The sequence below is a fragment of the Myotis daubentonii genome, chromosome 6, assembly GCF_963259705.1.
Source record: "Myotis daubentonii chromosome 6, mMyoDau2.1, whole genome shotgun sequence".
Lineage (NCBI taxonomy): Eukaryota > Metazoa > Chordata > Mammalia > Chiroptera > Vespertilionidae > Myotis > Myotis daubentonii.
In genome coordinates this window covers 91781491-91832810 of record NC_081845.1, presented here as the reverse complement: position 1 = coordinate 91832810, position 51320 = coordinate 91781491, and the positions used below count along the sequence as shown (strand labels likewise).

Genomic DNA, 51320 nt, shown 5'->3' with positions numbered 1-51320 from the left:
GTGCTAATCTTTAGGGCAGGAAATCCCAACATCACCCGCCTAGATCAGGAAGTTATGAGGGTGCAGCAGCCCTCCTCTGTACCCTGCCACCTCCCCCCGCCCCCAATCCTCCACAGGGATTGCTGTCAGTGCCCAGCACGAGTGGGGCTGCCCCGCCTCACCCCAGCGTTCTCTAAGGCTGAGTGCACGTGCACTTGCTCATTTCTGCCTGGGAGATGCTCAGCAGTGGTACCTGGGGGACCTTCAGCTGATTTAAGCAAAGACCCCCGTCCTGGGGGGTGGGGGCGGGGTGCAGAATCCACAGGCAGAGCCAGAACTCACAGCAAAAACCGGCCAGTTTGCCGAGGCTCCTGGGCAGACGAGGCTGAGACATAGCGAGGGGAGCTGCTGGGCTCCGCCCACGGTGGTGCACGAAGACTGTTTTGACTCCCAGCAGCCAGGAGGCCCGTACTCAGAGACGGCAGGCCCCTGTTTCCTTGTCATTTGGACAAGTCCCACTTCCCAGGTGGCTTCTCCTGTTTCTTTCCTTGGAGTTTGCTTGTTGCAATGAAATGAATTCCTTTGGATAGACCCCTTGTTAAAAAGCAAGAGCCCCTGGGAACAGCCCACAGGAAGCATTGACGAGGGTATATCCAAAGGGGTGGTTTTCACAGGGAGCGAGGCCTGGTGAGACGGTGGCTGGCAGGGGAGAGTCGTCTGCTCAGGACAAGCCCACCACCCCACCCTACCCTGGCCCCCTGCTCAGAGTTTTGTCCTTAAGCTGCATGTCATCAGGGGCTTGGATCTTACTGGCTGCAGGGCTGCTCCTCTCCCCACCTGCAGAGGCTGGTCAGAGAGGCACCAGCCAGGGGCCGCTCCGTCCACGCTAAACTGCTGGTTTTGCCCTCCTTCAGGTGGTCTGGGCCATGACAGACAGGATTGGCTGTGGCTCCCACTTCTGTGAGAAGCTCCAGGGCGTTGAGGAGACCAATGTCCATTTACTGGTTTGCAACTATGAGCCCCCGTGAGTCCCAGGGAGCCGTTCGGGTGGGCAGGGCCAAGCGGAAGGCTGGGTTGGACGCAGTCTAAGGAGGTGGGTGGGGGTATCTGGAGCCCAGGCCCCATCTGCCCCTGGGGGAGCTGTGAGGGCACCTGTAAGTCTGCTCTCATTGATCCAGCCAATGGGTTGGGGCACTTCCGGTCTAGGTGTGTGTTTAAGGGCTAGGGTCAGGGGTTGCGAGGGACCCCCAACCCCCAGCATCCTCCTCCCTCCTGCAGGGGGAACGTGAGGGGGAGGAGACCCTACGAGGAGGGGACTCCGTGTTCCCAATGTTTCCCGGGGTACCGCTGCGAGAATTCCCTCTGTGGTGAGTCCGGGACAGGGTGGGGAGGGAGAGGAGGGAGAGGGAAGGTGGAGCCCCTGAGCAGTGCCTGGACTGGGGAGGGGCCCAGCAGGATGCGACCTTCAGGGGCCCTCGCAGGCCCACCCCATCCAGGTTCCCAAGCCCGTTTTGCCCTCCTTGCACAGCCATTTTGACGCCCTCTCATTCCAAGTGAACGGGATTTCAACCCTTGCAGCAGAGGGTAACGCCCCATAAGGAAGGGGAGGGGGGCAGATGGGAAAAGCTAGGTGGGTGGGCTGATCAGTGGGCGTGTTAGGAGCTGGGATCCAGCTGAAAACTGGAAAGGCGAGTGCAGAGAGAGGAAGACTTGGACAAGGAGGTGGTGGAAGAGCAACTGTGAAGTAGAATTTATTATCAAAGGGATACGGGTCCTGCTTGGAGCACTAATGCCAGGCCTTGTCTCTCTTAGCAGAACCCATGAGCTTCCCAGAGGAGGATCAGGAGGTGCCTCACCTGGAAGATGTAGAGGCCCCACCTTCCCTGGCAACTGAAACCTCAGGCTCGAGGAAAGGGGGGATCTCCTCTTCCCTAGCAACAGAAACTCCATCCTTCTTGGTAACAGAGGTCTCAGGCTCCCTGGCAACCACGGCTCTACCTACTGTAGAGACCAAGGCCCCATCTTCCTTAGCAACAGAAGGCCCATCCTCCATGACAACTGAGGCTCCACCATCCTTCCCAACTGAGTTCCCTTCGTTTTTGGAAACTCACAGCCCGCTCTCCTTGGGTGAGGGAACAGCTACCTCCCCCAAAGCGACCCATGATCCCACCTCAAAAGGGGTAGACCAAGAGGCCAGCAAGACAAGCACGCCCTCCAAGAGCCCAGAGAATTCTCTGCACCTCCAGGTGTCCCCGACAGGGACACAAGGGCTGCCACCCCACTCCCAGGAGGAGGGCAAGGCTGAGGCCAAGTTGCCTTCGTCCAGCGAGGTCTTGGCCTCAGCTTTTCCAGCCCAGGAGGAGCCAGATGAGCGGCAGGCCACGCGGGAACACAGCGGGCACATCTTCTCCAAGTCCCTGCCCAACTTTCCCAATACATCTGCCACCGCTAATGCCCTGGGCGGGCGAACCCTGGCCCTGCGGTCGTCCTTGCCAGGTAAGGCCTGTAGTGTCCATCCTACCTTCCTTCCGGAGTCCAGATTTTCACCAGGAGGGACATGTCCCCTCCGAATAGGAGCTGCCTCCTGGCTGCTGGGCCCCACCTGCATGCGTGGTGGGTGGGTAGGAGGTCAGGCAGAGCGGCCTCCAGGCCAAGGCAAACCTTTTCCCTTCCTCTAGGTGCAGAGGACCCTGAAGGGCCTGAAGTCCATTCAGGGCTGAGCTCGGGCCCTGGTCACACCTGGGGCCCTCTGCTGGCTCTGTTGCTACTGCCTCCCCTGGTGTTGGCTGGAATCTTCTGAGAAGTCACTACTCCAAGGCGAGGCCTGGTGAGGGGACCTGGCCTCATGCCTACTCTGGATCCTCCTTCTCCAAGTAAGAGGCCACATCTTCCCAGGCAGGTCCTGCTCTGTGGCCCAGCAGCCACCTCCAACCCAGCTTCTGGCACTGTCCCAGGAGTGCCCCTGCCCCGGGGTGGCCCGCCCCTCAGCTATGCAGACTGAGCAGTGTTCCCGTGGCCGGGGCCATGAACTTCTAGGGACAGAAGATCTCGGGGCTCTCCAGGAACCCCTTGGCCCCTCCCAGACCCCTGGCCTCTTCCTGGAGACATCTGAGTCCCAGGCTATTCCCAGGTGTGCCTCCTGCCTTCCCAGGCTGAGGAGGCCAGCTGCCCTTCTGCCATCTCCCCCACCCTGTCCCCAACCCCCCAGATAGAATGCTTCTTGGCTGATGGCCCTCTGGAAGGGAAGGCTGCAGGGCATGCGCCTCACCCAGACATCTTGCCTGGCTGTCAGCGAGCTCAGGTTGCCGCCCGATGACTGCATATCTGACCTGGACCCCTCTGATGTCAGTCCAGGGGTGAGGGGGGATTCTGGGGAGATCCCCGCCTGCCTGGTCTGGGTTGACTGCCTCTTCCAGGAAGGCGTTCTCCCAGAGAGCCTTCCTCTCCCTACTTGCTGTGTAGCTGGCGGGGGTGGGGTGGGTGTGAGGGGCAGGTGGACGAGCCCCACCTGGTGGGGTGTTATGGGTGGGGCAGGCAGAGACCAGGAGAGGGAAGCAGCCCCTGACTCCTAATAAAAGCCTGTGTAAGAGTATCGTCTCCATGCTTGCGAGGGCAGGTGTCCCTGAGGAGGCTCAACACCTCCCCTACCAACCTGTGGCACCTATTCTTTCACACCCCTCTACCCCCAAATATTCCGTTTTGTCCTTTGGGGCACCCTGCCTTTCTTTCATATCGGCACCCCCTCAAATCCTCATGTTGCTGGCAGGAGGGTAAGGGGCCAAGGGCACTGGGCTGACTCTCCAGCTCCAGGACTCACCAGTGGGGCCAAGTGGGGCTCTGTGCCCGGGGTCAAGGAGTGCCATGCAACCTCTTCTCGGGGGGCTGCTACCAGCCCCTCTGGGACACAAGGTCAGAAAGGGAGCTCATGCCAAGCCCTGGTGGTTGGAGGAGTCCTGGGAAAGGCCAAGCCCAGACACTGCCCGGGGAGCACAACAAGATTGTGCAGAAGTGCAGTGAGGCAGGAAAGCAGTGCTAGGCGGGCAAGTGTGTGTGCAGGGCCAGCAACAGTGGGCGGCTGAGGGCGACTGGATGCCAAGCTGGTGTCGGTGAGGGGCAGAGCGACTGTCTCCGGGCCAAAGCCAGTGTCCGCAGTTAAACAGGAAGCATGCAAGTCAGGCCACAAATGCCTGCCTTTCACATATGTATAAAAATATGCTAGAGTGTATCTCTATTAAGATATAACTCACATAACATAAAATTCACTCATTTCAATTGTACCACTCAATGGTTTTAAGTGCATTCACAGGGTTGTGCAGCCATCACCAAGGTCAACTTTAGAATATATTTATCACCCTACAAGAAACCCCACACCCGTTGGCAATCACGTCCACTTTCCCGCCAAGCCCCCTTCCCCCAGCCCTAATGCACCACTAATCTATTGTCTCTATGGACTTGCCTATTCTGGACATTTTGTATAAATAGAATCATATACTACGTGGCCTTTTGATCTGGCCTTTTCACGTAACATAATGTTTTCAGGATTCCTCCATGTGTAGAATAGAGCAGTACAGTACGTCATCCTTTTTTATTACCATCTTATTTACCCACCCATCAGGTAGTGGACGCTTCAGTTGTTTCCAATGGGGGGCTATTATAATCATACTGCTATAAACATTCCTGTACATTTTTCATTTCTCTTGGATATATACCTAAAAGTGGTATCATATGTTAACTCTGGATCATATGGTAACTCTTATGTTTAACTCCCCCCCCCTCGCCCCCGCCAAGTTTTATTGAGAAACTAGAGGCCCAGTGCACGAATTCGTGCATGGGTGGTGGGGTCCCTCTTGGTGGCCTGTAGGGATCAGGCTAAACCCTGCAGTCCAACGCTGCCTGCAGCTCCTACCTGCCGCTCCCACTCATCCTGGCCCCACTGTGCCTGCCGCGGGCTCGTGCCCAAGCAGTCCCGATCTGGAGAGGCTCCTGCTGCCATAGCAGCGCTCACCAGCCATGAGCCCTGCATCTGGCGCCCTCCCAAGGGGAGTGGCCTGCGGGATGAGGCTGAAACAGGCCCTACAACATCCCAGGAGGGGTCCTGGATTGTGAGAGGGCACAGGCCAGGCTGAAGGGCCACTGGTGCACGATCAGGCCAGGGAGATCAGGCCAGGGAGGGCTCCAGGGTGTGTCCAGCCCATCTCACTCAGTCCTGATTGACAGGACCCCAGCAGCAAGCTAGCCTACTGGTTGGAGCATCTGCCCCCTGGTGGTCAGCAGCCTTACCATATCATTGGCATATTATGCTTTGATTGATTGTTCTGTTATTCTGCAGTTTGGTCTATTTGCATATTACCCTTCTATTATATAGGATAACTGACATACATCTTTGTATAAATTTACACCTTGGTGGTCCAATTTTATTTTTGGAATTCAAACAGTCTGGACCAAATTAATTGACCGGATTGAATGTTGAACCGGTTTGCGGTGTCGACCTCAGCCTCGACGTTGGACCAAAAAGGGTTAAAGCATACTGCACGATGGTTTGATTTACATATATTGTGAAGTAATCACCACAATAGGTTTAGCTAACATCCCTCTTATAATAGGAAGAAAAAAATTTTCTTCTTGTGAGAATTCTTACAGTTCACTCTCTTAATAATTTTCCTATATGCCTATCTACAGCGGTGTTAGCTACAGTCATCATCGTGTACATTACATCTCTGGCACTTACCTCAAAACTGGGAGTTTGCACCTTTTGACCACCTTCCTCCAATTTCCCCTCCCCCAACCCTCTGCCTGGTCACTACAAGCCTCATCTTTTCCTGTTTGGGTTTTCTAAAGATTCCACATATAAGTAAGATCATACAGTATTTGTCTTTCCCGGACTTATTTCACTTAGCCTTTAAGGTCCATCTATGTTGCCAATGGTAGGATTTCCTCATGTTTATGGCTGAATAATATTCCATTGTATAAATATACCACATCTCCCTTATCCTTCATCCATGGGTGTACACTCAGGTTGTTTCCATGTGTTGGCTATCTCTATATATAAAAGCCTAGGTGACCGTTTGACCATTCGCTATGACATGCACTGATCACCAGGGGGCAGATGCTCAACACAAAGGCATGGAAACATGGAACAGACTGATGGACTCTCAGAGGGAAGTGGGGAGGGCAGGAAGTGATTAACCAAATATCTTATATGCATACTAGAGACCCCATGCATGGATTTGTGCATCGGTGGGGTCCCTTGGCCTGGCCTGCAGGGACTGGGCCTCTAGTTGTGAAACAATGCTGCTATGTACATGGGGGTGCAAATATCTTTTCAAGTTAGTGTTTTCATTTCCTTTGGATATATTCCCAGAAGTGGAATTGCTGGATCACATGGCAGTTCTATGTTTAGTATTTTGAGGATATGTTGTTGTTTTTTGTTTTTAATATGGTTTATTGATTTGTACAGAGAGGAAGGGAGAGGGATAGAGAGTTAGAAACATCAATGAGAGAGAAACATCGATCAGCTGCCTCCTACACAACCCCTACTGGGGATGTGCCCGCAATGAAGGCACATGCCCTTGACCGGAATCGAACCTGGGACCCTTCAGTGTGCAGGCCGATGCTCTATCCACTGAGCCAAACTGGTTAAGGCAAAGATATGTTTTTTATTATTATTAATTTTTAGTCCTAACTCGAGGATATTTTTTCCATTGATTTTTAGGAAGAGTGGAAGGGAAAAGGGGGAACATTGACATGAGAGACACATTGATTGGTTGCCTCCTACACAACCCCGACCAGGGGTGGGGAGCAAACTGCAATCTAGGATGTGCCCATGACCAGGAAGCGAACCGGAGACCCTTCGGTTCTAGGGCCAACATTCTAACCACTGAACCAAACCAGCCAGGGTGAGGATATGTTTAACTTTTTGAGGAACTGCCAGACTATTTTCCAAAGGAGCTGCACAATTTTACATTTGTACCAGCAATGTATTAGAGTTTTAATTTCTCCACATCTTATCCAACACTTGTTAATATCTGTCTCTTTTATCACAGCATCCTAATGAGTGTGCAGCAGTACCACACTGTGGTTTTGGGTTTCATTTCCTCGATGACTAATGATGCTGAGCGTCTTTCCATGTGCTTATTGGAAAGTCTATTCAATCGTTTGTCAATTTTTAAAAATTGGGATAGGTATTCTTTCCATTATTGAGTTGTAGGAATTCCCTCCAGGTTCTAGACACATGGCCTATCTGATCCCCAGCCCTCCCCCCTCCCTGGCAATGTCCCAGTCCTGCTTCTTCCGGATAATGGATGTTTTCTTCCGGTCTCCGCGGACCCTGCTCTGGCTGAATCTATTCCTGCTCATCCCTGCCCACCGCCCACCTGTGCGCATGAGCATGAACATGCTGCTAACCACGAGCTTACTCCCTGGTGATTAAAAGGAACATGATGCTGCAAGCGGAGCCATCAAGTTACAAGGTGGAGACTGCTGCTTTTTGCCGGCGACCAGCAGGGATGGTCTTCTCTTTTCCCAGCACAGCCAGGGGCTCACAGTCAGGGGCACACAGTCAGGGGCACACGGCCAGGGACACACAGCCAGGTGCACACAGTCAGGTGCACACAGTCAGGTACACACGGCCAGGGGCACACAGTCAGGGGCACACAGTCAGGGGCACACAGCCAGGGGCACACAGTCAGGTACACACAGCCAGGAGCACACAGCCAGGTGCACACAGTCAAGTGCACACAGTCAGGTGCACACAGCCAGGGACACACAGTCAGGTACACACAGTCAGGTGCACACAGTCTGGTACACATAGGTGCACACAGCCAGGTGCACACAGTGAGGTACACATAGGTGCACACAGTCAGGTGCACACAGTCAGGTACACATAGGTGCACATAGGTACACATAGGGGCACACAGCCAGGTGCACACAGTCAGGTACACATAGTCAGGTGCACATAGTCAGGTGCACATAGTCAGGTACACATAGTCAGGGGCACACAGCCAGGTGCACACAGTCAGGTGCACACAGTCAGGTGCACACAGTCAGGTACACATAGTCAGGTGCACATAGTCAGGTACACATAGTCAGGGGCACACAGCCAGGTGCACACAGTCAGGTACACATAGTCAGGTGCACATAGGTACACACAGTCAGGTGCACACAGTCAGGTACACATAGGGTGCACACAGTCAGGTGCACAGTCAGGTGCACACAGTCAGTACACATAGGTGCACACAGTCAGGTGCACAGTCAGGTACACATAGGTGTACACAGGGGCACACAGTTAGGTACACATAGAGGCACACAGGTACACATAGGTGCACACAGCCTGGTGCACACAGCCAGGGGCACACAGTCAGGTACACATAGTCAGGGGCACACAGTCATGTGCACAGTCAGGCGCACACAGTCAGGTACACATAGGTGCACACAGCCAGGTGCACACAGGTACACATAGGTGCACATAGGTGCACACAGTCAGGTGCACATAGTCAGGTGCACACAGTCAGGTACACATAGTCAGGTGCACACAGTCAGGTACACATAGGGGCACACAGTCAGGTACACATAGGGTGCACACAGGTGCACACAGTCAGTACACATAGGTGCACACAGTCAGGTGCACACAGTCAGTACACACAGGTGCACACGGTCAGGTGCACACAGCCAGGTGCACACAGCCAGGTGCACACAGTCAGGTGCACACAGTCAGGTACACATCGGTGCACACAGCCAGGGGCACACAGGTGCACACAGGTACACATAGGGGCACACAGTCAGGTGCACACAGGTACACATAGTCAGGGTCACACAGGTGTACACAGCCAGGGGCACACAGTCAGGTGCACACAGTCAGGTACACATAGTCAGGTGCACACAGCCAGGGGCACACAGTCAGTGCACACAGGTACACATAGTCAGGGTCACACAGCCAGGTGCACACAGCCAGGTGCACACAGCCAGGGGCACACAGTCAGGTACACATAGTCAGGTGCACACAGCCAGGTGCACACAGTCAGGGGCACACAGCCAGGTGAACATAGCCAGGTACACACAGTCAGGTACACAGGTGCACACAGTCAGGTGCATACAGTCAGGTACACATAGGTGCACACAGCCAAGTGCACACAGTCAGGTACACATAGGTGCACATAGCCAGGGTACAAAGCGGCACAGGCCTTGGGGAACTAGTGGGAGGACTCCCCTGGGACGCAGCCTGGCCACTCTGGCTCTCCCACCCCCTCAGCAGACAGCTGTCTGGGGAGGACAGTGCCTTTGCAGGGAGGAAGTGAACCCCCGCCCCCCACCCCCGCCACAGGCAGGCTCATTAGGGGACATCATAACCCAGAACCACAGCCCTGCTCCCTGGAAGATCAAAGAGGCTGCAGGACAGCATCCCGGCCTGGAGACTGGAGCAGCGAGGTCCATGGGGCCAGTGCTGGGCCAGCAGCCAGCCCCCATCCTGACCACAGGTGCCTCCTGCAGGCCTGCTGCACCCACCCAGTCCCAGCCGAGGACCTGCCCTTCCATCGCAGTGAAAGCAGTAGCCTCTGGTACTGATGTTTCCAAGTCACGGCTCCACTGTTAGATTCATTCACTCCTTCCTGTCCTCCTGCACCACGCCCCCGCCCCCACCCCTCCTCCCGTTTGTCAATCTGGGAGCAGAGCCTTTGTGACAGTGCCAGGCCTGGAGACACACAGTGAGAGGGGACAGGACTCCACCCCTGGAGCCTTATTCTAATAGAAGAGACAGCTGGTAAGCCAGTGATTATGGAAATATTAGTAAATATCATTGTGGTTATGGGGATGTTGCAAGAGAAAAGTACACATGCCTTCCCTAATCTGGGGTTATGGCTCCAAGTTACGATGTATCAGGAGTTGTCATTCATCCACTCTTTCATCACCCACTACTTACTGAGCACCCACAAGTTCGCACACCCTGTCGCAGGGAGGGAAGAAACCTCACGGGAGACAGACAGTGACCCCTTCAGACAGTGGAGGGTTTCAGTGGCACCGGACTCCAGGCAATTGCTGCATCTCAGACACTTTATAGACTTTATTCCTTATAACAATTCTGGGAGTCATTGCTATTCTGCACCCCCGGGTGAGGAAACGTCTCCAAGGGGCTCAGAATGAGTGTTTGAATGTTGGTGCTGTCCAGCCTGCATGGGATACAGAAAATACACATCCCAGCAGGTCAGGAGGGAAACTGTGAGCATGCTGGTCGTCGCCCCTCCCGGTGACCGTGTCAGCCGCGGCAGAGCTGGCGACTCCTTGGCGACGGGATGCAGAAGGCCCGGCTGGTCTGCAAGGGCCGCCCTGGCACATTTCCAGGCTCAGCAGGCCGCGTCTTCCTGGATAGCGACAATTTCTGGGGCCTTCAGGGGAAATCACTTTAAATGTAATGATTTATTTTTACAGATGTCTATTGACTTTTCTCCGAGTTCCATTGGCATTTCCAATACGAAGCCAACAGAATAGGCCAGTTACACCAATTCCAAGCAACGAGGACGTACTGACCGCTTTCTGCTCCCAGAGCATGGCGCTCCAGTCTGTCCGGGCTCACCCCTGGGGACACCCCTGGCTTGGCAGGTGGACATGCGTCCCTCTCTTCTCCTGCCTGCAAGCCTTGCCTTTCAGAGTCTCCTCTCAGCGGGAGGAGAAGCCACAGATGCAGGACTCCACTCACAGGTGTCTGCGGCGCTGCTCACGGCCAAGGGGGGCGGGGGGGGGGCTGGCAGGGAGGGGGAAGCAGGACAGAGGAAGCCCCTGAGTCAGGTGAGGTCTTTGTCTCTCCTTTGAGCATAAATCACCCAGGACACTGACAATGTCCGTTCTCTGTTAGGACGTGGGAGGTACGTGGAGTGAGGCTGCAGGGCCTCATCTGTAAACCGGGGGCAGGGCGGGGACATTGCCCTGTGCACCAGGGACTTGGGTCTGTCATGGCTCACCCCCCAGGGCCCACCTGTTTGGATCTGTGAGCCGGTGGCGAGGATTCCCGCCCTCTCCTGCCGTCTGGAAGGCTGGGCGGCCACACTGAGCAGCCAGCGCGCCACCCTCACCCGCTGGTCACACAGTGGCTTCCCAGTGTCTGTCGTTAGCTATTGTGGCTGAGGGCTCGGCTGGGCCTTCGGAGCCTTTTCTCATGTTCGTGGCGGTTGAAGAGCCGGGGAATAAACCGCTCAGGAGCAACTCAGCCCACGGCCGACACGAGTGGGTGTGGAGATGCCCTGGCGCCCTCCTGCCAGGCGCGCAGAAGTCCAAGGTGCACGCTCTGTACTGGCCCCTCAGGCTCCTGGGAGGATCACGCTCTGGCTCGCGGTCTGTTCACTGCACACTGCACTGCCCCCCCTTCCCTACCCACTTCCCTGTCTCTATCTGAGGCTCCTGGGTCAGCTCCGAAATACCCTACTGTCCTCAACCCCACAAGGCCAGGGGCTGCCAGCTTCACACGCCTTGTGTGCGCTATTGATACTTCGTGGATGGGCAGAGTGTTTAGTGCTATTTACTGAATCAAATTCTTGTCCTGATGACCCAGGTGTTCCTGACCGTGGCTCCTCCTCCCCTCCTGAGCTCACCCTCTGTGTGAGTCAGTCTGGCTCTTGTTCCCAGCCTGGCCTGGCACCTGCCCCCACAATGCCCTGCTGCATTTGCTGACATCAGCTGTTGTGGTGAGGCAGGGGAGCCTGAGACCCTTCCCAGGTGACCCCACCCTCTGCGCACAGGCCAGGAGGTCAGACCTGGGCTGACGTCTTCATAGTAAATGAGTCCTATTCTTTGGCTTCCCTCCCCTTCGCCCTGGGAGGGGCGCCAACAAGAGGCCCAGGGCAGCCTCTCTTAGGACTGCAATCTCTAATGAGCCTCTGCTCTTTGGAAAGAGGAAAATGCTACACAACCGTGAGTTACTAATAAAAACAGTTAATCTTGTTGGGGTTGCCCTTGTGGCCTTCAGGGCCCCTCTCCTCCCCTTGATGGAGACAGAGAAGAGACAACAGTTCTAGAAGGAAGTAGACCAGAACACTAGTCCCGCCTGCTGCTAACTCACCCAGTGACCTTGGACAAAACACATCTTTTGGGGGAGCCTCTGTATTTTCATGGTTAAAATGAGGGTTGTAAATCCCCCTATTTCTGACTCTCAGGTAGACCTCACCAAGTACAGACAGGGGCCAGGCATTTCATATCTATTACATGCCTGAGGATTTTCACCCATGGGCTAGTTTATTCTGTACGTGACCCAGTTATGTAAGGACTAGAGGCCCGGTGCACTCATCCCGGCCTGCACCCTCTCACAGTCCAGGAGCCCTCAGGGGATGTCCACCTGCCAGCTTAGGCCCGCTCCCCAGGGGATCAGTCCTAAGCTGGCAGTCAGACATTCCTCTGGCAGCCTGGGAGCCCTTGGGGGGTGTCCAACTGTAACTTAGGCCCGCTCCCTGCTGCAGTTGGGCATCCTTAGCAATGACAAGGAGGTGGGAGAGGCTCCTGCTACCGCTGCTGTGCTCGCAGCCTTCAGCTGGGCTTGTGGCTGAGCGGCGCTCCCCTATGCGAGCGCACTGATCACCAGGGACAGCTCCTGTGTTGAGTGTCTGCCCCCTGGTGGTCAGTGTGCATAATAGTGACCGGTCATTCCAGGCCATTCCACTGTTAGGGTCAATTTGCATATCACCCTTTTATTATATAGAATTGCCTCCTGGTGTTTAGAGAGGACACCAAGGTTGGGGGAAGTTATATAACTCCCCTAATGTCTTGATTATCAATGATGGAGCTGGTGTGTGTGTGCCTGAGTGTGTTTATTCATTGCTCACAAACAAGTGTTTGTGGGTGAGTGTTCACATAAATGTGTGTGAGTGCATGTGTGTGCCTGTTGGAGAGTAGATGTGCTTATGTGTGTGCCCATGTGGGTCTGCTTATGTGTCGAGCTGCCATGTGTGTCTGTGTGTACGTGTGCATGTACATGTGTGGCATCTGATCACATCCAGGCTCCTCTGCGATCCCTGGACGGCCCATCCTCTCTCCTCCTGCTGCCCCCCTCCTTCCCTGCTCCCCTCCCTCCTATGTCTCTAGGCAGAACCACCACATTGGTTTTCTTTTGAAATGAAAACAAAGCCTGTTCCTTCCAAACTCCAAGAGCGTCCACCTGCTGAGAATCCATGACAATTAACCAGATCTGCTGGAGGAGAGAGGGCCCTGCCAGGGAGGTGGTCTCCTGCCCTGGTTAAACATTCAGAAGGAGCATTGGAATGTGATAGGAGCACAGTCTTTTACTAAAGGATTTAACGGCCCACAATTCAATTTGAACTGAAAGAATCCCCCCAATGACTCCTTATAAAGTCTTCCCGAGCACCCGGTCAATATCTACGGGCTGGTGAGGATCAGCTTTCGATTAGCTGTCTCTGCCAATGGCCATGGCAAGCCAAGGAGGGAGGAGGGAGTCCTGGGCTCAGTTACATGGGCAGCGCTTCATGAAATGGGCACGCATTGACCGGCTGCAGTGCCGTCCAGGCTGGGCGCAGGAGGGCTCATGCAGGGTCCGAGAGCTCATCAAATTCCCTGGATCCCACTGGGAGGAATGAATCCCGGTCCTCGTTCCGACCAGGCGGTACCTAACAGGGGGCTGGAAGCCACGTTTCTAACCATTTGAAGCCAGAAGATCCCCAGGTGCAAGGTTAGACCGGAGCTCCCAGCTGCTGAGGTTTCAGTGTTCTAACCAGTCGGTTCCCAAAAGAAAGGAGAGAAGTGACCATGACACCACTTATCCTTTGGCCTGATTGGCAGCCTCTGCCATGGAGGATCCTCAAACAAGGATTCCAGAGCAAGAGAAAGGGCCATTTCAGAACCTCGTAATAGAGTCTCTGCATGTGAACCTGAGCCCTGTCCAGGGAGGAGCAGGGGGTCTATGTCCTGTCCAGGGAGGAGCTGGGAGGCTGTGCCCTGTCCAGGGAGGAGCTGGGAGGCTGTGCCCTGTCCAGGGAGGAGCTGGGAGGCTGTGCCCTGTCCTGGGAGGAGCTGGGAGTCTGTGTCCTGTCCTGGGAGGAGCTGGGAGGCTGTGCCCTGTCCAGGGAGGAGCTGGGAGGCTGTGCCCTGTCCAGGGAAGAGCTGGACAAAGATGCCATATCACTTTATATAGTTTATTTTCTGCTATTTTCTATAAACCAGGTGACAGAAAATGAAATTAAGCCATTTATTCTACACAAACCAATACTTTATCAAAGTTCCTGCATTTTACAAGTCATGTTCAAAAAACACACACAAGTTAGCATTTTGTACATAAATGTTTTATTTCTCAAGCATTCCCTTTAAACACAAGGAATGAATTCTAAATCTTCATAAAGATGAATTAAACATGAAATACCTCCAGTATAGTGTGGGTAGTCCCTGTGTTCTTGGTCACTACTGGCATTTACTGTTTAACATCAACAACAAAGACAGGTTATTTAAAATCATGCTACTGGATTTCTAGCTCTTCCTCTATGACCAGTTTTATGCTCCTCTGCAATGTTTAAAAGTGTACATCACCAAGTCGAAGCAAGTATAAGGTGTGAAGTAGCTGTGCATTAAACACAAAATAAACAACAAAATTATAAGATATAGTCAAGTTTATAACGAATATAGGTGTTCTTATCATCATTATAGATTCTTGGGTAATGTGCTATGAGAGGAAATGAATCTAGGCTCTCAGAATCATACACTAAAATCTATCCTATCTAATAAAAGAGTAATATGCAAATTGACCATCACTCAAACACACAAGATGGCCACCACATGTGGTCAAAGATGGCCGGCAGGGGAGGGCAGTTGAGGGCAACCAGCCCTTCAGGGGAGGGCATTTGGGGGTGACCAGGCCAGTAGGGGAGGGCAGTTGGGGGTGACCAGGCCAGCAGGGGAGGGCAGTTGGGGGTGACCAGGCCAGCAGGGGAGGGCAGTTGGGGGTGACAGGGTTGGCAGAGGAGGGCAGTTGTGGCCAACCAGTCCAACAGGAGAGGGCAGTTGGGTGCGACCAGGCCTGCAGGGGAGGGCAGTTGAGGAGGGACTAGCCCTGCAGGGGAGGGCAGTTGGGGGGAACCAGGCCTGCAGGGGAGGGCAATTAGGGGTAATTGGGCCAGCAGGGGAGCAGTTAGGCATCAATCAGGCCAGCAGGGTAGTGGTTAGAGCAGGGGTGGGCAAACTTTTTGACTCGAGGGCCACAATGGGTTCTTAAACTGGACTGGAGGGCCGGAACAAAAGCATGGATGGAGTGTTTGTGTGAACTAATATAAATTCAAAGTAAACATCATTACATAAAAGGGTACGGTCTCTTTTTTTTAGTTTTATTCATTTCAAATGGGCCGGATCCAGCCCGTGGGCCGTAGTTTGCCCACGGCTGGGTTAGGGGGTGATCAGTCTGGCAGGCAGAAGCAGTTAGGGGCAATCAGGCAGGCAGGCAGGCGAGCGGTTGGGAGCCAGCAGTACCAGATTGGAGAGGGTACAGGCTGGGCTGAGGGACACCCCCCCCCCTTCCTGTGCACAAATTCCACACATTGGGCCTCTAGTTAAAAAATAAAAAACTGAATAAATCAAGACCAGCTGTCTTAGAAGAAATTCTGATTTAATATAAACAACTTTGTCAAACTAATAATTTATAATAGCAAAGGTTGTTTCAAATTCTCAAAAACCCCCTTGAAATGTTGATCTTTAGCACAACCTGGTGAAATTGCTAGAAAAAAATTTAATAGTTGTTATTTAAGAAGCGACACAGAAAACAAATGACTTGCTCAAGTCACATAGTCATATGTAGGTCTTGGAACCAGAATGCTGGTTTCTGAACTCTCAACCACGTGTTTTCTTTTTTAAAAATATGTTTTTATTGATTTTTAGTAGAAAGGAAGGGTGAGGGAGAGAGAACTAGAAACATCAATGATAGATTGATCAACTGCCTCCAACACGCCCCCTACTGGGGATCGAGCCCACAACCTGGGCATGTGCCCTGATCTGAAATTGAACAATGACCTTTTGGTGCATGGGGTTGACAGCTGAGCCACACCAGCTGGGCATAAACAAGACATTTAAGAGCTTGGTACCCACAGATCATCTTATTAAACATTTTTATTTCTCATAAGGAAACAGGTTTATCAGTTATTCATTGCTTAATACTATGTAACAGATAACCCCCAAAAACTTAGTGGCATATAACAATAAACATTTATTGCTTATGTAATAAATGGGGTCACCGCTTTGTTTACACGTCTGGGAATCAGCTAAAGGTCAGCATGTCCAGCTAAGCTCAGCTGATTCTGTTTTGCTTCACTCTGTGTGTCCCTCATTCTCCCCCAAGAACCAGCAGCTCCTTTGGGCATGTTCTTCAAGGCATAAGAACATATGTGTCAAAACAACGCTTCCTGGGGCCTAGGCTTGGAGTTGGCACATGCATCACTTCTGCTTCATTCTCTTGGCAAAAGCAAGTCATGTGGTCAATCCCAGAGTTAAGGGGTGGGTCAGGTTAACCTGCTCATGGAGGAAGGTCAGTCCAAAATTACATGGCAAAGGATGAACACTCAGTTATTATCACAATCAACCACAGGAGTCAATTCCAGTATAATCTGAGTTCATACATGACTCGAAGCTATTGATGAGAGTTAGCATCTCTGCAGGTGTGCTCTGCAGGATGTGTGCACCCATCGAGATAGAAAAGGGACAGAAAACTTTAGTATGAGTGTAGCCATTAGGATTGAATTCAGCTGAAAGTAATCAATCCTAAATAACTGGCTTAAACAAGATGGAATCTTAGTAGTCTGTCATGTGAGTTTGGAAGTGAGCACCGTAGGGATGGTCTGGTAGCTCTGCTTCATTGAGTTTTTAGACTTCTTCAGCTCTCTGCCCCACTATCCCCAGGGAGAGAACTACTGCCACAAAATTAGTCAAATCTCCATGAACTTGCTTGCCACTGAAAACAGTCAAAACAGCAAGAAAATGCTTCTGTCATTGGAGCACCTTTGAAATTTCACAAAAGTGCATCTAGGGCCGTGTGTGTGTGGGGGGGGGGGGGGCATTAGGGGGCTAATTTGCATGCAGAATCATAGCTGCAAGGGAACCCGGGAAAAGTAGTTTTAAGCTTTTAAGCCTTCCCAGTAAAGGAAAATACTAGAAGTTGAGGATGAATTCTGAGGACTAATTATCTGTATGCACCACAGTTTGTAAAAGAGGAGGAGACATTCCCAAAGGTATTTTCAAAGGATGAGGTTACAATAGGGTATCATAGGCTGGTTGTTTGTGTCCAAAATTCATGTTAAAATCTACCCCCCCCATGTGATGGTATTTGGAGGTGAGGCCTTTGGGGGGCCACTCATGGATGGGATTAGTGCCTTCATGAAAGAAACCCTAGAGACACCCCCCGCCCCCCTCCCATCACTTCCACCATAGGAGGCTACAGCAAGAAGGCAGCTGACAAGAAAGTGGAGTCTCACCGGACATCAGTCTTGACTTCCTAACCTCCAGAACGCTAAGAAATAAATGTTTGATGTTTATAAGCCACCCAGTCTATGATATTTTTATTATTGCAATTCTGAGGGATTAAGACACACAGGTTTGAAGAATCATGGCTCCTTGGCAAGACTTAAATATGGGCTCAGACAACTGCTGCTTTCTCTGCCTCCCTTCTCTCCGCCCCTCTCTCTTTGGAAACATTGAGGTTAGACCTAGTCCCAGTGGGAAGTGGAGGAAGGAGAGGGGATGGATTTCTTGTGAACAGGACACCTATTACTCGTAACTGAGAGGGAGGTGGGCAGGGAAGAGCTGATAGGACTAGGGAGCTGGAGAACAAGTTGTTGCAATGAGTCCCTGTGAGCTCCCCTAACCCCCCCACGTGGACTCTCTGCACCTCAGAGAGAAACAAATAAATACCAGGCACATACATTACTGAGTGTAATTACATTGTCACTTATGGGCTCAATTAAACACTCTGGGCTGTTTATGACGCCATTTGAGGTGTGATGCGTGCAGCAACAGCATTAACCTTGAATCATAGCTCTCTCCCTTCAGAATGCAGTAATGGCCCTATTAATTAGTCATGAAACAATTAAATAGGGATAGAAGCCATCAGGTCATGATTCCTCTCCCTAAAGTTAAATGTGGCCTTTTGACCTTTCTCCCCCTGCGAAAAAAACACATCTCAAGTTGTGGGTTTGTGTCTGAGAGGAGATGTTGAATTTTCTGCAGCCTCTCTCTCCCGGAGGTGCAGGGCACAAACATGGACTGGATGAGCACTGGGCACAGGTGGTGTTCGGTTTGGGGATGTTTATTGATACTTGTCCCTTCTGAGTCTAGATTTGGGAATGTAGGGCGATATGAATTATGTAGTTCTTGCTGAAATCAGCTCAGCCCTGACCATTTCCTTCTACGCATTGCCTGCTCGCCCCTCCCAAGGCCTCCTGGCATCGCATTGGGCCTTTAGAGAGTCCATTTGCCACTCGTTCCTGAGATGCCGGAGGCCCACACGCCATGCTTCCAAACCATCCAGTCACCCTCTCCTGCCCCCTCCCCTGCCCCCACGTTCCTCCGTCTGGTTTTACCAGCTCCCGCCATGTGTCAGGGTCATGGGAAACTGAGGGGGCGAAGTCTAAGATCGCTGCTCTTGGGGATCCCTGTAAAACTCGGTCATACTGTGCTGCAGTGAGTGCCATCCTATCATGGTTGTCGGGTTAATAATAACTACAACAGAGAAGAACAAGGCTTAGGGGATGCTCTGAGGATGGTGTCACAGAGGGAATCCTGGAGACTATGACACCCACGCCGGTTCTTTTAGGATAAGTGAAGCTGGCAAATGAGAAACCAGGCAGGGGCAGGTATTCCAAGCATAGGACACATCATGGGCAGGAACACAGACGCGTGAAACAGCTCCTAGCTGCCCCTCTGCGTCTTTAATCCAGTAGCATGTCCCATCTACAATCCTATGTCATGTAGCTCACCTGTGTCATGGACATGATCCCAGATTCTGCTTGCTTGGCCCCATCTCAGTCTCTGACTCTTGGGTCTGTCTGTGATTTAGCGTCTTGCTCTGGCCCTGTGGACTCAGTGCCTGTCTCAGGCTCTAAGGCAGTGGTTCTCAACCTTCCTAATGCCGCGACCCTTTAATACAGTTCCCTATGTTGTGGTGACCCCATTTCGTTGTTACAAATTGAACATAATTGAAGCATGGTGATTAATCACAAAAACAATATGTAATTATATATGTGTTTTCCGATGGTCTTAGGCGACCCCTGTGAAAGGGCCGTTTGACCCCCAAAGGGGTCGCCACCCACAGGTTGAGAACCGCTGCTCTATGGCCAGGAACTAGTGGTCAGCTTCAGTGTCTCCTGACAGGGCAGCCTACACCAGCTTTCTGCCCTGGCTTCCTGTGAGGCACACCGCCAGTTCTGCTGGCCAGCACGGGCAGTGCATGTCTGTGTCCTCTGCCTAGTGGTAGCGACAAGGCCAGGGCCCCCTTTCTCTGCATCCCCTTTGTCTCTTACCAGCCTCAAGAAATCCTTCTCTCATCTTCCCTTCCCACTACATGCCCACCACGAAGCTTCTATTCAGGGATGCTGGCGTTGCAGGAATGCCCTACCATCAGAATGGGTTTCTGTGGAAGGTCCCAGGACCGCTGCAGCTGCCCCCTGGGCAAAGGACTTTTCCCGGGGCCACCTTTGTTGGTGGAGAAAATAGCACCAGTTGTTACCGGCGATTGGACCTCAGTTCAGCAACCTCGGTACTTGAGTTCTCGCTAAGAAAGGATTCAGATCCAAGACTCAAACTATAAGAGGAAGTTTATTCAGACAGTCACAGAGGTAGAAGACGTGAGACGTAGGACAAATGCACCCAGGACCAACTACAGAGGCAAAGGAAGGGCCCTTGGAGCTCAGGAGGAAGAGAGAGGCCAGGAGCGTGTGCCTGGCTGGAGGAGTCAGGGAGGCACAGGCGGCTCAGTAGGCAGAGCCGCTCTGGGTCCCGGCTTGAGGGTATTTATCTGGAGGTCTGAGGAGAGGATCCCAATAGAATATTCATCAGCTTTCCACGTGTGTTCTTTCAGGGCCCTGGTTTCTACTGATTAGTCCACACCTGGGCAAAGGGGTCATTGTTCAATGCAGCTGATCCTGATGTCAGCCATGCCTTCGCTTGTCTGGCTTTGCTGCTTTTCTGGGCCTGCAGCTGAAACACAACTGAGGCCTTGATGGTATCCCTACGGGTTAAGGCAGTGGTTCTCAGCCTTGGCTGCACATTAGAATCCCCTGGGAATCTTTTTAAAATCCTGATTTCTGGCCCTCATCCTCTGGAAATTCTGTTTCTTTGTTACTAATGTTGTGGCTCCAGGTGATTCTAATGTGCAGCCAAGGTTGAGAACCACTGGGTTAGGGCTTAGGGAGTGGTTGAGCAAGAGCTTGTATGGGAGTCCTATGAGGCTATTCTCTGGCCCCTTGCTCCCCCTCTAAGGGGCTCTACCACATGGTTAGTAACATGCCAGAGAGGAAAGGTCCCAGGAGGGTCTGACTGCATGACCAGAAATACGCCAGGAGAGGAAAGATTACCCTGGGGGTGAGGCCCTTGTTTTCCTAGTTTTGCCCTTTGCTAGGCGCCTGGAGCTTTTCGCCCTGGTGCCTTCTGTACCTGGCCCATCGTCCTTGCTCTGCTCATGCCTGCCTACCTGCCTACCACAGCTGGAAGAGGGCTGGGCTCAGTATCTTCCTGGGCATGTCTCCTCGCCCTGGCATTCTGTGCTGGCTGAATGCCATTTCTGGAAACCCTCATCTGTCCTTCCAATGAGAGTAGCTCCTGTGTGCTCTCCAACAGTGGTCCTCACACCTGAGCAGACACCAGCGCTCCCGGAGGGCTTGTGTAAACAGAGCTGCTGCCTCTGAGGCGGGGCCTGTGAATCTGCATTCCTAAAAGGCTCCCTGGGGATGAAGATGCTGTTGGGTACAAAAGCTGTGACCTTGTCATTCAAAGTGATGTTCCCAGGACCAGCATGACAATCGCCTGGAAACATTTGGAAATGCCGAACCTCAGACTCCAACCTGAACCTATTGAATTAGAATCTACATTTTAACAAGGTCCCAATGGGACACACACTAGTTTAGAGACAGGCTCTTGAGCGCCCAGGTGAGCACGGAGTTTGGAGCATGTGGAGAGGAATGACTGCCCCCATCCTGCCAGGCACATGGACGAAAAACTAGTGTCTTCAAAACAGCCTCCACCCCTCCCTGCTCACACCCCACCCCCCTACAGCCACCATCACGGAGAATTACCTAATTGCCCATCTCTGCCACCACCCCAGCCCGGGGCAGGGTATTTTCCAGGGAATTTTGCTGGGGGAGAAAACTCCACCCCCTTACTCTTAGCAACTCTCTCCCCCAACAGATACTCACCTGCCAGGGCTGCCCCAGTCCCATAGTTGCTTGTCAGTCCCTTCTCTGGGACAGAGGCAATCGGCCATATTATGCCCCTTGTGCTTCCAGACTCTTCTTCCAGAAACTAATTAGAGACCAATAAGGTCATTGTGCCTTATTGTCATTATAGGACGACAGCCCTCATGATGCAAAGTCGTTGTGCATCACAGAAAAAGCAATCATTTATAATTCACGTTATTTCTCTGCAAAGAAATGGCTAGTCCTCCTCCTTGATAAGAATGTGGATGCATCAGGCAGTTTCTTTCCCTGAGCCACACAGATCCCCGGGTTCAGGACTCTGACTCTCACAGAACATGTGGATGAAGTGGGGAAAGGCATGGGGCATGCTGAGGGGTTAGGTCTATTACCAACAAACTTGAACTTCCCAGCAATTCTCGATATGCCTCTTTGCCTAGGTTTTTGTCTAGGTCTATGTTGACTGTCCTTTTTTTTTTTTTTAATTAGAGAAAGCTAACCCTTGTTGCGCTGTATATTATTATATTGTAGATATATTATTATATTGTAGATATTAATAATAAATACTTAGTATGTGCCAGTCACTATTCCAAGCGTTTCCTGTGTATTCGCTCATTTAAACCTCACAATAATCCTGGCAGGTTAGTTCTATCATGATCATAAGCATCCCTGTGTCACCTGTAAAGAAACGCGAGCCTGGGGAGATTACATAAATTGCACAAGGTCACATAAGGTCAAGTGACTAACAAGACGCCGAGCCAGGCTATGAACCCCGAATCTGCATGTTTAACTGCTGCACTATACCACACCCCAAGTTCTCACAGCTGACTCAGCTGTGTCAGGTGGGACTTCAGTTCATAACCTTGTGGATCAGGGGGCCTAGTTTTTGCCCTGGAGTATCCTCACTCTACCTCTCTGGTAACATTTGCTCTTCCTGATCTTGCAGGCCAGCTTTATGCACTTGGAGCTGTTTCTAGAGCCCAAGGAAGTCCAGAAGTTCCTTCGTGTCACCCCTCAGACCCAACTCTAAGGCCACAGAGAAAACCCCAAAGGCGGCAGAACGTGTGTGATTTCCGTGCAGCCATCTCTTTCTCCTTCTCTCCTGTATCCATTGGAAGAAACATGTCACACTTGATCACATTTGGACGCAGAGCTGAAGAAGCCATAATGCTGTCCCCCAGACGCTTACCATGCAGCCACATAGACAAGTGAGAGAGCCGCCAGCACAAGGGATGCTGTGATGGAGTAAAGCAAACTGCAAGGTGCTAATTGGGGTGCGAGGTTCTCTAGGGCAGTGGTTCTCAGCCTTGGCTGCACATTAGAATCACCTGGGAATCTTTTTAAAATCCTGATTTCTGGGCCTTGTCCTCCGGAAATTCTGTTTCTTTGTTATGGGGTGAGGCCACAACACGAGTAACAAAGAAACAGAATTTCCAGAGGATGAGGCCCAGAAATCAGGATTTTAAAAAGATTCCCAGGTGATTCTAATGTGCAGCCAAGGTTGAGAACCACTGCTCTAGGGAGAAGACCAGATCTCAAGTCCTTCACCACCCCCTCAGAAAGGACTTGGCCAATACTTGGTGAGCAGCTGGGACCAATCTGGGAGATCAGAGGAGAATCCACAGAGACCCAGCACCTCAGCTGGGTCACAAAAAAAGGAGAGAATATTCTTGATTTGTGGCAGAAACTGAAGGAAAGGCTGGGGGAGCAGCAGGAGTAAAGACAGGAAGTTGCGGGGAAATGAAGAAGCTGTTGAGAGAAAGAGAATGTTGACAGTATTTTGATTAGGAAACCGGTGATGTTTAACAAAAGCAACTTTCAAATGTGCTGCAAGAAAAAGAACTAACCACTGAGATGAACATGTTTCCTTTCCAGGAGTTTTTCTAACCCCAGAGTGGGGGTCTGATGTCAAGTTTTGTCTTATGTCAAGCACGGTGCGCAGAAAGCCATCTTCTTGCCCAGAGACTCCTGTGCGCCCCCTTCTTCTGGCTGCCAGGCCTGCCCCTGTGGACCTGAAACGCTCATGTCACTCAGCAGTACCCCTCCCGAAAGGGCGCCCTTCCTAGCATCTCCTTACTCAGGCCCAGCAGGGGGCCTGCAGCTGGGCTCCCAGACTGATTCAGGGGAATTGGCTTCTAAAGGATGCCTCCCACCTGTGGCTCCTTTTTGAGGGGTTTCGGGAGGGGTTTCGGGAGGGCTGGGGCAGTGAAAATCAGGACCTGGCAGGGCTCTCTTACACTCTGCGATTTTCTTTCTTTCCCAGAAACAATGCTGATTTGAAGGAGCTGCTGGAGAAACTCAAATCCAAAGGGTAACTTCCAGGCAAATGGGCATGACCTTAATGCTCTGTTAGCATCACGGGGCATAATTACATGTTCAGCCTGCAAAGCAGCTGGCCCTCACTTTCCAAGCCCGGATTTTGCTAGGGGAGGGGAGGGAGGTTGGGGGGGCAGGTGGGAAAGCACCTTCATTGCAGGGCTTGGGTGCTGCCCACCATGGAAACCTCCCTTCCTTTCCCAGCTATTGGTGACTTGCAGATCAGGAAATGAGTGAAGGGGCGGGTGCTAGCTACTGATTGAGAGGGAGGGAGCCAGTGAGAAGAGAGGACCAGCTGCCCACCCACAGAGCTTCGGGGCAGGGGTGTGGCTCAGTCTCCACAGCCTATAAAACCCCAGGTGGGGAGGGCTGCTGCTCAGCCTAGTCCCTGTGACTGAAGAAAGCTGGGCGGTGGGAGTGGCTCTAAGGCTCCTCTGAGTTGGGGGGGGGGGGGGGGGGAGGAGCAGAAGAGCCCAGGAGGATGGGGGAAGCCTCTCTTTCTTTCAAAAGGGAGTGTTCTGGGTGGGGATGCGGGGCTCTCAGTCTCCAAAAGCCAGGCTGTCTCTCTCTAAGAGCCGGGGTCTGGCTCGCTCTCCCTGGAAAAGCCAGGGTCTTGCTTTTCCTCGAAAAGCCAGGGGCTTGCTCACTCTCCCTCGAAAAGCCGGGGTCTCCCCAGAAATCGGCCCGAACCAATATGCTCAATTAATATTTGACAAAGGAGGCAAGAACATACAATGGAGCCAAGATAGTCTCTTCAATAAATGGTGTTGGGAAAATTGGACAGATATATGCAAGAAAATGAAACTAGACCACCAACTTACACCATACACAAAAATAAACTCAAAATGGATAAAGGACTTAAATGTACGACGGGAAACCATAAAAATTCTAGAAGAATCCAAAGGCAACAAAATCTCAGACATATGCCGAAGCAATTTCTTCACTGATACAGCTCCTAGGGCACTTGAAACTAAAGAAAAAATGAACAAATGGGACTACATCAAAATAAAAAGCTTCTGCACAACAAAAGAAACCATCAACAAAACAACGAGAAAACCCACTGTGTGGGAAAACATATTTGCCAATGACATATCTGATAAGGGCCTAATCTCCAAAATTTATAGGGAACTCATACAACTTAACAAAAGAAAGATAAACAATCCAATAAAAAAATGGGCAAAGGACCTAAATAGACACCTTTCAAAAGAGGACATCCAGAAAGCCAAGAGACATATGAAAACATGCTCAAAGTCACTAATCATCCGAGAGATGCAAATCAAAACAGCAATGAGGTACCATCTCACACCTGTCAGACTGGCTATCATCAACAAATCAACAAACGACAAGTGCTGGAGAGGATGTGGAGAAAAAGGAACACTTGTGCACTGCTGGTGGGAATGCAGACTGGTGCAGTCACTATGGAAGACAGTATGGAGTTTCCTTAAAAAACTGAAAATGGAACTCCCATTTGACCCTGTGATCCCACTTCTAGGAATATATCCCAAGAAACCAGAAACACCAATCAGAAAGGATATATGCACCCCTATGTTCATAGCAGCACAATTCACCATAGCTAAGATCTGGAAACAGCCTAAGTGCCCATCAGTAGATGAATGGATTAGAAAACTGTGGTACATCTACACGATGGAATACTATGCTGCTGTAAAAAGGAAGGAACTCTTACCATTTGCAACGTCATGGATGGAACTGGAGAGCATTATGCTAAGTGAAATAAGCCAGTCAATAAAGGAAAAATACCACATGATCTCACTCATTCATGGACAATAGAGACCATTATAAACTTTTGAACAATAATAGATACAGAGGCAGAGCTGCCTCAAACAGATTGTCAAACTGCAGCGGGAAGGCCGGGGAGGGTTGGGGGGCAGGAGGTAGGGGGGTAAGAGATCAACTAAAGGACTTGTATGCATGCATATAAGCATAACCAATGGACATAAGACACTGGGTGATAGGGGAGGCTAGGGGACTGTCTAGGGCGGGGGGATAAAATGGATACATATGTAATACCCTTTGTAATACTTTAAGCAATAAAAAAAAAAAAAAAAAAAAGAAAAGCCGGGGTCCCCTTGCAAAGCCAGGTCCTGCTCTCCCTCGAAAAGCCGGGGGCTCGCTCACTCTCCCTCGAAAAGCTGGGGTCTTGCTTTCCCTTTTTGTTTAAAAAATAAATAAATGTATGTTTATTAAAAAACCTAACCAAGAACAAACCCTGGGACACTAGAAATCAACGTTTCTTCTGAAAGCCAGCTACAACCGCCAGTGCAGGCACACCTGAGAAATTACAGGTGCCTCAGTCCAAACATCAGGTTTCAAATATTCTTCTATCCAAATGGTGAAATTCTTCTCCAGTGGTTCAAAACTAGCATTCAAAGAGTTGCTGGTGTGTGTGGGCCCTGATTATTAGCACAGATAGCTTTTACAGCTAGACATCTGGCTGGTCTGTGTCCAGTACCACAAACTCCAGGAACCCCCACAGCCTCAGAAAAGTTACATATCTTCGACACTCCACTTGTAGGCAAGTTCCTGCACCGCCTTCTTGCTGGCAAGCCGGGCAAAGCGTTTCTGTTCAAATCCATTGGATCTGTCCACTCCATCCCAATGATACCCAGGCCAGATATTCAATCTGTTGGGAGGAGGTTCTGGGCCACTGTAGCGAGGTCTCACTTTCTTATCCTTATTCTCCTTGGCCTTATTCTTCTTGATAAAGTTGGCCATGGGGTCCCCCTCCCTTTCTTGTTCACTCAGCATCCGATCCAGATCTTCATCATCAATACAGCGGGCCAGGGGCTTCTGCATTTCCTTTATTGCATCCTCCACATTTTGTTGCTGCTGCCGGCTCTGGGCAAGCCCTTTTCCCCACTTGGCATGCAGCTCATCTCTCTGTGAGTCCTTCTCTGCTCTTCGCCTCTGCTCTAAACGTTCCAGTTTCAAATTCCTCTTACGACCAGACTTATCTCGAAATAGGGTTTCAGCATATTGGAACTCAGCTTCAAATGCCATGGCTTCTTGGTCCTGTTCCTGGAGTTCCCGCTGCTCTCGCTGTATGTCAGGTAACACCAACCCAGTTTTAGCCCCAGGATACATGTGTGCAGCCTTCTTTCCCAGCGACTGAGTCCTTCGAGGTGGAGACAGTTCTGAATCAGAGGCTTTCCGACTGTCCCCTGGGTAGGAGGAAGAGCCCAACGTGTGACTGTGACGTCTTCGAGGTGACGAACTCGTATGAAGTTTCCTACGGCTGGGTGGAGAGCCTTTAGAACCATGCAGTTTATTTCCATAATGAAATGTGGCTTGCCGTTTTCGTGGCGGAGAGAGGTCTGAGTCACATTCATACTTGCTGCTCCTCGGACGGAGGGCTGAGAGGGTCCTGGCACCTCCCGATGTGGAGGAGTTTTGCTAGAGGCTCTTTCTGGGGCGTTACTGCCTTCGGTTCTGTGCAGTGAATGAGGAACATTAGGAGGCGAATCAGGGGAGTCGTGACGGGCCCTCCTGAGCTTTGATGTGGCCGAGGATTCCGGAGGCCTTCTAGGTTGAGAGGTGTCCGGGGAGCTGTGACGGGCCTTTCTCTGAGGAGGAATATCTGAGGAACTGTGATGGGCCCTCCGAGGAGGAGATGGATCTGGTGTGTCATGACGGGCCCTTCTAGGAGACACACCTGAAGGACGATAATGCTTCCTGAGCAGAGAGGGATCCGGTGCATCATGATGGGCTCTCCCAGGCGGAGAAGGGTCCGGGGAGTCATGGCGGACCCTCCCAGGGGGAGAAGGATCCGGGGAGTCATGGCGGACCCTCCCTGGGGGAGAAGGATCCGGGGAGTCATGGCGGACCCTCCCTGGGGGAGAAGGATCCGGGGAGTCATGGCGGACCCTCCCAGGCGGAGAAGGATCCGGGGAGTCATGGCGGACCCTCCCTGGTGGAGAAGGATCCGGGGAGTCATGGCGGACCCTCCCAGGCGGAGAAGGATCCGGGGAGTCATGGCGAACCCTCCCAGGTGGAGAAGGATCCGGGGAGTCATGGCGGACCCTCCCTGGGGGAGAAGGATCCGGGGAGTCATGGCGGACCCTCCCAGGGGGAGAAGGATCCGGGGAGTCATGGCGAACCCTCCCAGGTGGAGAAGGATCCGGGGAGTCATGGCGGACCCTCCCAGGGGGAGAAGGATCCGGGGAGTCATGGCGGACCCTCCCTGGGGGAGAAGGATCCGGGGAGTCATGGCGGACCCTCCCAGGGGGAGAAGGATCCGGGGAGTCATGGCGGACCCTCCCAGGCGGAGAAGGATCCGGGGAGTCATGGCGGACCCTCCCAGGCGGAGAAGGATCCGGGGAGTCATGGCGAACCCTCCCAGGGGGAGAAGGATCCGGGGAGTCATGGCGGACCCTCCCTGGGGGAGAAGGATCCGGGGAGTCATGGCGGACCCTCCCTGGGGGAGAAGGATCCGGGGAGTCATGGCGGACCCTCCCAGGCGGAGAAGGATCCGGGGAGTCATGGCGAACCCTCCCAGGTGGAGAAGGATCCGGGGAGTCATGGCGGACCCTCCCTGGGGGAGAAGGATCCGGGGAGTCATGGCAGACCCTCCCTGGTGGAGAAGGATCCGGGGAGTCATGGCGGACCCTCCCAGGCGGAGAAGGATCCGGGGAGTCATGGCGAACCCTCCCAGGTGGAGAAGGATCCGGGGAGTCATGGCGGACCCTCCCAGGGGGAGAAGGATCCGGGGAGTCATGGCGGACCCTCCCAGGGGGAGAAGGATCCGGGGAGTCATGGCGGACCCTCCCAGGGGGAGAAGGATCCGGGGAGTCATGGCGAACCCTCCCTGGGGGAGAAGGATCCGGGGAGTCTTGGCGGACCCTCCCTGGTGGAGAAGGATCCGGGGAGTCATGGCGGACCCTCCCAGGGGGAGAAGGATCCGGGGAGTCATGGCGGACCCTCCCAGGGGGAGAAGGATCCGGGGAGTCATGGCGGACCCTCCCAGGGGGAGAAGGATCCGGGGAGTCATGGCGGACCCTCCCAGGCGGAGAAGGGTCCGGGGAGTCATGGCGGACCCTCCCAGGGGGAGAAGGATCCGGGGAGTCATGGCGGACCCTCCCAGGGGGAGAAGGGTCCGGGGAGTCAGGGCGGACCCTCCCAGGGGGAGAAGGGTCCGGGGAGTCATGGCGGACCCTCCCAGGTGAAGAAGAGTCCGGGGAGTCATGGCCGGAATGCCCGTGTGAAGGTAGATCCTCAGTGTGACCTCCCAGAAGCTTCCATTTGGCACTGGAACGAAAGGTTTCCATCTGCTTTACCTCTTCTGGCCGCTCATCCACAAACTCAGCCACCACCGGCAAATCTCCATCATCTTCCTCCTCCTCCTTTTCGGGTTTAGTGGTGGAGATAGATGTCCAGCTCACATCATCATCCACAATCCGCATTCCCTTGCCGCCGGCACCGCCAGGCTCAGGCCGCTTTTTGCTACGCTTGAGAATGGACTCGGAACCCGCAGGGCCGCTGGCCTCGGACCCGGACAAGTAGCGCTTCAGGTACTCGGCCTTGGAGAACAGCGGGGCTGCCGCCATGGCAACGCGGGGCGGGGCGACGGCCACTCTCACTTGAAAAGCCACAGGCGCCCTGGAGAAGCTGGGAAGGCCCCCGCAGGCGAAGGCGATGCAGGAGAAAGGGAGAGGGTCCTGGGGCTGGGGGGCGGGGAGGGGGTGGCAGCTGAGGATCAAGCGTCTCTCTCCCTCCGGTTCCTGTGAGAAACGGCCTACTGCTCCCAGGAGCAACTGACGTCCCTCCTTGACCACCTGTGAACCACGACGTTCCTGGCTTCACGAAGGGACTCTATCTCAGAGCTTCAGGCGGCGGCCGGCCGGGGGCACTGCAGCCCGCGCACCTTCCAGAAGCGGAAGGAAGGCCCACCTATATCTTTTTGAAAAAGGTCTCTCTCTCCCCTCCCACTCTGGAGTTGGTTGTCTTACCAACAAAGCCCTGGGCTGCAGTGAGGGAGACTTATATACGCCGAGGCGGGAGGTCTGAGCCAATCAGAAGTCACGCTAGAGCCGCTCGCCCATTCCGGCGCTGTGATTGGTGGATTCCCGGTGGAAGAGCCAGCCGTGGCTCCGCCCCCGCCCGCCAGCGCCAAACAATCTTCGCCTGGCGGTCCAAGGAGCAAAACCGCTCCCCAAGTCGCTCTCCTTCCCTCTCTCCCATCCGGGCGTGGGCGGGAGGGGTCCGGGCGGCGCCGGGGCGGGGGGCAGCGAGGACTTGGCGCCCGGGCCCGCGGGTCCGGACACCCGGGGGGCCGGCGGCGGCGACGGCGGGGACTGCGGCGACGACTCTGGACGCCAGCCAGGCCCCTCCCGTGGATCGCCCCAGCTGCCGCGGGCGTTGCGGCCGCCCTGGGGAGCCCGGCGGGTGGCCGGTCGCGCCCCTGGTTGCGGCGTGGTTCACCCCCTCGCCGCTCCTGGCCGCGCGCGCCGGTCACCCCCCGCCGGGCCCGCGGTTCTGCATGGCGACTCGCCTCGCCTCCGCCGGCCGGCGCCTAGCAGCGGACTTAGAACTGGTGCGGACCAGGGGAATCCGACTGTTTGGTTAAAACAAAGCATCGCGAAGCCCGCGGCGGGTGTTGACGCGACGTGATTTCTGCCCAGTGCTCTGAATGTCAAAGTGAAGAAATTCAATGAAGCGCGGGTCAACGGCGCGAGTAACTAGGACTCTCTTAAGGTTGCCAAATGCCTCCTCATCTAATTAGCGACGCGCATGAATGGAGGAACGAGATTCCCACTGTCCCTACCTACTGACTCTCCAGCGGAACCACAGCCAAGGGAACGGGCTCGGCGGAATCAGCGGGGAGAGACGACCCTGTTGAGCTGACTCTACCCTGGCAGGTGAAGAGACGTGAGAGGTGTAGGATGAGTGGGAGGCCCCGGCCCCCTTCCCTGAGTCCCCGAGAGGGGGCGGGGAGGGGGGCACGCCGGCCAGCCTTGCGGGCTGCCAGTGAAATACCACTGCTCTGATCGATTTTTCACTGACCCGGTGAGGCCTGGGGGGGGGGGAGGGGGCAGGGGGCAGTGGAGTGGGCGAGCCCCGAGGGGCTTTCGCTTCTGGCGCCAAGCACCGGCCCTGCGCGACCCGCTCCAGGGACAGTGCCAGGTGGGGAGCTTGACTGGGGCGGTACACCTGTCAAAATGCTGACAGAATACTTTTTATTTTATTTCTTTATTTTTTCTTTATTTGATTTGGTAGACCGGGAGCAGGGGCGGGGCAAAGAGCAAATAAATGTTGACAGAATACATTTTTCTTTCTTTCTTTCTTTCTTTCTTTCTTTCTTTCTTTCTTTCTTTCTTTCTTTCTTTCTTTCTTTCTTTCTTTCTTTCTTTCTTTCCTTCCTTCCTTCCTTCCTTCCTTCCTTCCTTCCTTCTTTCTTTCTTTCTTTCTTTCTTTCTTTCTTTCTTTCTTTCTTTCTCTCTCTCTCTCTCTCTCTCTCTCTCTCTCTCTCTCTCTCTCTCTCTCTCTCTCTCTCTCTCTCTCTCTCTCTTTCTTTCATGTACAGCCCGCATAAAATGGTACATGCTTATCATGAATCCACATTTACAATTTATTTATTTATTTATTTATTTATTTATTTATTTATTTATTTATTTTGTCTTTTATTATTTCTTTCTTTCTTTTTTTATTTTTATTTTTTTTATTAGTTAAGGTATTACAAATGTGTCCTCATCCCCCCCATTAACCCCCACAACCCCCCCCCCCACACACACACACACACTCATGCTCCCATCCCCCTGTTGTCCATGTCCATTGGTTTGGCTTATATACATGTATACAAGTCCTTCAGTTGATCTCTCCCTCTTACCCCCGCCCTCCCCTACTTTCCTTCTGGGGATTGATAGACTGATCGCTGTTTCTCAGTCTTTGGGTCTGTCCCTTTTCATCAGTCTATGTTGTTCTCTATAATCCACAAATGAGTGAGATCATGTGGTATTTATCTTTCTCTGACTGGCTTATTTCACTTAGCATAATGCTCTCCAGTTGCATCCAAGCTGTTGCAAAAGGCAAGAGTTCCTTTTTTTTTTTTTTTACTGCAGCATAGTATTCCATTGTGTATATGTACCACAGTTTTCTAATCCACTCATCTGTTGATGGGCACTTAGGCTGTTTCCAAATCTTAGCTATGGTGAAATGTGCTGCTATGAACATAGGGGTGCATATATCCTTTCTGATTGGCGTTTCTGGTTTCTTGGGATATATTCCTAGTAGTGGGATCACTGGGTCAAATGGGAGTTCCATTTTTAGTTTTTTGAGGTAGCTTCATACTGTTCTCCACAGTGGCTGCACCAGTCTGGATTTCCACCAGCAGTGTAGAAGGGTTCCTTTTTCTCCACATCCTCTCCAACACTTGTTGTTTGTTGATTTGTTAATGATAGCCATTCTGACAGGTGTGAGATGATAACGCATTGCCGTTTTGATTTGCATCTCTCGTATAATTAGTGACTTTGAGCAGGTTTTCATATGTCTTTCGGCCTTCTGTATGTCCTCTTTCGAAAAGTGTCTATCTAGGTCCGTTGCCCATTTTTTTATTGGATTGTTTATCTTCCTTTTGTTAAGTTTCATGAGATCCCTGTAAATGTTGGAAATTAAACCCTTATCGGTGGTATCATTGGCAAATATGTTCTCCCATGTAGTGGGTCTTCTTGTTGTTTTGTTGATGGTTTCCTTTGCTGTGCAAAAGCTTTTTATTTTGATGTAGTCCCATTTGTTTATTTTCTCTTTAGTTTCCATTGCCCTAGGAGCATTATCAGAGAAGAAATTCCTTCGGCATATGTTTGCGATTTCGCTGCCTGTGGATTCCTCTAGTATTTTTATGGTTTCCCGTCTTACGTTTAAGTCTTTTATCCATTTTGAGTTTATTTTGTGTATGGTGTGAGTTGGTGGTCTAGTTTCATCCTTTTGCATGTATCTGTCCAATTTTCCCAATACCATTTATTGAAGAGACTGTCTTGACTCCATTGTATGCTCTTGCCTCCTATGTCGAATATTAATTGGGCATAGTGGTTTGGGTCGATTTCTGGGGTCTCTATTCTATTCCATTGATCTATATGTCTGTTCTTGTGCCAGTACCAAGCTGTTTTAAGAACAGTGGCTTTGTAATACAGTTTGATATTTGGTATTGAGATCCCACCTACTTTGTTCTTTCTCAGGATTGCTGCAGCTATTCGGGGTCTTTTTTTTATTCCAGATGAAATTTTGGAACGTTCGTTCTAGATTTGTGAAATATGCCGTTGGTAATTTAATGGGGATTGCATTGAATCTATAAATTGCTTTGGTAGTATGGACATTTTGATGATGTTGATTCTACCAATCCATGAACACGGTATATTCTTCCATCTGTTTATATCTTCCTCTATCTCTTTTTTCAGTGTCCTGTAGTTTATGGCATATAAGTCTTTTACCTCCTTAGTTAAGTTTATTCCTAGGTATTTTAATTTTTTTGGTGCAATGGTAAATGGGATTGCTTCTATAGTTTCACTTTCTGTAAGTTCACTATTGCTGTAAAGAAATCCCATGGATTTCTTAGCATTAATTTTTTATCCTGCTACATTGCCGAATTCATTTATTAAGTCTAATAATTTTTTGATGGAGTCTTTAGGGTTCTCTAAGTACAGTATCATGTCATCTGCAAATAAGGACAGCTTTACTTCTTCTTTTCCAATCTGGATGCCTTTTATTTCTTCTTCGTGTCTGATCGCACAGCTAGTACTTCCAGTACTATGTTGAACAGGAATGGTGAGAGGGGGCATCCCTGTCTTATTCCTGTTTTTAGGGGGAATGGTTTTAGTTTTTGCCCATTGATTATGAGGTTGGCTGTGGGTTTGTCATATATGGCTTTTATTATGTTGAGGTATGATCCCTCAATTCCTATCTTGCTGAGAGTTTTTATCAAGAAAGGGTGTTGGATTTTGTCAAATGCTTTTTCCGCATCAATTGATATGACTGTGTTTTTTTTCTCTCAATTTGTTTATGTGATGTATCACATTTATTGATTTGCAGATATTGTACCATCCTTGCATCCCTGGGATAAATCCTACTGGGTCATGGTGTATGATCTTTTTGATGTACTGCTGGATCCGATTTGCTAGGATTTTGTTGAGGATTTTGGCATCTATGTTCATGAGGGATATTGGCCTATAATTCTCTTTCATTGTATTGTCTTTATCTGGTTTTGGAATTAGGGTGATGCTGGCTTCATAGAATGAGCTGGGAAGTGTTCCTTCCTCTTGTATCTTTTGACATAGTCTGAGGAGGATAGGTTTTAGGTCTTCCTTGAATGTTTGGTAAAACTCCCCTGTGAAGCCATCTGGCCCCGGGCTTTTGTTTGCTGGAAGCTTTTTGATGACTGCTTCGATTTCCTCCATATTTATTGGCCTATTGAGATTTTTAGATTCTTCCTGGTTAAGTTTTGGAAGGTTGTATTTTTCTAGGAATATGTCCATTTCCTCCAGGTTGTCCAGTGTGTTGGAGTAGAGTTGTTCATAGTATTTTCTAACAATCCTTTGTATTTCTATGGGGTCTGTTGTTATTTCTCCTCTTTCATTTGTGATTTTGTTTATTTGGGTCCTCTCTCTTTGTTTCTTGGTGAGCCTGGCTAGAGGTGTATCAATCTTGTTTATCCTTTGAAAGAACCAGCTCTTGGTTTTGTTGATCTTTTGTATCGTTTTTTTGGTCTCTATGTCGTTTATCTCCACTCTGATCTTTGTTATTTCCTTCCTTCTGCTTACAGTGGGCATTTTTTGTTGCTCTCTTTCTAACTCTTCGAGTTGTAGAGTTAGGTCATTTATTCTCATTGTTTCTTATTTCTTGCAGTAGGTTTGTAGAGCTATGAACTTTCCTCTCAAGACTGCTTTTGCTGTGTCCCATAGGTTTTGGATTGTTGTGTTTTCATTGTCGTTTGTTGCCATGATGTTTTTTTATTTCTTCTTTGATCTCACTGGTAACTCAGTCGTTGTTTAATAGAATGCTATTTAGTCTCCATGTGTTTGATTTTTCTGGATTGTTTTTTGTTGTAGTTGATTTCCAGTTTTATGCCTTTGTGGTCTGAGAAGATGCTTGATATGATTTCAATTTTCTTGAATTTGAATAGACTTTGTCTGTGACCCAATATATGGTCTATCTTTGAAGATGACAAATGTGCACTTGAGGAGAATGTATATTCTCTCTGGCTGCTTTTAAGATTCTTGCTTTGTCGTTGGTGTTTGCCAATTTAATTATTATGTGCCTTGGTGTCGGTCTTTTCAGGTTCATTTTGTTTGGGACTCTGTGAGCTTCTTGGATTTGTGTGAGTTTTTTCCTCCCTATATCAGGGAAATTTTCTGTTACTATTTTTTCAAACAGGTTTTCTATTCCTTGCTCAGTTTCCTCTCCTTCTGGCACCCCTATTATTCAGATGTTGTTTTGTTTAGCGTTGTCCCAGAGTTCTCTTAGGCTCTCCTCCTGCTTTTTAATTTTTTTTTCTAGAAGCTGTTCTGTTTGGGTATTTTTTCCTACCTTGTCTTCTAGCTCACTGATGCAGTCCTCTGCTTCTTCTAGTCTACTGTTGATGCTTTCTATTGAGTTCTTTATAGCAGTGATGTCGTTTTTCATTTCTTCTTGGGTTTTCTTCATTTCCTCTTGGTTCCTACACATATTGTTGAATTTGTCTCCATTCTTTTCATCCACCTTATGGCCATTTCTCTGAATTCTTTCTCTGACAGGTTGCTTGCCTCCATTGCCTCCATTTCATTTACTTCCTTTTCTGATGATGCCTGTTTTTCTTTCATATGTGGGTTGATTCTGTGTTTCACCATGATCTCTTTTCTCCAGGTGTTTGGTTATGTAGTTCTCTCTCTGCTGCGTTGAGAATATCATACCCAGACTCAGAGGAGGCGCAGTGCTGAAGTGAAAATCTCAGGTGCGGAGTGCGCGCGGAGCGGGCTGGTGGCGGAGGGCGTGGTTGTTGTTTTCAATCAGGAGGGAGCTTCAGACCCTGAGCTCCAGAGCCGGGCGAGTCCCTAGGGACCCAGACTCAAACGGGAGAAGCGGGACTGTCTGGCTTCGGTTGGAACTCCAAGGCAGCTCTCTCTCCGAGGTTTGCAGCGGTTTCTGGGACTCGGTGAGGCAGAGCACCTAGAGACGGAACTGAGAGCAGCCATAACTGCTCTCTCGGCCCGCCCTGTTTGATCCCGTGTGACCCGCCCCGCCCAAGCCCTGCACAGAGCCATTTGCCGGATAGCCTCAGGCAAAGGCTAGATTAGCACCTCCCCAGAGGACAGAAGTTTTCCCACTGCAGACACAGCTGATTCTCACAGCCAATTGGCCCGGAGGTCAAATCCCCCCAGTATCAACGACAACAATCAAGGCTTAACTACAACAAGATAGCGCACAAAGACCACTAGGGGGTGCACCAAGAAAGCATAAAAAATGCGGAGACAAAGAAACAGGACAAAATTGTCCATGGATGATATAGAGTTCAGAACCACACTTTTAAGGGCTCTCAAGAACTGTCTAGAAGCCGCCGGTAAACTTAATGAGATCTACAAGAAATCTAATGAGACCCTCGATGCTCTGATAAAGAACCAACTAGAAACTAAGCGTACACTGACTGAAATAAAGAATATTATACAGACTCCCAACAGCAGACCAGAGGAGCACAAGAATCAAGTCAAAGATTTGAAATGCGAAGAAGGAAAAAACACCCAACCGGAAAAGCAAAATGAAAAAAGAATCCAAAAATCCAAAGATAGTGTAAGGAGCCTCTGGGACAGCTTCAAGCATACCAACATCAGAATTATAGGGGTGCCAGAAGAAGAGAGAGAGCAAGATATTGAAAACCTATTTGAAGAAATAATGACAGAAAACTTCCCCCACCTGGTGAAAGAAATAGACTTACAAGTCCAGGAAGCGTGGAGAACCCCAAACAAAAGGAATCCAAAGAGGACCACACCAAGACACATCATAATTAAAATGCCAAGAGCAAAAGACAAAGAGAGAATCTTAAAAGCAGCAAGAGAAAGAAACTCAGTTACCTACAAGGGAATACCCATACGACTGTCAGCTGATTTCTCAACAGAAACTTTGCAGGCCAGAAGGGAATGGCAAGAAATATTCAAAGTGATGAATACCAAGAACCTACAACCAAGATTACTTTATCTAGCAAAGCTATCATTCAGAATTGAAGGTCAGATAAAGAGCTTCACAGATAAGGAAAAGCTAAAGGAGTTCATCACCACCAAACCAGTATTATATGAAATGCTGAAAGGTATCCTTTAAGAAGAGGAAGAAGAAGAAAAAGGTAAAGATACAAATTATGAACAACAAACATGCATCTATCAACAATTGAATCTAAGAATTAAGTGAATAAATAATCTGGTGATCATAATAGAATCAGGGACATAGAAAGGGATTGGACTGACTATTCTTGGGGGGGAAAGGGGTGTGGGAGATGCGGGAAGAGACTGGACAAAAATCGTGCACCTATGGATGAGGACAGTGGGTGGGGAGTGAGGGCGGAGGGTGGGGCGGGAACTAGGGGAGTTATGGGGGGGAAAAAGAGGAACAAATGTAATAATCTGAACAATAAAGATTTAATAAAAAAAAGAGGAAATGCTAAAGGGTTTGCTGTAAATAGAAAAAATAGGAAACAAAGAAGGAACGCAGCGGTAAAGAATAAAAATGGCGACTAACAAGTTTCTACCAAGAATAACTTTAAATGTAAATGGATTAAATGCCCCAGTCAAAAGGCATAGGGTAAATGAGTGGATAAGAAAACATGACCCATATATCTGCTGTCTACAGGAAACCCACCTCAGAAAAAAAGACGCACACAGACTGATGGTGAAGGGATGGAAAAAGGTTTTTCAGGCCAATGGAAGTGAAAAAAAAGCCGGGGTAGCAATACTTATATCTGACAAATTAGATCTCAAAGTGAAGGACATAAAAAGAGATAAAGAAGGCCACGTCATAATACTAAAGGGAGCAGTCCAACAAGAAGAAATAACTCTGGTAAATATATATGCACCCAATATAGGAGCACCCAAATACGTAAGAAATCTTCTGGAGGAGATCAAGGGAGAGATTGACAGCAATACAATCATAGTAGGAGACCTTAACACCCCATTATCACCACTGGACAAATCGTCTAAACTGAAACTCAGCAAAGAAACATCAATCCTAAATGACTCACTAGATCAGATGGAATTAATGGACATCTTCAGAACATTTCACGCCAAAGCCACAGAATTAACATTCTCCTCAAGTGCACATTTGTCATCTTCAAAGATAGACCATATATTGGGTCACAGACAAAGTCTATTCAAATTCAAGAAAATTGAAATCATATCAAGCATCTTCTCAGACCACAAAGGCATAAAACTGGAAATCAACTACAACAAAAAACAATCCAGAAAAATCAAACACATGGAGACTAAATAGCATTCTATTAAACAACGACTGGGTTACCAGTGAGATCAAAGAAGAAATAAAAAACATCATGGCAACAAACGACAATGAAAACACAACAATCCAAAACCTATGGGACACAGCAAAAGCAGTCTTGAGAGGGACGTTCATAGCTCTACAAACCTACTGCAAGAAACAAGAAACAATGAGAATAAATGACCTAACTCTACAACTCGAAGAGTTAGAAAGAGAGCAACAAAAAATGCCCACTGTAAGCAGAAGGAAGGAAATAACAAAGATCAGAGTGGAGATAAACGACATAGAGACCAAAAAAACAAAACAACAATACAAAAGATCAACAAAACCAAGAGCTGGTTCTTTCAAAGGATAAACAAGATTGATACACCTCTAGCCAGGCTCACCAAGAAACAAAGAGAGAGGACCCAAATAAACAAAATCACAAATGAAAGAGGAGAAATAACAACAGACCCCATAGAAATACAAAGGATTGTTAGAAAATACTATGAACAACTCTACTCCAACACACTGGACAACCTGGAGGAAATGGACATATTACTAGAAAAATACAACCTTCCAAAACTTAATCAGGAAGAATCTAAAAATCTCAATAGGCCAATAACTATGGAGGAAATCAAAGCAGTCATCATAAAGCTTCCAGCAAACAAAAGCGCAGGACCGGACGGCTTCACAGGAGAGTTTTACGAAACATTCAAGGAAGACCTAAAACCTATCCTCCTCAGACTATGTCAAAAGATACAAGAGGAAGGAACACTTCCCAGCTCATTCTATGAAGCCAGCATCACCCTAATTCCAAAACCAGATAAAGACAATACAATGAAAGAGAATTATAGGCCAATATCCCTCATGAACATAGATGCCAAAATCCTCAACAAAATCCTAGCAAATCGGATCCAGCAGTACATCAAAAAGATCATACACCATGACCAAGTAAGAATTATCCCAGGGATGCAAGGATGGTACAATATCCGCAAATCAATAAATGTGATACATCACATAAACAAATTGAGAGAAAAAAAACACAGTCATATCAATTGATGTGGAAAAAGCATTTGACAAAATCCAGTTTATCAAGAAAAAACTCTCAGCAAGACAGGAATTGAGGGATCATACCTCAACATAATAAAAGCCATATGTGACAAACCCACAGCCAACATCATAATCAATGGGCAAAAACTAAAACCATTCCCCCTAAAAACAAGAGCAAGATAGGGATGCCCCCTCTCACCACTCCTGTTCAACATAGTACTTGAAGTACTAGCCATTGCGAACAGACAAGAAGAAGAAATAAAAGGCATCCAGATTGGAAAAGAAGAAGTAAAACTGTCCTTATTTGCAGGTGACATGATACTGTACTTAGAGAACCCTAAAGACTCCATCAAAAAATTACTAGACTTAATAAATGAATTCGGCAATGTAGCAGGATAAAAAATTAATGCTAAGAAATCCATGGGATTTCTTTACACCAATAGTGAACTTACAGAAAGTGAAACTACAGAAGCAATCCCATTCAGCGTCTCATTTTGCTGTGCCCTTCACATGCTCCTCCTATAATTCTCATAGAAGCTCAATGCAGTTGGTAAACTTAAAGGTCTTTCTTACTGTCTTTATGCCTGATTTCTGATCCTACCTCAAAATGGCAATATGACGGTGAGTTTCTCAAGAAGTGAGGCATGTGGCAAACGTCAAAGCCTAATAAATTTACTACAGAATGAAGTTCTGTTTCATACATCAGTATCATAAAAGTAAATATTGCCTATTCTATTTTAGTGAATATTTTTAACCAGAAACAACCCATAAGAGATGATTTTGAGCAAGTTCTTAGCCAATACATATGGGCAGAGGAGATATATCAGTAGAAAATGCATAACAAGCAGCACACTGCAATCACTGTTGATGTATATGTGCCTCCTATAAATGCAGACCAATAGTTCAGTAAATACTAGTTTAAAGCGGAGAGCAAAGTAAATGTAAAGGAATTGCATTATTGTAATCATTTGTGTTTCTCTGACTATACCCCAGTGAATAAGAAATACTTAGTATATTAGATATTTGTATTTCAATTAAAGTAACCTTATAACAAAGAGAAGAGAACAGTTGAAATGTATCATGAAGGTTTTTATATTTATCTTAAAACCTAGATTGTCATCATCTTCAATCCAGGAAAGGATGTCGTCCCCAAAGTCTTAAAACCATCATCAACAGATTTCAACTTAAAAAACACACATTAATATAGGAACCCCCAAGAGAATCTAAACAATTGTTTTATGAGAAATATGAAATTAGAGAAGCGGGGCTTGATGCTCTTGTTTTCCTTAAGCAGCTATGACCTGAAATGAGGCAATGGCTGTGTATCAGTGTGCTCTCTGCGTTAGGAAGAAAGTAATGTTGAACATGAAGAGCATCTTTGACTTCGAACATACTAATCACACAAAGGGTGTATTCTTTCTGATTCTATTGGTGAGTTATGCTGTGCACACAAACAAAAGGAACAGATGTGTACAGTCAGCCCAGTGTGGCCTGGGTTGCCTCTGTTGTTCTTCCCCTGGTTAGTGCTTTTCTCACTAACCCTCTTGTTACTGTGAGAAGACAGTGCTGTGTTGCTAACCCAGGCTTCTACAAGGTGGGGAAAAGTAGGTTTACAGTTGTGTGTGTGGAAAATAGTACAATTATGTATAAATAATCATACAACCATAAAGTCTGTGTTTCCCATACTCAACTGTAAACCTATTTACCCCATGCTATCTATGGATTAAGCTGGCTTGGGGGAGGAAGTCTATGGATCTAGTAGTTTCTCCTGATGGTAAGCTTTTAGGGTGCCTGGATCAATCTGCCTTGGGCTTTTTGCTTCCATTGTGTATGAAGTGTGTGATCCAAGAGGCCAAGAGGCCACAAGAAGATAGCTCCTACAGATGGAATCTCCAAAGACACATATTTCATTTCTAGGCCAACATTTCACCTTATGAGATACTAGAGGCCCGGTGCACAAAAATTTGTGCACTTGGGTGGGCTGTTCCCTCAGCCTGGCCAGTGCCTTCTCTCAGTCTGGGACCCCTCGGGGGATGACCACCTGCTGGCTGAGGCCTGCTCCCTGGGGGATTGGGACTAAGATGGCAATCAGACATCCCTCTGGCAGCCCTCAGGGGATGTCCACTTGCCAGCAGGGAGCAGACCTAAGCTGCAGTCAGACATCCTTAGCGCTGCTGAGGAGGCAGGAGAGGCTCCCACCACCACCGCTGTACTGGCAGCCATCAGCCTGGCTTGTGGCTCAGCAGAGCTCGCCTTGTGAGAGCGCACTGACCACCAGCGGGCAGCTCCTGCATTGAGCGTCTGCCCCCTGGTGGTCCGTGTGTGTCATAGTGACCAGTCATTCCCAGTCTTTCTGCTGTAGGGGTCAGTTTGCATATTACCCTTTTACTATATAGCAGGGGTCCTCAAACTATGGCCTGCGGGCCACATGCAAACACAAATATTGTAATTGTTCCTGTTTCATTCTTTTACTTCAAAATAAGATATGTGCAGTGTGCATAGGAATTTGTTCATAGTGTTTTTTTTAAACTATACTCTGGCCCTCCAACTGTCTGAGAGACAGTGAACTAGCCCCCTGCTTAAAAAGTTTGAGGACCCCTGCTATATAGGATAGAGGCCTGGTGCATGGGTGGGGGCCGGCTGGTTTGCCCTGAATGGTGTCCCGGATCAGGGTGGGGGTTCCCATTTGGGTGCCTGGCCAGACTGGGTGAGGGGCTGATAGCTGTTTTCAGGCTGCTCGCACCCCCTTTAGGGTGGGGGTCCCCACTGGGGTGCCTGGCCCGCCTGGATGAAGTGCTGATGGCTGTTTTCAGGCTGCCTGCACCCCCTTAAGGGTTGGGGTCCCCACTGGGGTGCCTGGCCAGCCTGGAAGAGGGGCTGATGGCTGTTTTGAGAGTGCCTGCACCCCCTTCAAGGTGGGGGTTCCCATTTGGGTGCCTGGCCAGCCTGCATTAGGGGCTGAGGGCTGTTTTCAGGCTGCCTGCACCCCCTTTAATGTGGGGGTCCCCACTAGTGTGCCTGGCCAGCATGGATGAGGGGCTGAGGGCTGTTTTCAGGCGGGCCAAGCCTGCAACTGAAGCTCCCAGTCACTCCTTTTTTTTCAGTTTATTCTGGGATTTATTTACCTTCTGGAATGGAAACATTGTTGCGGCTCCAGCTCCTAGGCCGGCTGGCTGAAAACAGGTACCTGGCATTTGTTTAGCTTCTATAAGTGCAACATTGTTGCCTAGACTGGAGCTCAGAGCCCGGCTGCGGCAGGCTGGGAACCTTGGCTAGCTCCATCACTGGAGCAAGCAAGCCTCATGTTCCCTTCAGCTGCCTGGCTTCCAGCCGCTATCTTTGCTGGCAGATAATTTGCATATCGCCCTATTTAGGCAATGGGAAGCAGAGCAGAGGTATGGTTAATTACCATGTTTGTCTGTTATTAGATAAGAAGAGTTTTTGCAAAGATGGTGCATTCTTACCTGAGAAGAAATTGTGAGAAGTGTTGCAGTGTAGAGATATGGCTTAAAATTATAAACTTTTTCAAGGCTTTCCCTCTTGGAATCCTGCATTACCTTGCTAAATTCCTGGAACTAATATGTAATATGAGACTAACACTACGAGCTAAATATCTGCCATCCAAACCAGTCTCTCCTTTTCTGTATTCCCGTGGTAATCATGGGAATCCCTAGCTACTGCAGTTATGGGGCTCATCCCGTGCGACCCAGTGTGCGTATTGCTCTTGCCAGTGGACAGGGATGCTGCCCAGGATTTTTCTCTTGGGCTTTACTCAGTTGATGGTGGTGTTTAGACAAGGCGGCATATGCAGCCTGGGATCATGCAGGAGGCCCTAGCTTGCCCTTCAAGTTAATGTTTAGGCTTCATCTGATGTTTGATCTCATGCACCAGTAAGCTCTGGATGCTGTGTTCTGAAAGCCAGGTGGGCGACCTATGGCCACTTCCAAATACTGAGGCCTTCGGAGACAGGCCTCCAATGGAGGCTTCACTCTACTGCATGCAGTGTGACCTCCGCCCATTACTGAACCTCTCAGGTAAAGCGACACAGGGATACTGGCCTTGCATGTTGTGAAGGTTACCTGAAGTGGTGTATTCATGGGCCTGGGCATAGGTGTGGAGTCAATGATAATGTATTTCCCACGTCCTGTCCTGGGTGGGCCTCCTACTGCAGACATTCACTTATGTAGGCCCCTGTTATCAGCTGCCCCAGGAGAACTCTAAGCCCGTGCCACTCATCTGGTAGATTCCCCTAATTTGTTCTCACTTTCCCCAACTACAATCATATATGTATGAGGCAACCCATACCATAGGAAATGTGTCCTGAATCTGTTTTCTGAAATACTTATCTAGTGGTCATGAGACATAAGGCCAACTTCCCAAGAGACTTTTTACATTTCTCCTGCTCAACCTAGACTCAGCTTCTGCCCTCTCAACTCTATTCAAATTTTCCTCTTTTAACACTAATCTCAGATCCTGCTTCTCACTTCTGCCGTATACCCACCTCCTGCTTCTCTTGATAAATCCATAACCTCTCCCCGCTTTTGGCCTTTGTGGCCATGGCCCAAGTTCCTTTCTTCCCACAGTGCTTACCGCTTGTCCCTCATTCGCCAATCCAACTTCCAATTCTTTCCTTATCATGCAGCCTTTGATCCTCATACCCACCAAAGAAAGAGCACAGTTAACAGCATCTCAAAACACAAAATACCTCTTTATTATTAAATGCTAATGTATAATACTTATTCAATTTTATTAAGTTATAAAATATACCAAGATTGAGAAATTTCTATCTATCTATCTATCTATCTATCTATCTATCTATCTATCTATGATCTATCTATCTCTCTATGGTCGGTCTATCTATCTATCTATCTATCTATCTATCTATCTATCTATCTATGGAAAAACAGCAGGTACCCAAATGCACCAGTACTCCCAGCATCTCCTACATCACATAGCCATAGTACAGAGAAATGTCCATTTCTTTTTCCCTGTCAATGAAATGCTGCATTTCCCCCAATTTGGCAGCATTCTCACGCTCTAGCTGAGCCTTCCTCTTCATGGCCTCTCGATCTGCCCTCTGCTCATTTGTGATGGGTGTTGACATGGCTTGCCCCAGAACCTCAGATTTCCTCCATGGAATTGGTTGGAGGGCGAAATCCTGGAGTAGATAGTGGTTGTGAGGCTTGAGCGGAGTCCGGGGCTGGCTCACAGCGGAGTGAACAGGCTCCCGCTGGAAAGAAGCACAAGATGAGGTTTTGTAGGGCCCAGGCCTAGAAGCAGGAGGCTGAGGGGCACTAGGGCCGTCGCGGTTGTTCAGACCTGGTCCAGCTGAGTTGGCTGATACTGGCTGAGCTGATTTGGCAGGACCTATCAGAGATGCAGGAGTTGGCAGGGATGCATTGACTGCAGCAGGCTTGGCAGGGTTGGTCACAGCAGGCCGACGTGATGCCAGAGACTGTGGCCTGCGAGGAACAGGTCGAACTTGAGGCTTGTCCATGGTTGGGAAAACCAATGGCACCAGCTTGACCTTCCCGGGAGAAGGCAGCTTGTCCTGGGATGGAGGTGGAGCCCCTTTGTCAGCACTTGCATCTGGTTTTTGGGGATTGACTTGAGTTTTCCCAGGACCTTTGCCCTCGCGGGGAGAAACCAGCCATGGTTTGGTAGCTGGGCGTGGCTGGGGGCCTTTGGTGTTGCTTGAGTTTCCCAGGGCCCGCGAGGAAGACAGGTCAGCTTTCTCATCCCTCTTCTTGCCCAGCGCAGGGAAAACCTGCACAGACTCCAGCATGTGCATACCGAGGCCGCTGCGAGGCTTTTTGATGGCCTCTGCTGGCAGCTCAGGGTGACTTTTCTTCCTCTTCATCTTGGGAATGGCTGGCTTCTCCTCTGCCTTGACTTTGTTCCCTGACTGCTTCCTCTCCTCAGCTCTCTTGGGGTAGTTTTCCTTGTTTCTTTTGGTGTTTTCCTGCCCATGGCTCTTAGTATTGCTGGTCCTGCTGGCTGCAGCTTTCTGAGGTTTGCTGTTAGAATGCTTGGCCATGTTCGAAGGAGCCCTGCCACCAGCTGCAGCATTGCCAGGAACCAGTTCTCCCACAAACACACAATCTGGGCTCTCGGGCTTGATCTTGGCCTTGGGAGCATCACTGATAGACTCAGAGGCTTTGTGTTTGATCTTCCTGCCTTGATCAGAGCGAGTCTTTCTGACACTTGACTCTTTCTGCACTTCGTGCAACGTGAGGCCCCTGGTGTCTTTGGTTTTGATCACCTTGGGTCCTTGGGGCTGATCAAGGTCATCCAAGGAAGTGAAGACCTGTGGAAGGTGAATACCCTCCACCAGGGTGTGGATGTCTGCAAAACTGTCATTAGATTCAGTCCCATTTTCAAGTGTCCCTTGGTCCTTAAGACTCAGGCTATTCTTTGCCCAACCAGAGTTGTCACAACCAGGCTGCTCCTCTTGGCCAAGGGGATCAGTGCAGGCCAGCACCTGTGGACTGTCAGGGACTTCTAAAGGGAGCAGTGGAGCAGCTTCGTTTTCTGTTGGGATCTGGTACCCATTCACATGCTTGGCAAGCTTGGTTTTAATATTCTCCACATTCTTATTCTCTTTCTGTTCCTGGCTTGGAGCTGGAGGCAGTGCCAGGAGATTCCTAGGACTCTGGACGAGGGGTGCCATTGACATGTCCCCACTCTGAGGTGGTGGATAACTCTCAGGTACCTGGATATGTCTGTTACTGCCGGACTTGAGGAATTCTCGAGTAGGTGGTAAATGAAATAGTTGGCCTGGAAGTGGCAATGCCAGGGAAGTCTCCATCACTACAATGGAATCAAGGGGAAGTCGGTCAGTCCCTGGCAATAAGATGCTCCCCCAGCACCACCATTGCAACAGTCATGTGTCTTCCAACAGTGGGAAAGGCATCCCTACAAGCTCTTTTGCAGGGTCGTGAACAGCACCGTGTGCTCGGAGATAAAGGATTTTCTTTGCATTTCACGGGGTTGTTATAAGTCACATAAAACTTAAAGTGATTTTTAAGAAATGTTTCTCATGCTCATATGGAACCCTTGTAATTCTCTCTACTTTCCTGAGTGAGTGAAAACACTTCACACCAAGGACTAAGACAGGGAATGGAGCTCTTCCTGACTAAGTCTATAAGCAGGGGAGATAATGGCCTGTTTGCTTTGGACAAGATGTTGGAACACATGACCCTAAATCCAGGTGTCGACTCAGGAAGGGATGGAACGTTAAATGGGCACTATCACAATAATGTACTGAAAGGCCTTAGAAAGAGACAAACAATAAATCAAGGGAGTTTATTGCGGCATTGTAGTTCAGGAGGACTCATCAGGCAGGGCAGTGGACAGTGTGGTGTCCCTTGGTATGCTCTTGGAGTTCTCCTACATGGAGCATCCATGGCTGTTAGTTTCCCACCTTCCCACCTCTGTCAGGTGTCCTCATAAGGAGTCTGACAATGGGGGGCATTGACTGAGGGTGGTAGTGGTTACAGTCACAGGACTTACATTCTAGCTGTCTGAGGACCCACCGCTTCCCAGCCGCAGAGTGACCCTAGCTTTGAATGCTGACCTTATTGCTCTTCCATGTTGCTGTTTGTACTCACCTTGAAAACCTGTCTTTGTGATGGGTTGAGGAGGCACAGAGTAGCAGATTCCACAGGTGGAGGCTGGTGGTATCATACTTGTGGACTGAGCCTCCTTTAGCACCATGACCATCCCTGCGTCAGGGACAGAGGCCCTGCTCTCTGTGTAAGACACAGAGCCATAGGACTGCAGGTAGGAACCACCCTCTTCAGAGAGCAGAGGGTCCATTGTGCCTTGATTGTAGTAACACACATGATTTCCCACCTGGTAGGGATGTGACAGGCTCTGTCCCTGAATGGGTGCCCCCTGAACAAGGTTGACAGAAAGTGATGGATACTGAGGAGCCATATTATAGGCATCTGAGGGTTTATCACACTGGGACGCCCGAGACATAGAGGAGACAGTTGTGTCCTGGTCAGTGACAGTCACAGTGAAGTTTCTGAGTGATGATGACTTCTTTTCAGTGTCTCCTGTAATTGCCCACTCAAAAACTTTCGGATTGGAAGCAGCTGGAATGGAGATAGGGCTCTGGCCAGGAATTCCAGACAACATGGTTGTGCAAGAATGTTGGTAAAAGTGGGCACCACCCATGAGAGGTTGGAAAGAGGTGCCAGAGGCTGATGGCAGGAGCCATGGTGAACTGTTGGCTGGAGCAGAGAAGCTGTAGAAATTACAGACACTTCCTGCATTGCTCTCCACAGGAAGAGAGCGTTGCAGAGGGGTTGAAATTCCAAGGAAAGGTGGATTTTTGCAATTCTCTGTAGGGAACAAGAGGGTGATGACAAAAATCAAAGAGATTGATAAACAATATGTGTGAAAAACAGCATTATTTTAAGATTCTTGCTTTCAGCCCTAGCTCTTTTGGTTCAGTTGGATAGAGCATTGGCCTGCGAGTCCAGGTTCAATTGCAGTCAAGAGCACAAGCCCAGGTTGCGGGCTCAATTCCCCAGTAAGGGGCCTGCAGAAGGCAGCCAATCAATGATTCTCTCTCATCATTGATGTTTCTCTCTCTCTCTCTTTCTCTCTCTCTCTCTCTCTCCCTCCCCCTTCCTCTCTGAAGTCAATAAAATAGAGATATCATGTACTGGTGGGGTCCCTCAGCCTGCCTGTGCCCTCTCACAATCCGGGGCCCCTGGGGGGATGTTGGACTGCTGGTTTTGGCCTGAGGGATGTTGTAGTGCACGAAGCAGCAGGTGGACCGGGAAGGAGCCCGAGCCAGGGCCAGGCGCTGAGCAGCTCCAGCGTGGTAGTGGCAGCACTGCCGCAGAGGTGGGAGAGGCTCCTTCCACTGCAGCTGCTCCAGCCATGAGCCCAGGTTTCTGGTGCCCATCAGTCAGCTGAGCGGTGCTCCCACTGTGGGAGCACACTGACCACCAGGGGGCAGCTCCTGCATTGAGCGTTTGCCCCTGGTGGTCAGTGCGTGTCATAGCGGCCAGTCAACTGGTCATTCACTTTTTTGATCATTCAGTCGCTTAGGCGTTTATATATAATATAAAAACTTGGGCAAAATTGTACACAAGACCCAAGTGGTGTGGTTCATACATTGTTCTCTAGGCTAGAAGCAACCACTCCCTGACCTATCTCGCTCTTGAACCTACAGTAGTATTGATTTGTATGCTCTGTCCTAGAATTAAAGCATTTTAGAACCAGAAGTCCTTGGAGAATCCCTGTTCTAGCATTCTCATTTCACGAGTGAGGAAACTACGGTTCGGTTCTCTCCCTATGTTAGTATTAGTACCTGCTTCCATAACCTAAACATCCCCACTTGCTTGCCAGAGCTCTGCGCATTACACTGCCAACATGTAAGAGCAGTTGAACTTCTGATGCAGATGTTTGTTTGTCCATGGGAAGACAGCACATCAATTGTCATAACAATCTTCAGCGTCTCATTTTGCCTGTGCCCTTCACATGCTCCTCCTATAATTCTCATAGAAGCTCAATGTAGTTGGTAAACTTAAAGGGTCTTTCTTACTGTCTTTATGCCTGATTTCTGATCCTACCTCAAAATGGCTATCTGACGGTGAGTTTCTCAAGAAGTGAGGCACGTGGCAAACATCAAAGCCTAATAAATTTACTACAGAATGAAGTTCTGTTTCATACATCAGTATCATAAAAGTAAATATTGCCTATTCTATTTTAGTGAATACTGTTAACCAGAAACAACCCACAAGAGGTGATTTTGAGTAAGTTCTTAGCCAGTAAATATGGTCAGAGGAGAGATATCAGTAGAAAATGCATAACAAGCAGCACACTGCAATCACTGTTGATGTGTATGTGCCTCCTATAAATGCAGACCAATAGTTCAGTAAATAATACTAGTTTAAAGCGGAGAGCAAAGAAAATGTAAAGGAATTCCATTATTGTAATCATTTGTGTTTCTCTGACTATACCCCAGTAAATAATAAATACTTAGTATATTAGATATTTGTATTTCAATTAAAGTAACCTTATAACAAAGAGAAGAGAACAGTTGAAATGCATCATGAAGGTTTTTATATTTATCTTAAAACCTAGATTGTCATCATCTTCAATCCAGGAAAGGATGTCGTACCCAAAGTCTTAAAACCATCATCAATAGATTTCAATTCAAAAAACACACATTAATATAGGAATCCCCAAGAGAATCTAAACAATTGTTTTGTGAGAAATATGAAATTAGCGAAGCGGGGCTTGATGCTCTCTTTTTTTTCCTTAAGCAGCTCTGACCTGAAATGAGGCAATGGCTGTGTATCAGCGTGCTCTCTGCGTTAGGAAGAAAATAACTTTGAAGATGAAGAGCATCTTTGACTTTGAACATACTAATCACACAAAGGATGTGTTCTTTCTGATTCTATTTAGGACATATCTTTCTTTTAGGTCTTACATTATTTTGTTTACTAGACCAAACATTGCCATAGTTTAAAAATCAGAATGAATTGAAACACTGAAAATTCTGTTATTTCCAATGCCCTAAATCAGTGGTCGGCAAACTCATTAGTCAACAGATCCAAATATGTACAGTACCACGATTGAAATTTCTTTTGAGAGACCAATATTTTAAACTTAAACTATATAGGTAGGTACATTGTTATTAACTTAATTTGGGTACTCCTAAGGCTTAGGAAGAGCCACACTCAAGGGGCCAAAGAGCCGCATGTGGCTCGCGAGCCGCAGTTTGCCGACCACGGCCCTAGATAATCGCCTTTCTTAGTTTCTTGTCTATAAGAAACATCATTTCGGAAATACATTTTTAAATGTTTATATTGCAAACTGTCACATGCCATCTGCGTTCAGAGAGGCAATAAGAAAACAGGCAACTAAATAGGATTGTTTTGATACACTGCTTTGGCTAGTGGTACCCTACTCCAGCCTTACTTTCCTTCCTATTCTATCAATGTAAGCATTTGCTGAGACCCGCATTACTTTGCCCTCGTCCGAGCTGATTTCACCCTATGCTCTTTCTGCTTTCATTTAAAATCGTTGGTTCCCTCCCATATTCCATTCCAAACTACTCTTTTTGTTCTCATGAGCTCTTTCATGTTCTCCTTGTTCATTTTTATACTTTCCCCTCCTTCCTGCTTGTGTATTTCCCTCCCTCTTGGTTCCCGTTGGCCTGTGCTGACGAAACCAGTTCTAATTTTTTTACATTGAAATACTTGCCTTCCTATAGCCCAGTTCTCTCCATCCTCTCTCCCTATTTCCTCTGTTATCCTCTTTTAGATAGAAAACTCCAAAACCACATGAATATTACTTTTGGAACAGCACTCAATTTAAAATACTAAAGTTGAAACCTTGGTGGTTGGAGATCTTTACACATGAGACTATATATATTTTGCTAGTTTTCTACATGACTTAGGTTTTCTTTCTATTGCTGTTGAAACACTGTCAAGCAGTCTTGATTTCATTGTCAACAGGAGTGTTCTTTAAAACTCCATATTAGAAAAGGAAGGGATTAGAGTCCACAACCAATTTAACATCCGAATGTGGCAGATGAGGAAAAATCATTTTTTGTGAGAGATTCAATGACTTGTCCAAAGTCACATTGCTTGTAGATGTCAAAATCTAAACTGAAATTAGGTCTGCAGACTTCTATATCATATTTCCCCAAATGACTCTATGCTCTTTGGACACTATTGCTAAATTTAGGTACAAATAACAATCCAATGAAAAACTTCAAAAAAGTTCTTTCCTTACCTGACATGGTCAGAGAAGAGGAGCAAATATCAACTGTAGATGCAAGGAATGAAGATATCTCAGCGGCTGAAGCCAAAGAGCACATGTGTCCAGTACGAAGGTCACTGGTCATACTGGCCACTGGTCACTGGTCACCAGTTACTGGTCACTGGTCCGTTGCGATGATCCAAATTTATTTACAGACAACTCCATGGGCACCCCAAGATTCTACCAGGTGGTGGTAGGTTTGGTGGGAGAATGATGTCACAAAGCAGGCAGTTTAAAGGGATGAGAGAGCCAATCGGGAGGTCAGGTTCCCAAGAAGACAGGATTGGATAGCGGGAGCTGTAGGGGAGCTAAACCAACACCTAAATGGCTGAGCTCTCAGGACACATGGGCTAGATGACCATACAGCTGTGATAGTCTCAC

General features: G+C 49.1%; 3 protein-coding genes across 4 annotated transcripts in view; 1 reads left to right on the top strand and 2 right to left on the bottom strand.

The window, feature by feature from the left end:
* PI16 (peptidase inhibitor 16) overlaps positions 1-3571 on the top strand; it is a 9849-nt gene extending 6278 nt beyond the window's left edge. Inside the window, exons 3-6 of one of the 2 annotated variants that reach the window (XM_059701828.1) lie at positions 894-1003; positions 1258-1346; positions 1795-2475; positions 2658-3571. In XM_059701828.1, the coding sequence (XP_059557811.1) occupies positions 894-1003; positions 1258-1346; positions 1795-2475; positions 2658-2779 (1002 nt within the window). In that variant the 3' untranslated portion in view covers positions 2780-3571. Of the gene's footprint in view, positions 1-893; positions 1004-1257; positions 1347-1791; positions 2476-2657 lie in introns of both variants that reach the window. The other variant, XM_059701827.1, reaches the window with a different exon arrangement.
* A 22272-nt stretch (positions 3572-25843) lies between these two features.
* On the bottom strand, positions 25844-29242 carry LOC132237388 (BUD13 homolog). The gene is given in 3 exon segments (XM_059701826.1): positions 25844-27028; positions 27031-27588; positions 28789-29242. Coding segments are annotated over 3 exon segments (1854 nt in total). The 5' UTR covers positions 29225-29242; the 3' UTR covers positions 25844-26168.
* Positions 29243-44052: 14810 nt separating this feature from the next.
* LOC132236626 (uncharacterized protein C2orf78-like) lies at positions 44053-50919 on the bottom strand. Its single transcript, XM_059699721.1, has 3 exons — positions 50913-50919; positions 46760-47497; positions 44053-45959 (listed from the first exon to the last, which is right to left on the bottom strand). The coding sequence occupies exons 1-3, from the start codon at positions 50917-50919 to the stop codon at positions 44092-44094; spliced, it is 2613 nt and encodes an 870-aa protein (XP_059555704.1). The 3' UTR covers positions 44053-44091.
* Positions 50920-51320: the final 401 nt, after the last annotated feature.

Excerpts from the sequence above, each read along its gene's own strand:
- LOC132236626 (XM_059699721.1), bottom strand. Across the intron at positions 45,960-46,759 it reads CACAAAGACAGGTTTTCAAG|TGATGGAGACTTCCCTGGCA; the intron begins GTGAGTACAAAC and ends ATTCCATTGTAG.